At 34.3% G+C, this 72,089-nt stretch overlaps 1 protein-coding gene across 1 annotated transcript; it reads left to right on the plus strand.

Annotated features, from left to right (window-relative positions):
• Positions 1–9,079: 9,079 nt before the first annotated feature.
• LOC107949257 (dCTP pyrophosphatase 1) lies at positions 9,080–10,425 on the plus strand. The gene is made up of 2 exons (XM_016883989.2): positions 9,080–9,394; positions 10,110–10,425. The coding sequence occupies exons 1-2, from the start codon at positions 9,257–9,259 to the stop codon at positions 10,341–10,343; spliced, it is 372 nt and encodes a 123-aa protein (XP_016739478.1). The 5' UTR covers positions 9,080–9,256; the 3' UTR covers positions 10,344–10,425.
• The last annotated feature ends 61,664 nt before the right edge of the window (positions 10,426–72,089 follow it).

Here is a 72,089-nt window from a genome sequence, read left to right on the forward strand (position 1 = left end):
GTTTGGTTCAATTATGGGAAGCTAATTATTAACGATGGATTATAGGAGAAATCGTGTAGGAGATCTCATCGAGGAATATCGCCAAACAAGTGTGTAACGAACCCTTTTTCATAGCTTAAAGCGATAAATGCCGAAAAGCCAAAATGCCGAAATTCTGGCATTTCGAGGACTTGTGAGCAAGCGAACGATCATTAGTTAGTTAGATTCATTGAGATGATGATCAAGAACATTGGAAACGGTAAGAACGTGATTTTTGGCATTCACGGTAAGTTGGGCCTCGAGGGGCTGCAATAGGGCCCAATAAGCTTTCGGGCCCATTTGGGAAAAATTGTTAGAAAATAGAAATCTGTTAAAATTGCATGTTAGAACTGTTAATACTATTATGGATATAGGCTAAATGGGCCTAGATGACAAAATCGGCTAAGTAGGGCCCATTAGGTGTTTTAGGCCCAATAACTCGATTTTGCTAAAAATGGGCCAGAATCACTGTTTGCACCCATGAATTGTTAGTAACCATTAATGAACATGGAAATCCTAATTTTTGGTAAAATTACAAGATTACCCTTATAACATGAAAATGACCATTTTGCCCCTAGGTAAAAATGACCATTATACCCCTAGGGTTTATGTATGAATTTAATACATGGGATTTTGATAAACATGGTATGTATGATATGCACATGACATGTATGATATGCACATGATATGTATGATATGCACATGATGTACTCATAAATGCATTGGGTTGGGGTTTTATATGAATGGAGGAAGTGAAAAAGGGCTTATGCCCCAGTTATTAAAGGGCTTGTGCCCCAGTTATTAAAGGGCTTATGCCCCAGTTATTAAAGGACTTATGCCATAGTTATTAAAAGGGCTTTTTCCCCAGTTATTAAAAGAGGCTAGGCCTCCAGATATATGATAAAGCAGCTATGCTGCCAGTGGAGAGTTATGGCGGGGTGGGTCGAGTTAATCCCCACATGGTGTGCTGGTTGGTACGGGTGGAGAGTAGCGGATGGTGGGTTGAGTAGTCTCCCCAATTGGGCTTGCATTCGTTCATTGACATTATATGTGATATTGAAATGGGCCTATGGGCCATACCGTTTACAGTAAAGGCTTCGGCCCAATAATATGAAATTTGAAAAGGCTTCGGCCTAGTGTTATGAAATATGAAATAAGAAAAAGGCTATGTCCCAGTACATGTTTGAGATTGGATTTGGGCTTAGACCCAACAGGTTGTTATTGTTTTGGGCTTTGAAAGGGGCTTGTTGCACACTGAGTTTCCAAACTCACCCCCTTTCCTTAACCTTGCAGGTGAGCCTTGAGGTGGGGACTTGGGCCGGAGGGGATTCAGAGTGGCCACGGTGATCGCCTTTGGACCTTTAAATAAGCGTTGGTTTTCATTTAATTTCCTTTAATTATTATTTATTTTTGGGTTGTAATAAGGCCATTTTTAACTTTTCTTTTATTTCTTCTCGGGATTATTTTATTTTTAATAACTTCAAACTTGGTTGATAATTGTTCAAATGGGCTAGACTTAGGACGTGTTTTCAAAGCGATACTTGTTTTCAAAATATCTCAACACCACGATTAATCGATTTATCAAAGACATCCACTTAAACAAATTTAAACTCGATATAACAAAGTGTGGCTATGGTTGTAGGCATGTCTAGGATTGGATCCAACCAAAAAGCTTGGTACTTAAGTAGCCTTCATGGCTCACCTCCTCTGTCTCGGATACCTACCTGGTGCCCAGCTTTCATACACTTTGTTAACTCAACAAAATATATGGTTTTTAAAACACTAAAATGGAACGTGGGTTTTCAACTCCAACGTGGCACTTCAGATTCGGCCATAACGTCTGGGCCGGGTTTGGGGTGTTATAGGATATGACTTATGGTGAAGAACCAGTTAAGGTTTTAGCTCGGGAAGTCAAAAGTTGAAGAACAAAAATATAGCCTTGGTGAAATTTTATGGCATCGGCACAGACTGGAAGAGGCTACATGGGAACCCAAAGAAACCATGAGAAGTCAATATCCGAACTTATTTACTGGTAAGACTTTTGAGGACAAAAGTCCCTAAGGGGGGAGAAATGTAACATCTCGAAATAGGGCCTAGTCAGAATAGTGTTTTCGAGACCACAAATCTGACATTAAAATAATTATTTCATGATCATTATGAGGTTTAGGATATGAAAATATGCATGTGTTAAAGTTTCATGAAGAAATTCTATGTGTAAGGTGTCTAATTGGAAATTAAGGACCAAATTAAATAAATTGCAAAACTTGGGTTCTAGAAGAAATTTGTATGAAATTGCTTTGGAACATTAATTAGAGGTCCTTAAAGAGTAAATTTCCCAATTTCTAAGTTTTTGGACAAAAATGGCTATGCATGGAAAATTTGGAAAGGTTAGTAAGGAAGGGCATTTTGGTTATTTAGTTAATTAATGAAATAAAAAGGGAAAATCATGAAAAAATTCACTCATTTTCTTCTCCATGCTGCCGAATTTGAAAGAGTCTCCATAGCTAGGGTTTTCCAACATTTCAAGCTCAATAGTAAGTGTTCTCTAGCCCTGTTTTTAATATTCTTCGTATTTTTTAAACCCTCGTAACATGCTCTATCCATTTCTACCCATATTTCAAGCTAGGGTTCATGTTAGAAATTTGACCCATGCATGAGATGGTTGTTCTTTGATGATTTATGGAGGGTTATGAAAGTCAGATGTTATATAAACATCTTTTGGTAGGTGATTTTTCATGAAAACACCAAAACGGAACCTAATTGAAAAAGGTATAAAATGTGGGGTAGAATTTTGAGATGAAAGAAAATGTGGGCTGCTATAGGTAAGAAAAACATTCGGCTAGGCTTGGGTAACTTAGAAATTTCATGCATTTCATTATACGAGCCTTAGGACTAAATTGTAAAAGTGTGAAAAGTTAGGAGCAAATTGGTCAATTTGCCTGAGGGTGAGTCTTAAGCCGAAAATGAACAATGTGAGGTATTAATAATTTATTGCTACTGATATAGACCCCGAGGAACCAATTTCGGAGGTCGACCGTGGAAAATGAAAGGTTTCGAAATAACCGAAACACAAATCTAAAACGACTATCAGGTAAGTTCGTATAACCCAGAGTAAACTCTTAATATACTTAAATATGTACGTTCTTAAATGTATGAAAATTTAGATATTCATTGCATGAAAATCCATGAAATGTGGTAGTGTAATTGAAAAGGATGATAAATGTCCCGATTGAAATAGAAAGAGAAATCCGATGGATAAATTATGGCTTACATGACATGAGATCTTGCATGTGTTGCAAAAAAGGATTTAGCCGGGACGTGTGATCTGATGATCTCAAAATAGAAAGGATCTAGCCCAGACGGGTGTTCTTTGAGTGATCGAGCCTCCCGAAGAATATGGGTGCATTAAGGATTTAGCCCGGACGGGTAATCCGATTGAGGACTGAATTAAGCCTGGACTGGCAATTCAGATCCGAGCTTATGAGAGCAATTTTCGTAAAAAGGGATTTAGCTTGGACTGGTAATCCCAACATTTCTCTATGAGTTATTACTATGGGGGATTTAGCCTGGACTGGTAATCCCACCGTAAGATGTAAGGTTCGCGGGAGTGCGTTCTTGAGATGATCACTTGTATGAATTGACGGTTATTGGACTATCTATCGAGATTTTCGAGAAATTCAACGGGATTAACATGAGAACTAAAGAATGGAAATATTGAATTGATGAGCTCATTTAAGAATAATGACATGAGGTATTGTTATGAAACTAACTTGATGGTTGAGTGCATGTGATAGGGAAACTATTTCGTGTTTGTTGGAATTATTTCCTAAATATGGTTGTATGCTAATTAACCGGTAAGTTTACTTTGCAGTTATCCGGACTTACTAAGCATATAAATGCTTACCCCCTCCTCTTTTCCCTATCTTACAGAGCTCGTGGACTCATGAAGATTAGAAGACGTTGGAGAATCAACACACTATCGTCTTGTCCCGCTTTGGTATATAGATACTTTTATTTTGTTTAATGGCATGTATAGGGCTTTTGGTTATTTTGTTATATGTGTCATTTGGCTAGCCAATGTAACGGTTTAAATGGTATACTTATTCTTTTGTATATGGCCATGAGATGTGGCTCATATTGATATAGGTTTTAAACCTACTAATGATGCATGTTTATGTTTAAATGATTCATGAGATATGGTGACGAGGTTTATCATGAATGGATGCTTGAAATGGGACCAAATAATTTGCGAGTAGTCATAGCATACAATGGTATATGGTTATAATATGGCCTAAGTGTAAAATATAAAATGCGCTATGTTAATCCCTCATACGAAAAGGATAATTTAGCATGTACTAAGCTGAAGAGATGAGGCTAACATGTGATGAGTCATGCCAAGGTTGTTTAAGAGTATAATAAAGCCATGTTAAATTCCATTGAAGTCTTTAAGTGTGTATAGATGATAGAGAGTGACCAAAGGCTTGGAAAATAGCCCTAAAAAGGTCCACACGGGTAGACACACGAGCATGTGTCTAGGCCATGTGTGACATACGGTCAGCCCTATGGGCGTGTTGCTTGGCCGTGTTACTTGGTTGTGTGTCCCTTGCACCTAAAATTTTAGGTCCGTTTGCATGGTAATAAACACATGGGCAGAGACACGGCCGTGTGTCTCAACTGTGTGGTGGACACGGCCTAGAACACGGGCTTGTGCCTCGACCGTGTGCCTCAAAATGAGTGATGACATCATAAACAGAATATCTGGGTTTTTGGACACGGACGATGACACGAACGTGTCTAGGCCGTGTGAGGGACAAGGGCCAAGGACACAGACATGTGCTTGGCCATGTGAAAACCACTATAGGTTCAAAATGAAAAATAAATTCAAATAATTCAACACGGGTGAGGAACATGGGCGTGTCCCTAAACACACGGGCATGTGCTTTGCCTCCACATAGGTGTGTGACGCATAACCTTAGGAATTTTACTAAAATTTTTAATAGTTATTGGTTTAGTCCTAGATTGTTTTTAATGTATGTTTTGGACCTTGTAGGTCCATATTAGGGACACTATGATGTTGTTTGATTGGTTTTAAATTAAAATGAAATTTTATAACCCGCATTCTTTGAAATGTCCGAGTATGTGTCGGTAACGCCTTGTACTTCGTCACAGTCTCTAGTACGGGTAAGGGATGTTACAGATTACATCGTGCGTGCTCCACAAGAACTTCAAGCTACTATTCAATAACCATTCTCAGAAGAAGAAGTTTTGAATTTTTTTTTCTAACTGTTAAAATCTACGCCAAGACTATATCTCCTTTGCAAATATTAGGGTTCTACATTTTCCAACCATTTTCCTTTTCAAAAATCATATTTACAAGCTTGCCTTTTTAAGTTCACTCTTGCCATTTTTGGCCTTGTTGCTCCTAGCTCTCCTTTTCAAGCTCACCAAATAATAGCATATTACACCTCCTCCAAAAGGGACACTTTGTCGAAAAGTTTCTTCTTAGGAAAGACCACATTATAACATCCCTTACGATTAAGGTGAAGGGAGAGCAATTTGTATACCTAACCATCCCACTAAGGCAATTGCTTTCATCTAGGAGTAGGTTGCTCACAAATGAGCTCGTACAACTAAAGATTCCCATGTACTTATCACATAGGTTGCCACCAGATCACTTTAAGATCCACTTTGAGACTTCTCATGTCATATCCCATAAAATCTCCCATGATTCTACTGCTAACTCTACAAAGATTAGTTTGGCCACATATTATCACATCCAAGTAGGGCATTCCACGACCCTATTTGTAGCATTCCATGGCCCTCCTATCTACCTAACACACTAAGCTTTCCCTTTCTATAAGCTCACCTCATCTCCAAGAAGACCCCAAAGAACCTAAAACCTAACAAAACAAACTCCTCGACACTCTATGTGAGCTGCCTCCAACATCTTATATTAAACCACCTTGTACCAACTTAATATCTACAAATAGAATATGATCCCCTTTAAAATAATTTATTTTTTTTAATTAACCACGGCAAAGAATCTGATTTTAGTTGCATCTTCAAATGTTAATATAAATTTAGATGTGGATATAAGAATATGATAACAATTGTCATATGAAAAATTTTACTTATATTACATATTTGTTTGACGCTCGTCCTGGATGTCAAATACCGAAGATTTGAGGGTTTAATAATTGAAAATATAAAATTTAATAACAAAAGGATATACACTTGACCTCAGATAATGTTTTTTAATCTAACTATGGAGCTTTGTTCCTTTTAATTAGCCACTTAATGATAGAATCAGATTCCCGTTAACGTAATTCCGACTTTTTCTTGTAAAAAAATTTTAAAATATCTAAAAATTGTAGAATAAAAAAATTTAACATATTCGTATGGGATATAAATTTAAAGTCAATTTTAGAGGTCATCTTACCTCGAGTTGAATCAAGTTTCAATCACGTTTACGCATGATATTAATATATTTTATACTTATTTAAATTTGACTCAATTCAAAGTAAATACTCTAAATTTTATCCAAATTTATTCATATTTGTGAAGCACTAATCAAACTTATTTTAAATTCACTCCTCTATTTTTAATTCAATTTTTTAATAAAGGTAATAATTTAATATATTTAAAGATAGAGAAATTTACATTTTTTTATCTTAGCATTATAATACTACATATTATTGTAGATTTATTTTTTATGTGATATAAATGACATTATACATAAAAATAAAATAAAATATTACATAGTTAAAAAATTAGATGAGTCAGATTGAGCTCAAACTTTAAATATTGGAATTCAAACTTGACCAATTTTAAATGAATTTTTTTAAACTCTTTTAAAAAAAATTCATATTTAAACAGCTAATTCAACCTTTAAACATTTTTATCAACACTTGTAATAAAAGATTTAATAGTTTCAATAATTAAAAAATATATATTAAGAAGAAATATTTGGTAATAAAATGAACATACAATTGAGAGCTTTGAATCTTACCGAAAGCTCTTAAAAAATCTAATGAGAAAGTAGAAGTTTGAATAATGGAAGATGGTCGGGAAGGAATACTAAAATTCCAAGCTATCTTAATTGATCAGAATCTCTGCTTTGATTGAAAGTAGTAAATACTAACAAGTTGCCAAAAAATAAAAACAATAAATTCAGCTTCAGTTCAGATGCCATTATCATGAAAAGGGTTGTAAACTAAGAAGAAAGGTTAAACCATAAACAGAAAGGCATAAGATTCCCGAATTATGTTTGATGTAAATTCCTCACTCCATTTCACCACATAAATCATGGGGCCGTCCTTTCTTATCTCAAGGGAATTTATATAATTTTTTTTCCATTTATACTTAAATTTATTTTTGAAAGATTACATTATTAATTACTTAATTATTAATAAATTTATTTTTAATTATATAACTATAAAAATTTACAAAACAATTACTCAACTATTCAACTTTTTAATTTTTAATAAATTTCTATTAATTAAATAATAAAAAATTATAATTTTAAATATAACATAATAATAAATTTAACTCTCAAATTTATATATTATATTAATTTATTTTTCATGCAAAATTTACGCTCTACCTCTATTAGACACTTGTGCTACTCCTAGTTCTTGTCTGTTTGTAAAGCCATGTTGACATTTTTACCATTCAAAAAAAATTAAAATTTATAATAATTATAATAAACTCAAAAAATACATGAACGTTAATGTTTTTTCTCCTCTACTTCCTCATTGCCACTATCACTGTTACCTCCACACCACCTCTAATTTCCTTTGGAATACTTGGGATTGAGCAATGAAAACAAAAAAATAACGTGAATTGAAGCGATTGGATGATTTATGAAATATTAGTTAAAAAATTCATCACTTCAAATCGAATCAAATTATATATTTTTTTAATTTATACTTAATTTTTATGATATAAAAATAAATATTTTATATTTAATTTAATGAAAATAAGTTAAAATTCTATATAAAACATATTTTCTAAAAAGATACTATATAAAAGTTATTGATTACTTTTTGTTGATTGTTTAAAAATACTTATGATAAAAATTTTGGAGCTTTATCAAATCAATTTTATTTTATCAAAATAAATTAAAATTTTCAAAATCAGAAACTCAATATAAAAAAAATGAGAATGGAATTGAATTATTATATATAATTCAAAAAAAAAATTAAAAATCCTATCAAACCGAACTAATATCACTCAACACCTCTCGAATTTAAAGTCATTTATAGGAGGCAAATCCACCACTTCAATTGACAAATAGTCTTCCAAAACACCACCATTAAATGGCTTCACAACTTTATCGAAACCGAAGATTACAACTTCTTGGTTAAGAATACCCAAATTGATGCTTGAAGTGGAGGTTAAACTCTAAACTCATAAGTAAAGAGCTGGAGATTGGAGAACAGAAGGGATTGGTTTCAGTCTTGAAAGGATTCCACGTCATTAGGGTTGTAGGCAAACTTAATGGATGGCCCAGATTTGAAGAATGTAGAATGATTTAAAGTGATAACCTTGAATTCATCGGGATGATTACTGATTGTAATGACAAGCCTAAAATGGTTAATACGTATTTTTACTCGCATTTGATGGATAAAACCAGTTGAGATAAACATTACCGACAACCTGTCGGTGTGGTAAAAAGGGAATTTGCACGTTCGCATCTAAATTTAGAGTTCAAACCCTGTGAAATCAACATCATCTCCAAATTTGAATATATATATACTTTGGTTTATAGTAGAGTTTATTGGGACTTGATGTCATTTGCTCAAGGGTTTTGGCTATAAACGTTCATGGATGCATCAGAATATAGCATCTACTTTTCTTTTACATATCTTTAAACCCAATGATCAGAAGAGATTGTGAGAAAGGAAAGCCTTGCTTTCAATTTCCATTTATTCCAAGATTTTTTTTTTCATTCACAAAATAAAATAGAAATGTTTCTAAGAAATGATTAAAAGGGATTATTCTAACTATAAGTTCAGGTAGTGTGAAGTTGGCCATTTTGTGTATCGTGGGGCAGCAACGAATCTCATGTTTAAACCATGAATGAAGCATTTTTGCTTTTCAATTTAAAAATGCAAATTAGTTATGCACAAATTAGTACTTGAGAACACAATTGTACCGAAACTTCCACCTTCAAAGCTATAAATCACCCATCTTAAACCATAAGAAGCCAAAAAAAAGAAACCAGGGAAAGCAAAGCATGGGAGAAGAGAAAGAGAATGCACAAGAGGGAGTGGTTGACATTAGTCTCAAGGATCTCTCAAAGAAGCTTGAGGATTTTGCCAGGGTCAGAGATTGGGAGAAATACCACAGTCCTAGGAATCTACTTCTTGCTATGGTAATCGATTCAGTACTACTCCTATTTAATTACTACATTTCATCTATAAAACAATATCAAACCCACTTCAATATCCATGAACATAGATATGGCTATGCTTTAGGCCATTATCTGCTGTTAAAGTACTTTACTTAAAGACAACAAGGTGGATGCCATCTCATTATTGGAGCCATTGGGAAAAATGTTTGGTTTAGAGTTTTTTCTTTTCGTTTTCCTTTTTCATACTCAGCATGTTTGATTTAGAATGTCTCAAAGCAACATGCTCAAGTAAAAGTCTCTTTTTGCTCTTGAAACCCAAAACTCTTTATTTTTTTTTGACACACAAGGTATGTTAAGGGGAATGGACTTTTTTATTGTGAGAAATATTTAAAGTTCATCTTCAGAGTAGTTGCTTCGGATCTCGAATTGTTGGTATTATTTCTGGGATGTCTACACTCAGTTTAATCTCGAATTTTTGTCTCCTGATTTTAGGAAGAGCTTAAAGAGGTTCATGAAATTTTTCAGAAGTGCCTAAGGTCCACAAAAAAATATTTTATCATTTTAACTTTAGTGAGATTCTATGCCAACTCTTAAAAAATAAAAATAAAACCCGAATTTAAAAATCTAGTATAGACAAAAAAAAAACAAGGTATACGACAGAAAAAAAAAACAACTGAGCCCAACACTCACCTCAGTCCGAATAATGATTTTTTTTTTTTCAATTATGGATGTGTAGGTTGGAGAAGTAGGGGAGCTATCAGAGATATTCCAATGGAGAGGAGAAGTGGACAAAGGGTTGCCAAATTGGGAGGAATCAGAAAAAGAACATCTTGGGGAAGAACTTTCAGATGTACTTTTGTACCTCATTAGATTGTCGGATATTTGTGGCATTGATCTTGGTGATGCTGCTTCAAGAAAACTTGTTAAGAATGCCATCAAATATCCACCACCACCGCCCAATGTTTTATGAGTTGCTTTTACTTGGCCTGCAACTTTTTATGAAACCACAATTTGATGGGTAAATATATAAAGAGACTCTATATTAGGTATTAGATTTCTCAGTACCTTTTATCTAAAAAGTAAATAAATTAATCTATTAATTAGATCAAAAGTAAATTAATATTTTTCATTTAAAAATTTATTTATTTTTATTATTAAAAATTGATATGATTGACAGAATAATTAAATAATAATATTTAATGTGTTATGTGCACCTTACACAAACATATAAGGACCAATTTTAATTGTATATATAAAAAAATTTAACAAAAAAATTAATTTATTCTTTAATCTAATGTATAGAGATTAATTTATTTAATTTTTTAATATAAAAACAAAATATAATTCAATTATTAATATAAGGGATTCCATAATAATTTTATCGAAGATTATAATATATGCTTTTCGTTTTCGACTTTAGAATAGTGCAACTATTGTGCAACTTCCTTTCTGTTTAGATAATTCGTCACTAGAATTAAATACCCCCACTAACGCTGGGGTTTTCAAAATTTTTCTTCTAATTTATTTCATTAATAATAAAAAATAATTTCCAACTAAATTTTATTATATAATAATCATATATTAAATTTTATTTATATAAATTAAATTTATAATAATTGGTTAAAATTAGTGGAGAATCTTCAGTTGATTATATGGATTCTTAACTAGACTAATAATTTTAAATATATAACCTGAAAAATTTCTCAAGCAAGTTAATTAAAAATACTAAATAAATTTGTAAGCAAATACAAGATGATAAAATTTAAAGTTTAATTACATTATTATAAATAAATAAATCATTTGCATGCGAATTGCAGATATAAAATCAAGGTTTAAATCTGTTAATTTTTTTATTTTTTGAAATTTAAAATTTAATTTTTATATTTTAATTTTGAGAATTTTAATTTTGAGACATTGAATTTCTATATTCTTTTATTTAAAAATTTCCGTCCTTTCATCTAATTTTATTGTTAAAGTTAATGATATTAAAGGAAAATTAATTTTTTAACTCTTAACACTTATAATTTTTTGTCAATTTAGTCATTTCCATTTAAAGTACATAAAAGATTTTAAAAAATAATTCTTTTCATACTTAAAATAACAACATAAAATTTTAAAAATTTATCTTTAAAAAATAAAATTATGAAAAAAAAACTCTTTCAAATTCCAAATAAAAAATAAAATGATTTTAAAATATAAAAAAATTTAAAATTTAATGTTATATAAACCAAACTAGACCGGCCAGTTGGACTGAAACCAGATGGTATCAGTTCAAGGAGAGATAAAAAATCGATTGACTCGCAAGCCAACACTGACTAGTTGGACCGAACTAAAAACTGATTGAACCGATAGTTGAACCAATTTCGAATTGGTTCGATCACTTGGTTCTCAAAAGGAGTGGCTCGATTGGTTTAAAGCAAACAAATTAATAAAAAAAATTGGTTCAACTATTGGTTCAAGTAGTTTTTTAACCCAGTTCAACTAGTTCATACTGATTCGTGGGTCAACTGATTTTTATAATTTTTGAACTCTTTTGACCCTCAACATTTACATTTGACGTTTGTCAATTTGCTTCACTCTTTAAAAGTATGTCAATTTTCTTTTAAAAAATTTAAATTATTTTTTCATATTTTAAACAAAAAATTTAAAAATTTTAAAAAAAATTAAAAATTTATGAAAAAATAATAACTCTTTAAATTTAAAAAAAAAGAATTTTTTAAAATATTAAAAAATTTTAAAATTTAATATTATGTTAGAATTAAGTGACCCGAATCCTTATTTAAATAAAATATAGTGGTAAAATAAAATAAAAGAAGAATCCATACAGAATTACACTTCTTTTATTTTATTTTAGAATAAGGTTTTTTAAACCTTATTAAATTCTATCTATTTGATATTGATTAGAATAAAGTGTTTTAGTTTTACTAGAATATGGTTTTACAAGCCTATAAATAGACATAGTCTATTCCTCTTGTAAACAATTCGAATTCGACATAGTGAATTTTCTTCTCCTCTGCCCGTGATTTTTTCCCGAAAGAGTTTCCACGTAAAAATTTGTGTGTGTGTGTGTGTTTTTATTTTATTTTATTTTTCACATGTTATCTAAACCTAACTAGGCTGGTTGGATCAAGAATAGGCTAGGCTATTAGTCTAGTGAAAGGTAAATGCAATACCTCTTATCTGTCTCGACATACAGTACGAGTAGGAACTGCTAATGAAACACTCCATATTTAAATGAAAAAAATCTTTTAATAAAAACTATTTTACTACTTTATAAAATTCCTTGATGGTCTATTTGGAAATCGTGATTTGGGTTAAAAAAAAAACTTTGGATTTGTAATTGAAAATCTAAATTCTTTGTTTGGATAACAAATAAAAAAATTAGATTTGAATATGGGCAAATCCAAGTCTAATTTCATAAGAGTTAAATTTTTAGTTCTAAAATCTATTTTAGAACTTGAAATTTTCAAATTTTCAAATTGATTAAAAAACACGAGAACCTTTTTATTCTCTCTTCTTTCATATTTCCTTCAAAACCCAAATAATAAGTAATTAATTTTATTTAAAATATATCATCAATGAAATTCAAGGTTTTTAGATTAGATTTGTGGGTGAACCAATCAGACCACTGATTTTCGGTTCTATTGGTTTGACTGATCCAACCGATTTGATTGAATAAATTATTAAAAATTAAAAATTGAGAAAACCAGTTGAATCAATTCGATTGGTCCAACCGGTTCAAAGGTCAGCTAGTCTGGCCCTTTATTTCGGACTAGTACCTCAATCAGTTTCCAATCCAACAGGCCTAACCAGTCGATCTAGTTTGGTTCTGAAAACAATAATGAAGTTTCATGCATTAAATTTAATACAATATAAATATTCAAAATTCTATTTTATACCATAATTTCCACAGTTTTAATTTATAAACCCTAAATATTTAATTTATACACCCATCACTTTTAATTTACACCTAAGTAAGTCAACTTATTTAAATACAAATAAAATTATATGATTTTATTAAATTATAAAATAGGGGTGAGCGTTAGATCGAATCGAATGAAAAAATTTCGAGTTAATCAAGTTGATTAATCCTATTTTATCATCCTAACTCAATTTGAAATTTTCTCGAATCGAGTCGAGTGAGATGGAATTCGAATTGGATCGAAGTATTTGTTCGAGTTAAATTAAAAATTAATTTTGGGTCTTTGTAAACTATCACCCACTGCAATCAAATTTGTTATTAACTTTCATCTCCTCATAATTTATTTATTAATCTTTTTATATACGAGTTAACTTCTTTGCTTGCTTAGTTGCTTCAGTTATCTTTTGATTTTTGTTACTACGTATTTTGAAATTTAAAAATATATTAAATATAAAAAATGTGATTTTTTTAAAATATTTATGGCATCATCAATAATTCAATTTTAACAAAAATTTATAAAGATTTAATATGATTAAACAATTCAGTAATATAAATAGGACAAAATGTGAAATTTAATTTAATGATATAAATAGTAGATATAAATAACATTATTACTATTTAGGTTTAGAGATTTTTTGGATGATTTTTTATTGGGGGTAAATGGTGAAAAGTAAATATTTAGGGGGAAAATAAATTTTTTTTAGGGTTAGGGGAGTAAAATTTTGGGAGGAAAGTAAATGTGTTGGGGGAAAATATTCAAAAAAAAATTGGGGGAGAAATGGGTTTGGAGTAGTGGGGTAGGATGGGAGGGGAGTAAAAGTTTTGGGGGAAAAGTAAAAAGGTTTGAGGTTTGAGGTAAAAATGTAAAATTTTATAGTTTGGTATTCGGTTTATTCGAATTATTCGAGTTATTTGAATTCGAAAATTAAACTCGATTCGAACTCGAAAGTTGAAAAAAATTGAGTTGACTCGAATAACTCAATTCGTTTAACTTAAAGTTTGAAATAGAGAGTTCTTTTTAATATTTTAACCAAAAAATTTATGAAAAATATAAAATGGGAAAGTTACACTCTATTGGGCAATTTGTAATTTATAAAAAAAATTCCTTGGAAGAATATACAAAAGCAATTAGTTCCATACTAAATTGTTCATAATAAAATAGAAACAATAATTTTCATTCAAATTCAAAGTTTTCATAACTGAACGAGGATTGAATCGGTTAAGCTTTTAGTTTGTTGGTTCAACTATACAACTAGTTCGATTAATACAATTGGTTTGACCAATCTGCCCAGTTACATTAAATAAAAATAAAAAAGTAAAAAAATGAAGAAATTCTAGTTCAATTGGTCCAACCGTCCAATCAACTGATTTTCTGTTTGATTCAATTGGCTCGTGCTAGTTCCTAGACCAATCGATCTAATGCCTTTCTTCGAGCTGAGAATCCTGGACCAGTACCTTGATTAATTCTCGGTCCGACCGATTAGTTTGATCCGGTTCAAACGACCATGTTCAAAATCCTCCTAAATAATTTAATTAAAAAAGCTTTTAAGACATAGAATTAGTTAAATTCCAAATCCAAATTTGAATCATCTAAACAATCAATTTAAAATAATTCAATATCTAGAATTTCAAATATTTGTATTTAAAAAACAAAGAATTTGGAAATAATGAATTCATAAATCATAAATTTCAAAGCTAAAATTTTGAAATCTAAATTTTATTTTCCAAAACAATTTCCACAATTTAAGAAAGAATCAAATACGATTTGGAATAATTATTGGTCATTTCATACTTACGAGGGCACATCCAAATCATAAAATAGTTGTTGAAGCTCGTTGGCTTAAAACAAGGATATTCAGGTTAAGAAAAATAAAAGTTTTATCAAGAGTTAAATTTTCAAATAGTTTGAATAAATAGTAAAAAATAATATAAAATCATTTTTGAATATTTTAAAATAAACTTGAAATCATTTAGAAATATTTTTCGAGTGATCGGAGGTGCCCAAGGTCAATTACGAGCCTTAAAGGGCTCAAAACGGCTAAAACAATGTAGTGGCCTTATCCAAGAGCCTATGTCTTTGTAACACCCTAAACCCGACCTAGAAGTTTAGACTGAATTCCGGATGTTACATTGATCATTGAAGTGATCTAGGTAAAATTTTAGTTATAAATCTTAATTATCAAATCCCAATATTCAACGCAAAGTAATTTAATTCAAAACATTTTATACTACAGTGTTAAACAGAAGTTACAATCCAAAAACATTTACAAAAACTTAGATTTAAAGTAATGCTTTATTAACCAGTTAAAGAACAAGATGATGCTTTTGAGACTTTCGACTTGTCGAGTCCAGTCGCAGAAAATGGAAGAGTACTTGAAAAGGAAACACTGAGAGGGGATGAGCTACTTGAGCTCAGTGTGAGATCGAAACAAGACAAAAAGACATTTTTAGAATTCAAATAAGTATTGCATCAGATTTATAGATAAACACCGCGTCAGAAAGAAATTTGGAACTAAAGTCCCAACAGAACATAAATGGCACTCACGTCAATTCACAAATAGACAGACAGAGTACAGTCAACAGTCAAACACCCAGAACATACAAATAGACATGGATGAAATGCTGTCAAATAAACCCAACCATCTAGCCAACACACCTCTCCGTCCCCCGATCATACCCCATAAGAGCTATTTAAGCTCATCCAGCCGAAACACACCACATAGGACCTCGAGGGCCCATCCAACCCTATACACAAAAAATATGGACTAAGTCACTTAGATAAAAATATGCAGCAAAGCTGACGTACATGCAGTATAGTGCGATAAATCGATGTACGATAAATTACAGTAGAACTACCAGATCAGATCAGAATTAGACTCCCTTTTCTTTATAAACCTACCCAAAATCCTTAACTTTATGCAAGTGTATGCATGCACACGAATTCAGAGAACAAAGACATTTACATAGTCAGTCAGATGGAACAAATATACTACATACCCCACAGACTAGATTCAAAATCATATATCACATACAATCAACACAGATATCGAGCCTAGAACACCCTCACTAAACTTAGCTAAAGGTCAGAGCACCAACACAAACACACATTCAGATAAAAAATGCATATAGAACCAATTAAGTGACTTAAACCACACGCCAGTGTGCTTTGGCCGTGTGGAAATGGCTAAGCCGTGTGGGACAAAAGCCCGTACAAAAAGGGGCACACAGCCGTGTGGTAGAGGCACACGCCCGTGTGAAGAAAGGCACATGGCCGTGTGACTAATGCACACACCCGTGTAGACCAGGGACATGGCCGTGGGAATAGGCTGTGTAACTTTTTGTCCATTTGCACTAAATTTAAATACAGGGCTGACACGGCCATGTGAGGGTCTCATACACCCGTGTGCCCACCAGACACGACTGTGTGTCGAAAACACACGCCCGTGTGGATCCCTAATCCCCAATTAGCCGTACAACCGTGTGACCAGGCCGTGTGGCACTAAATTGCTCAAACCATAATTTCTAAACACACAAGCCCGTGTTCCCAAGGGACACGGTAGTGTGAAAAACGATAAAAATCCCCAAATCAACCACACGACCATGTGGCTAGGCCGTGTGGAACCAAATTTTTCCCAGAAACCCTAAATCCTAACTCCACACGGTCATGTGAACCAACACACGAAAACACCCCTAAACAGCCTGAAAATTGTAACAGCTCGGTTTAGACCTTAGTCGGAACAGTGGTTTTGGGACCACGAATCTGAGTCAGAAAAATATTTTAATTATATTTTATGTGTTTACAGCATGTTGGAATGCATGTGTGAAATTTTCGTGAATTAATTTTACCGATTGGTTGTTTAATTTTATAAATGGACTTAATCGCGTAAATTGTAAAAGTGGCTTGCTATTTGTTAAAGTGCTATATTGCTATGTTCTTTTAATGTGGAGGCCTTAAAATGGAATTAGACCATTAAATGATAGTATGGACGGTAGTGGATAGCCATTATTAAGTTTTTATATTATTTCATTAAGGATAGTTTGGTAATTATGTTAATAATGATAATAAAAATAAAACAAAACATCACTTGTTCATCTTTTTCATCACCATTACCGAAACTTAAAAGAAAAAGAAAATAACAAGAGTTCCTAGGGTTTGGCCTTGTCTAAGCATGATTAAGGTATGTGTTTAGCTTAGTTTTTGATCATTTTTATGTTTTTGAGATTGTTGCTTTGAGTTTTAGCTAGCCCATGCTTGAATTTTTAAATTGGTTGTGTATTTTGTGATTTTACATTGAAGAAAGGTTGTGGTTTTTGTTGTTTGATGATAGAAAATAAAAAATATGTTGTTAGATTAATTTGTTTAATTAAGTGATTTTTGGTAAAAATATCTACTTAGGATTAAATTGTAAATTTTATAAATTGAGGGGTCAAAATGTGAAATAAATGAAATAAATGGACTGCTATGAACCTTAGTAAAATTCGGCTATACTAGATTTTAATGAAATTATGTGTATTTTGTGTTCTATGAAATAAGGACTAAATTGTAAAAAAAGTGAAATGTTAGGGGTTAAAGTGAAAATTGCCCTTTTATGTGTTTTTTTGGGTGAATTTGAGTACATATGTGATTAAATAAGTCTACTTTATACTAATTTAGATCAAGAAAAGAGGAAAAATGATTTGGATCGGAGGAAATCAAAAGTTGTTGAATAGTCGCTCCGGTTCATTCGTCTCTGTCCGAGGTAAGTTCATAAGTAAATAAATATTGTTAATTTCGAATGTATATGAATTACAAGTGCTGAATTCAATTACTTAAAATATTTGTGTATATGTCAAATTTGATATAAGCATGGGAGAATTAATTACGAGCTTGAATCGATCGAATTACGACACTTGAAAGCCCTGTACAAACCTTAAGAAGAGTTAGGATACATATGTCATGACATAGAATTTCGACATGTGATTTCGTGTAAGACCACGTCTGGGAAATTGGCATCGACTTGAGATTTACGTGTAAGACCATGTCTGGGACATAGGCATCGTACATGATTTCGTGTAAGACCCTGTCTGGGACAGTGGCATCGATATTTGATTACAAGTAAGACCACGTCTGAGACATTGGCATTGTACGAGCTTTTCGAGTTATCTGAGTATCCTATTTGATTTCGAACGGTTCAATGGGCAATGATAAGGTAAAACCGGATGTGAGTTCGAAATAAACGATTCAGGTATGTTTGAGTTTATATGAAGTTTGGAAATAAAGGTAAGTGTTGTTGTATAATATGATAATGTAAATTAATTGTTTAAACATGATTATAAATACATGTGTTTGAGATTGGGAGTATTCGGCCTCCTTAAAATATTATACTAATTTTCATTTAGTAATTTATTTTCTTATTACTTACTAAGCTATTTAAGCTTACTGTGTGTGTTTGTTTGTTGTTTTATAGATTTTGGAAGCTAGTTACGAGCTCGGAGATCATCAAGGAAATCCGTCACACTATCGATTGCTATTTTTCGATATTTTTAAAGCTTAATCCTTGAACATATGGCATATAGGCTACTGATTATTGTTGTCGATTTTGAAGCTGTATATATGTAAAGCCATGCTAAAATGGCTGGTAGTGATGCTTATGTTTATGCATTTTCGGTCATGGTATACGTTCATGTTGGGAATTATGTTTCATGAAATATGTTTGTGGTGTGCTTGATATATGATTTGGTATAAAGTAATGATAAGTATGGTTTTTAATTAGCTCATCTTGGTAAGATTGTTAATTGGTATGATATGCATTTGTGGTTGTTATAATTCGGCTCAAGTGAATTAAGTATGGTTGTTGGATGTGTTTTTGGTATGATTTATTATTGATTTACATTTTGAATGTAATTTGTTTATTTATTAGTTTCAGAAATGGCAGTGATGAGTTGTTATATTTGGTTGATGATAGATAAATGAATACATATGTGCCTATGTCATGAATTTTGGTGATTTGGGATGTAAAGGTCAAATTGTTATATATATATATGTTATTGTAAGTTTGGTTTACGATGGCAAGAATGGATATGTTTTAACTATTATATGGAAGTCATATTAAATGACCGAATATATATATAAATTGATTTAGTTGTGTATATGAAATGTTGGCATGATTTATAGCATACGGAAGTGACATGTTGTGATTTGACTAAATTACATGAAAAATGATTAATGTTAGTCAAGTGAGCAATGTATGAATTGGTTATGTTGCAAGTGAAATTCAGTCATTTAGATATGCTTGTATGTATTTGTAAAATTTTTCTTAGTTAACCATGAGGTATAGTTCAACTTAGGTAATATACGCATGTTGTAAAGCTTATAAATGAATGTATTGTTGTAAGTTTAGTACATGAAAATGAATTATGATTAATGATTATTTTAATAGTTCAAATGCCATGTTATTTAGTTAATATGTTCGGCTAATAGAAATATAAAGTATATGTGATATGATATGTTTTATGTTAATGAGATCGGTAAAATGATTAAATAAATATTATTGATATGTTTAATTTCTAAAGCATGATTAGTATATGTTTTATAAGTGATAAAAATCATGTTGGTTTTTGTTTGGTTAAGTAATGCAAATGTGTGAATATTATAAGGTGAGAACTATATGGTTTAAATTAATATGGTCTTATGCGCATAGTCTTGTGATGAGTTAAAATGGCTAAGCATATTTGGTTTGGATTGGTTTTTAAGCATTCAGATTAGGTATGTTATGAAATGTCTTTAATGTTCAAAAACGATTAATGATATTATAGTGGATTGCAATTGAATTTGTACTGCACATGATTATATTTAATTAATTGGTAATGTTTAAAAATGTCTCTTGTATGAATATTTTATAAGACACTTGTGGTAAGGTTTGATACATATTAATTGAATTGAAATTTTAATTTGACAAAAGATAATGATATTGATATGGTTAAATTTTATAGCATGGATTACTTTTTTATTATGATTAATAATGTATGTTCGATTTATATTGGTCATGTGCTTTGTATATGCAAACTTGACTTATATGGATGAGTGATTGGTTTCTAATTGAGTAAAAAATTATTATAAAGAAGTCGGTATAATTTTCTGCATGATTTGTAATAAGTGATTGTGATGAACTGTGCTTATGTTTGGTAATACCTCATAACCCTAATTTGGCGACGGATACGGGTTAGGAGTTTTACATTTGATTGGTATCAGAGCTACGTTTAGTCAATTCTAAGACTAACGTAGCGCGTGTGAGTCTAGCTATACATGCCATATTGATATACTGCGATAGTGTGATGATTCCTGACAATTAAAATGTGTTTTCTTATAGTAAATGGATCCCGAATGAGCCGTAGCAGATGATGTGGAAAGTAATGCATCCGCTCCAGCTCAAAGGGTAGTGCAATCTGATTCTAGACCTATTACGAGTAGCCACGAGGGAAAGGCTAAACAAGCTTTCTTCTAGATGATGAACTAATGGTTCACACAATATATCCGCACAAATTCAGTTGCTAAACAACATCCACCCCCGCCTAATCCTCCTCAGATACCTATAATACCTCAAGTTATTGATCCGATGAGATTAAATAAGCCCCCGGTTGATAAAATCAGAAAACACGGGCTTGAAAATTTAGAGCCACTGTTGATGACGATGCTGAGCGAGTTGAATTCTGGCTTGATAATACTATCTGTGTGTTTGATGAGCTATCATGTGCCTTTAACGAGTGTATTAAATATGTTGTATCTTTGCTTTGAGATTCTGCGCATCACTAGTGGAATACACTAGTATTGGTGGTTCCAAAAGAACAAGTTACCTGGGAGTTCTTTTAGACTGAATTCCGTAAGAAATACATCAGTTAGAGATTCATTGATCAAAAACGCAAAGAATTCCTCAAGTTGAAACAGGGTCGTATAACCTTAACAGAATATGAATGGGAATTTGTGAGACTTAACAGATATGCCCGGGAATGTGTTTTGATTGAAGCTATAATGTGTAAAAGATTTGAAGACGGGCTGAATGAAGACATTAAACTGCTTGTTGGGATTCTCGAAATAAAAGAGTTTGTGGTACTAGTCGAGTAAGCATGGAAAGCTGAAGAGCTCGGGAAAGAGAAAAGAAAGGCTGACTTTGAAGCTAAAGATTCACGAAAAAGATCATTAAGTAAGTCATTTTAGTTTGCATCAAAGAAATTTTGAGATGAATTTAGCCATTCAAAGGCTACTGCGGGCTATTCTAGACGTGATCGAGACAGACCACCTATGAGCTCGAGAGTTACATCAGTAGCTAGTGTTGGTAACATCTGACTGAACCAACCTAAGTGTAAACATTGTGGTAAACAACATCCCAACAATTGTATATTGAATGATCGGGCTTGTTTTAAATGTGAATCAATGGATCACTTCATTTGTGAATGCCCTAAGTTAGCTGAGCAAAACATAGTACAGAATACGAGACCAAGTAACATGTCAGCTTGAGGTAGACCACCTAAAAACATGGGTAATGTGAGTGTAGCCAGAGGGGAACTAAAGACGCAGCTATTAGATCTGAGGCTCGCGCACCTGCAGAGCTTATGCTATCCGCGCTCATGAAGAAGCTTCGTCTCCAAATGTGATTACTAGTACTTTCACTCTCTATGATATTAATGTTGTTGCATTGATTGATCCTAGATCGACTCATTCTTATGTATGTGAAACTTTAGTATCCAGTAAGACTCTGCTTTTAGAGTCTACTGAGTTTGTGATTAGAGTATCGAACCCCTTAGGCCGGTGTGTCTTGGTTTATAAAATATGTAAGAATTGTCCATTAATGATTCAAGATTCATGTTTTCCGGCCGATTTGATGTTGTTTCCATTCGATGAATTTGATATAATTCTAGGTATGGATTGGCTAATGTTGCATGATGCTATTGTGAACTAGAAACAGAAGACTATTGATTTGCGATGCCAGAATGATAAAATAATTCGGATTGAATCTAATGATCTGAATGGTTTACCGGCAGTGATTTCTTCGATGTTAGCTCAGAAATATGTGAGAATGGGTTGTAAAGCTTATTTTGCCTATGTATTCGATTCTAAAGTGATTGAAAAAAAGATTGAATCAGTACCAGTAGTGTACAGATACCTGGATGTGTTTCTTGAAGAATTACCGGGTTTGCCACAGATCTGAGAAGTAGAGTTTGGCATTGAGTTAGTGCTAGGGACAACTCCAATTTTGATAGTTCCGTACAGAATGACACCAACTGAATTAAAAGAGTTGAAAGCTCAGTTGCAAGAATTGAATAATAGCGGCTTCGTACGATCGAGTTTTTCTCCTTGGAGTGCACAAGTTTTATTTGTGAAAAAGAAAGACGAAACTATAAGAATGTGCATCGACTACCGACAGCTCAATAAGGTGACTATAAAGAATAAATATCCTTTGTCACAAATTGACGACTTATTAAATCAATTGAAAGGGGCTACAGTGTTTTCAAAGATAGATTTAAGATCAGGTTACTATCATCTGCGAGTTTAAGACTGATGTGCCAAAAACTACTTTCTGAACAAGGTACGAACACTATGAGTTTCTGGTTATGCCTCTTGGACTTACTAATGCACTTGCTATTTTTATGGATTTAATTAATCAGATCTTCAGATAGCATTTAGATTGATTTGTGGTTGTGTTTATAGATGACATTTTGATCTATTCTCATGATAAACCCAAGCACGCCGAACATCTAAGAATTGTGCTACAGAGTTTGCGAGATAAACAGTTGTATGCGAAGTTTAATAAATGTGAGTTCTGGTTATGTGAAGTTGGTTTCATGGGACATGTTGTATCAACATCGGGCATTTGGGTTGATCCGAGCAAGATTTCAGTAATACTAGATTGGAAACCTCTGAGAAATGTTTCCGAAGTTCGAAGCTTTTTGGGACTTGCTGGTTATTACAGATGGTTTGTAAAAGGTTTCTCTATGATTGCAACTCTGATGACGAGACTGCTTCAGAAAGATGTTAAATTTGAGTGGTCAGAAAAGTGTCAGAACAATTTTGATCATTTGAAAGCTTTGTTGACTGAAGCTCCGATGTTAGTTCAGGCAGAATCGGGTAAAGAATTCGTGACCTATAGTGATGCATCTTTGAATGGTTTAGGCCGTGTTTTGATACAGGAAGGCAAAGTCATAGCTTATGCCTCAAGACAGTTAAAACCGTATGAAAAAAATTATTCGACACCCGACCTAGAATTGGCAGCTATTGTGTTTGCATTGAAGATTTGCCGCCACTATCTGTTCGGTGAGAAATGTCACATCTATTCTAATCACAAAAGCTTGAAATAGTTGATGAATCAAAAAGATCTGAATGTACGATAACGAAGATAGTTAGAGTTGTTAAAAGATTATGAGCTTGTAATTGACTACCATCTGGGAAAGGCTAATGTTGTTGCTGATGCTCTCAGTCAAAAATCTCTGTTTCCTCTGCGTGCGATGAATGCACATATGGCTCTATCTTATGATGGCTCAGTTGTAGCTGAGTTAAAAGAGAGACCGTTATTTGTGCAGTAGATTTGAGAAGCTTAGAAAGTGTATAATGAATTGTTAGCAAAACGAGCTCAATGTGATTTGAATACTGATTGAGAATTCTGGGTTGTTGCTGAGGGTTGTTTGAAATTTAGAGGACAAATATGTGTTCTGAGAAATTCAGAATTGATTGAGATGATTTTAAATGAAGCTCATAACAGTTGGTTATCTGTTCATCTGGGTAGTACTAAAATGTATAATGATCTGAAATAGCTTTATTAGTGGCATGCTATGAAATGAGATATCTCAGAATTTATTTCGAAATGCTTAATTTGTTAGCAAGTTAAAGCTGAGCATCAGGTTCCTTCTAGGTTACTTCAGCCAATTATGATTCCCGAGTGGAAATAGGATAGAATCACGATGGATTTTGTATCGGGTTTGCCTCTGTCACCGAGTAAGAAAGATGCAATCTGGGTTGTTGTTCATAGATTGACTAAATTGGCTCATTTCATTCTGGTTCGCACAAATTATTCACTTGATAAGCTTACTGAGTTGTACATTTCTCAGATTGTGAGATTGCATGAAGTACCTATTTCTATCATTTCGGATAGAGATCCAAGGTTCACATTACGGTTTTGGAAGAAACTGCAAGATGCATTAGGTCCGAAACTACACTTTAGCACTACTTTTCACCCACAGACGGATGGTCAATCCGAACAGATTATTTAGATACTTGAGGATATGTTGAGATGTTGTATTCTTGAGTTTGAAGGTACATGGGAACGATACTTGCCACTAATTGAATTTGCATATAATAATAGCTTTCAATTGAGTATAAAAATGGCACCTTACGAGGCTTTGTGTGGTCACAAATGTTGAACACTTTTATATTGGCCTGAGCTCAGTGAGAGTAAGATACATGGAGTCAATTTGATCAAAGAGACTAAACAGAAAGTAAAAGTGATTCATGAAAGTCTAAAAACAACGTCAGATCATTAGAAATCATACGCAGACTTGAAACAGAAAGATATTGAGTTTTAGATCGTGGATAAAGTGGTTTCGAAAGTATCTCCATGGAAGAAAATACTCCGATTCGGTTGTAAAGGCAAATTAAGTCCGAGATTTATTAGGCCGTATGAGATTATTGAGTGTATTGGGCCAGTTGCTTATAGATTGTTGTTGCCACTTGAATTAGAAAAGATTCACAATGTATTTCACATATCGATGCTTAGACGATATAGATCCGACCCATTGCATGTGATTTCCCCGTCTGAGATTGAGATTCGATCTGATACGACATATGAGGAAGAACCGATCCGGATCTTAGATCGCGAGGTTAAAGAATTAAGAAATAAGAAATCTCTTTAGTGAAAGTCTTATGCCACCGACACAGGGTTGAAGTAGCTACGTGGGAGCCTAAGGATATTATGAGAGAACATTACCCAAACCTATTCGCTGTTAAGATTTTCGGGGATGAAAATCCCTAAGGGGGAGAGAGTTGTAATAGCCCGATTTAGACTCTAGTTGGAACAGTGGTTTTGGGACCACAAATCCGAGTCAAAAAAATATTTTAATTATATTTTATGTGTTTATAGCATGTTAGAATGCATGAGTGAAATTTTTGTGAATTAATTTTACCGATTGGTTGTTTAATTTTATAAATGGACTTAATTGTGTAAATTGTAAAAGTGGCTTGCTATTTGTTAAAGTGCTATATTGCTATGTTCTTTTAATGTGGAGGCCTTAAAATGAAATTAGGCCATTAAATGATAGTATGGATGGTAGTGGACAACCATTATTAAGTTTTTATATTATTTCATTAAGGATAGTTTGGTAATTATGTTAATAATGATAATAAAAATAAAACAAAGCATCACTTGTTCATCTTTTCCATCACATTGCCGAAACTTAAAAGAAAAAGAAAAGAAAAAGAGTTCCTAGGGTTCGGCCTTGTCTAAGCTTGATTAAGGTATGTGTTTAGCTCAGCTTTTGATAATTTTTACGTTTTTGAGATTTTTGCTTTGTGTTTTAGCTAGCCCATGTGTATTTTGTGATTTTCCATTAAATAAAGCTTGTGGTTTTTGTTTTTTGACGATGGAAAATAAAAATATGTTGTTAGATTAATATGTTTAATTAAGTGATTTTTGGTAAAAATGTCTATTTAGGATTAAATTGTAAATTTTGTAAATGGAGGGGTCAAAATGTGAAATAAATGAAAGAAATGGGCTGTTATGAACCTTAGTAAAATTCAGCTATACTAGGGTTTAATGAAATTATGTGTATTTTGTGTTTTGCGAAATAGGGACTAAATTGTGAAAAATGTGAAATATTAGGGGTTAAAGTGTAAATTGCCTTTTATGTGTTTTTTTGGGTGAATTTGAGTACATATGTGATTAAATAAGTCTAATTTATACTAATTTAGATCAAGAAAAGAGGAAAATGGATTTGGATCGGGGGAAATCAACAGTTGTTGAATAGTCGCTCTGGTTCGTTTGTATCTGTCCGAGGTATGTTCATAAGTCAATAAATGTCGTTAATTTTGAATGTATATGAATTATAAGTTCCGAATTGAATTATTAAATATATTTGTTTATATGCTGAATTTGATATAAGGAGAATTAATTACGAGCTTGAATTGATCGGATTACAACGTCCGAAAGCCCTGTACAAACCTTAGGAATAGTTAGGATACATATGTCATGACATAGAATTCCAACATGTGATTTCATGTAAGATCACGTCTGGGACGTTGGCATCGACTTGAGATTTACGTGTAAGACCATTTTTGGGACTGTAACACCCCAAGCCCGGCCTAGACGCTATGGCCGAATCTAGCGATGTCACATGATAGCGTTTGAAACTAAAATGTTACGATAAAATAATTTTTCATTCGTTTACCCTTGTTAACCCCAAAATCGTTCTCATCTAGTCATTCGTTTATACACAATTCATTGTGGAAGCTTTTTAACATTGTTTTAAGTAACTTGCGTGTTTAGAGAAAACTTTTCCTTTTTAAAAATCGAGTTCTCAAACGTCTTAGCAGTTGCAAATCTATGAAAATAAATAAAAACCCGAATTAAGTGAAAGTCTCAAAATTCTGCAATTTACATCAAAATTACCCCAAAGTATAATTTAAAATTAAATACCTATAATTGAAGTAAAAGTTTAGGTTCGTGTGGCCACCGCCAAGTCCTCCGCTGCACCGGTTTGTCAAGTCTGGGGATTACCTGCACAGATTAAGCAGAAGAAGTGAGTTTACGTAAACTCAGTGTACATTTCCTTGTGCAAACAAATAGACAATATATAAAATAAACTCAGTCTGGGCCTAAGCCCTTTTCAGAATTAGTGACAGTATCAGTTCGGGCCTAAGCCCATCTTAGTACATAAGCAGTCATGCATTTGGGCCTTGGCCCATTACAATATCAGTAATTAGTACAGTAACAGATTATGCAGTAAATAAGTCCTACCCAGCCAGCCTCTACACACCATCTCCATCCAACCCTACACTCCATGTGGGGATATAATCAACCTACCCATCCCTACACTCCAAAATAGTACCGAAAGCGGCAGTAGACAGTAAATTATAGCTTAGCTGCTAGTATATTAGGCTTAAAGCCTTTCAATACACTTCCTCCACATATATCATCCCAACCCCATTCAATGCAACATACAATCATAGCCTGCTATCACATAGTGTCATGCATATATTCGGTGCAATATTTTAATCCTGCTCAGTAAATAGTCATACATACATCATTCAGTCAATTAGGGATCAAAGCATTGCTTACCGACCCCACAGTAGGTTCACAATCGACTCGGGCGACCTGTGGAACCTTAGTAGACAAATCAGTAAATTAGGCTCACACGCCCATGTGCTCTGCCCATGTGGCCCACATAGCCCAAATTGGCCTTGGCTGTGTAGATCACAGGGCCTGGCCTAACATTCCACATGCTCGTATAGTATACCCGTATGGGCTTACACGCCCTATGGCCCACACGACCAAAATTGGTAGAGCCTGTGTGTCACACACGGCCCACCTGGCCATCACATGACCGTGTCTTACGTGCACAGCCGACCACACGCCCGTGTGGCGTCGATAGAATACTTTTTCAGCTTTTCACTGATCCCCGTTTTTAGTGTTTTGGGTACACACCTGGTATCGTTTGATGCTAAAACGTTCCCCAAGCACTCCAGAACTTATAGTTGGACAAATAACACTAATTTAATCGATTATATAGTGATCTAAAATCGAACTCAAATCGAGGTTTTTATCCAAAAAACGACCAATCTTTACCTTCAGTCGAAGAATAATAGTTCCCACAAAAACTAACACTCCACTAAGTGATTACGAGGCTTTGAACCCTATCGTAAATGGCATAAACAATGACACTTGTCAACGAACAGTTAATAATAGTTAACCATAGAACACATTTAATTAACTAACACTTACCAAACGATCGCAGCCAAAGGAGGAATGACACAAAATTGAGTGGGAAAGAATTTGGAAAAAAAAAGATAGGCAAGAAAAACAAGAATTTTGACAGTAAAAGAAAGGTGAAAACGGCAGCAAGGAAGAACAAGAAGAGAAAATTGGTAGAGACCTTTTTGAAGAAAAAGAAACAAAATTTCGGTAATTGGAAAAAAAATTCAAATTCCGATAACTACCCCATTCCCCCAATTTACTCCTAAAAATGCTCCACCTGACTCCCCACTCATTCCACAACTCAGAATCCCACTCTACTCAAACACTCACACGACACAAGCAGCAAAATAAATCCCTTATTAACACGGGGATTCGAACTCCGGACCTCTAAGCACTTAACACTCCACTTAACCACCAGACCAGTAGGCCCGTTTTGCTATATTTTATTAACATTTATTTAAAAGCCTACTGACTAGAGATAGAGGTTTATTCATTTAAAAGAAAATATTTGCCCAAGCCAAGGCTTGAACCCAAGACTTCTCAGACACTCCTAGAACACTTTAACCACTAAAGCAGATACACTGTTGTGTCAAATTTTAAAAGAACCAAAAATATAAATTTTTGGGGTGTTATAGGGACATAGGCATCATATATGATTTCGTGTAATCTCTGTCTGGGACAGTGGTATCGATATTTGATTACACGTAAGACCACATCTGGGATGCTGGCATTGTATGAGCTTTTCGAGTTATCTGAGTATCCTATTTTATTCTGAATGGTTCAACGGGCAATGATACGGTAAAACCAGATGTGAGTTCAAATTAAACAATTCAGGTATGTTTGAGTTTATATGAAGCTTGGAAATAAAGGTAAGTGTTGTTGTATAATATTATAATGTAAATTAATTATTTAACTGTGATTATAAATACATGTGTTTGAGATTGGGAGTATTCGGCCTTCTTAAAATAATTATACTAATGTTCATTTAATAATGTATTTGCTTATGACTTACTAAGCTATTTAAGCTTACTGTGCGTGTTCGTTCATTTTTTTTATAGATTTTGGAAGCTAGTTACGAGTTCAAGGATTGTCAAGGAAATCTGTCACACTATCGATTGCTATTTCGGTATTCTTAAAGCTTGAGCTTTGAACATATGGCATGTATAGGATACCGATTGTTGTTGTCGATTTTGAAGCTGTATATATGTAAAGTCATGTGGAAATGGCTAGTAATGATGCTTATGTTTATGCATTTTCTGTCATGGTATAAGTTCATGTTTGGAATTATGTTTCATGAAATATGTTTATGGTGTCCTTGATATATGATTTGGTATGAAGTAATGATAAGTATGGTTTATAATTAGCTCATCTTGGTAAGATTGTTAATTGGTATGATATGCATTTGTAGTTGTTATAATTCGGCTCAAGTTAATTAAGTTTGGCTATTGGATGTGTTTTGGGTATGGTTTATTAGTGATTTACATTTTGACTGTAATTTGTTTATTTATTAGTTTGGGAAATGGTAGTGATGAGCTGTTATATTTGGTTGATGATAGATAAATGAATACATATGTGCCTATGTCATGAATTTTGGTGATTTGGGATGTAAAAGTCAAATTGTTATAAATATATATATGTTATTGTATGTTCGGTTTATTATGGCAAGAATGGATATGTTTTAACTGTTATATGGAAGTCATATTAAATGACCGAATATATATAAATTGATTTAGTTGTGTATATGAAATTTTGGCATGATTTATAGCATATGGAAGTGACATGTTGTGATTTGACTAAATTACATGAAAATTGATTAATGTTAGTCAAGTGAGCAATGTATGAATTGGTTATGTTGCAAGTGAAATTCGGTCATTTAGATATGCTTGTATGTATTTGTAAATTTTGCTTAGTTAACCATGAGGTATAGTTCAACTTAGGTAATACGCGCATTTGGAAAAGCTTATAAATGAATGTATTGTTGTAAGTTGAGTACATGAAAATTGATTATGATTAATGATTATTTTAAGAGTTCAAATGCCATGTTAGTTAGTTAATATGTTCGGCTAATAGAAAAAAGTATATGCGATATGATATGTTTTATGTTAATGAGATCAGTAAAATGATTAAATAAATATTATTGATATGTTTAATTTCTAAAGCATGATTAGTATATGTTTTATAAGTGATAAAAATCATGTTGGTTTTTGTTTGGTTAAGTAATGCAAATGTGTGAATATTATAAGTTGAGAACTATATGGTTTAAATTAATATGGTCTTATGCGCTATATGGTTTAAGTTAATATGGTCTTATGCACATAGTCTTGTGATGAGTTAAAATGGCTAAGCATATTTGGTTTGGATTGGTTTTTGAGCATTCGGATTAGATATGCTATGAAATGTCTTTGATGTTCGAAAACAATTAATGATATTATAGTGGATTGCACTTGAATTAGTAATGCACATGATTATATTTAATTAATTGGTAATGTTTGAAAATGTCTCATGTATGAATATTTTATAAGACACTTGTGGTAAGGTTTGATACATATTAATTGAATTGAAATTTTAATTTGACAAAAGATAATGATATTGATATTGTTAAATTTTATAGCATGAATTATTTTTGTAATATGATTAACAATGTATGTTCGATTTATATTGGTCATGTTTTTTGTATATGCAGACTTGACTTATATGGATGAGTGATTGGTTGCTAATTGGGTACAAAATTATTATAAAGAAGTCGATATAAGTTTCTGCATGATTTGTAATAAGTGATTGTGATGAACTGTGCTTATGTTTGGTAAGGCCTCGTAACCCTAATCTGGCGACGGATACAGGTTAGGAGTGTTACAAAAGCAAGCTTTTTCAGTAACTAAATTGACCCTCAGTCGATGAAACTCATAAGCACACCAACCCAGGTGGATTTCCTCGTCATTTAACAGTACTATCGAACTTTAACAATCAATTTCTGAAAGACACCAAGATTTGTCATATTCTACTAAAAACAAATTTACAAATCACAATTAAAATAACAAGTTTTGAAACTCACACCTATTTCGTGATCGAATGTGCCCAGAACCTGACTCGAGGACAAGGAAAATTGAGGCTCTGCTGAAACCACCACACAACCCTTTTCCAAAAAGAAAAGGAAAAGAAAAACCCAGAGAAGGAGAGGGAAAAAAGTGTAGAGAAAGAAGGAATAAAATAAAAATAAAAAAATAAAAAAATGATTAAATAATTTAACTTCAAATAAAACTACCATTTAACCAACAAAACATAAAAATGAATACTTTTCCAAAACCCTCACACAAGGTCTCGAACCAAGAACCCCGTGACAAATTATCACCGACACAACCACCAGACCAGCAAGCCCATTCTATCACTTGAACGCGCTACTAAACATAATAGTGCTCCCTTCCCACGGACCTTGACCACAAAACCTAAAAACTTCTAACCCGAAAATTCAGGGTGTTACAGCATTAGCACCTAGAGTCTAGGTATCAGTTCCTAGGGCTCTTTACTATAGACTTTGGCAGTCTGCCAAATTGGGGTACAATACCTTTGGCAAGTGCGCTGAACCCTAGGCTGTTGAAGCTTAAAATCAGCCCAAAAACACTTAAAATCATCCATAAACATGTCCATAATTTCTCAATATGTTCCAAAACATTAAAATCATTTTCCAAACTCATTTAAAATCTAAATAAAAAGCATAAATACATTCGATTCAAATAATGAAAAAAAGCTTAAATAATTACATTAAAACGACTTGAATTTCAAATCAAAATTTTCAAACTTAGGTTAAACCCTGTCTGTACATGCCAATCCTTGTACATAATAGTAATATAAACATATTACAACCTCAATCGTAATATGATGCGAAGATCCCAAGCTTGAACCTTAATATTCTTACCAAGCCCATTACCTACACGCTTTAAACCATTAACGCGTGAGCTTAAAAAGCTCAATAAATATTCAATGATAAGCTTACTTATCCCATCCTAATATACATGTTGAGCCCCTTAGCATGCATTATTCAAAGTTCATTTTCATCATACTTTGCTATTTTTAGAAAATTCAAGTTCAATTACCAAATTATTGAGCTCAACTCATTAGTTATTAGTTCTTTAAAAATCTGCATGGAGAATTCATGTTCAAGATTACCTATATTGTCCAATCTAAGTCTATAGCCTTTTTTATCTTAACTTTTTAGCTTATCCACATGTGAGTTACACTTATGGCTATGATTTCATTATGCAAGTCAATTTTTCCTTATTTGTTTCCCTACTATAAACATAATTCCATGTCTTATGGCTCCTAAGTAACCTTATTATAAACACATAGTTTGTTAACTTGTTAATCCATTAACATATTCTACTTTAGAGTACATTTGAAATTTATAGTCTTAGGCGTATCTTATTATCAATATTTTGATTCAAATATCCCATCATAAATACTAGGGAAATGACTCAGATACACGAGACTCCCTCCAAAACACACCAAGAAGCACATGGTACTAGGTACAAAATCACGTCCTTTCCAAACATACTAAAGGGCACCAAGTGCCAAATCGCTGGACACACAAATGAGCAACGAGTGCTAGACTTGAAGGCAATGGAACACATCCCTCCAAACACACAAGAGAGCACTACAGTGCTAAGCCCAGAGGCAAAAGAACTCTAGGTACACAAAAATCCCCATTGACATGCCAATAGTATCCTAACTATTTCTTTAAGTTTACTAAGGCACTTGAGGCAAAAAGTAGTCTAATTTATTTAATGTCACTAACTTATTCAATTTATTAAAAAAAATTATAAAATTTGACGATTTTTTAGATCTTCTTGTCACATCCCAGAAGGGGGGTTAGTAGAATCAAGGTTTGTGAAACCAAGAGTGGCCACACCTTGATTTATAAAGGTTATCTTTGGGCATTTGAAAATAAATGAGTTATTGGCCTAATGGTTAAGTGTTAATGAATGTGTCTTGGAAATCTAAGATTGAATCCTTTCCCTCGCATCAATTTTATTTTTTACATTTTTGCTGCAAACCCTAGCAAGTGTCACGCCTCATTTTAAGAATAAATGTTTTAAAAGTTTAAACAAAAGTGAGTATTTAGCCTAGTGGTTAAGTAATGTAGTTATTCCTAGAGATCCTAGATTTAAGCTCCCTTCATCACATTTTATTATTTTTGGAAAACTAGGGTAAATTCATACCTCAAAATATATGTATATGGGTAAGAATTTAGATTAAACAAGAAAATAATTTTGAACTTGGTGGTTAAGAGTTGGTGGATCTACCCTAGAGATCCAAGTTCGAGCCTTCTCTCATTCCAATATTTTTATTATTTTCAGCAATCCAATTGCCTACCTCAAAATAAATATATTCGATTAGAAAATAAAATTAAGTAAGAAATGAGCGTAAGGCTTAATAGTAAAAGAGTTAGAGCATTAATTTCAAGGCTCCAAGTTCAAACCCCACATTCCTTTCTTTTATTTTGGGAATTTGAAAAGTCCCCAAAAATTAAAATATACAATTAAATGTCTAAATTAAGCAATAATAAGTTATAGGCTCAATGCTTAAAGTGTTAGAACCTCTCTAAACCCAAGTTTGAGTCCCCCTCCCTCTTTTGTTGGGATTTTGACAAGCCTTGGGGAAAATTGCATGTGTTGCCTAGCGTTTGTAAACCATAAGAATTTAACCAATTCTTTCCTAGTTAGAGTTCATATCTTTCCCTACCACAAAATCCCAATAGAATTAGAACTCCACCATCTTTTCTCTCATTTTCCTAATTAGATTTTCATATTGTCCCGTTTCAAATCCTAATAGATTTTGCTCTCTATCTTTTTATTTCTTCTCTTTTTATTTTCTTTCTCTTTTCTTTACACCATATTTTCATCCTAATTGTTATTGATTATTTTGTTTTCCCGAATCAAATAATTCCCTGTTTAATCATTTTTCTCTCGATTTTGTAATTGTCATCAATAGCATCCCAATCTTTGCTAAGAGACAGTAAGTACACCTTGTTTCCAATTAATAGATCTTGTATTTTTGTAATATTACTATCCAACGCTAATCTTTCATTTGATTAATCAATCATTTACAGTTCTTTCCAAATCATTTGATTATCTTGTCAAATCTTGAAACCAACCATTGATTGGCATGTAAATGTAGTTTGAAGGACTGAATTTAGGTGAATTAGAACAAAATCAAGTTTGAGGAATGTCGATCAGACCCTCGGTGAAAGGTGTGTGTTCTTTACCAAGTGAACCAGGGCAAACTGTATGTAGGTTTAGGGCAACACGATCTTCTACACGAGTGTGTGGACTACACGGGCACCACACGGCCATGTGCTACTATTACATTAGGGTACTTCTATTTTTACACGATGAAAAACCATCTACAAAGCTTGCCACACGATCATGCCCATCCTATAGGGTAATTTTAATGTTTACCACACGGCTTGCTACATGACCATGTGTAACACCCCTAACCCACATTCGTCGTCGGAATAGGGTTACGAAGCATTACTAGAGTTTACATATCAGAACTATAAAAATTTTTAAAACATTTAATTCATATCATCAATCATAGCAAAACCAACCAATAGCATACATATTGTCCCTTATACGGGCCCTCGAGGCCCTAAAAACACATTAGAAACAAATCGGGACTAAATCAGAAACATATAGAAATTTTAGGAAAAATATGAAAATTTACCAACTGCAGGGGTCACATGACCGTGTGGCCAGGCCGTGTGACTAACACGGCCAAGAGACACACCCATGTCTTAAGCCATGTAGGCATTCGAAATAGGGACACACGGTCATATCTTAGCCTGTGTCCATACCCTTGTAACTCACTGACTTGGGTCATACGGCTAAACCACACGTCTGTATGCCAGGCCGTGTACCCTACGAAATAACCTCACACGCCCGTGTAAAATTTGCCTTGCAACCCTTTGAAAACTATAGGGCCACACACAGTCGTGCTACCTGGCCGTGTGTTACACACGGCTAAGACACACACCCGTGTCTCCGTCCGTGCGGATGAAAATAGGCTATTTTGCAAGCCATTTTTCTCACCCTTTTCAACATGTACCTATAATCGTTTTTTCACATATACATAAGCCCTTAAAAGTCACCAAAATCATGCATAACCAAGCCAAACACATATGGTATAATAACATCCAACCAATATGCTCAAAGGCACCTCATACGATAACATTAAAACATGTATAACCATGTACCCAATTTGACCAAAATAACTAAGTTTGCATCATTACACAACATGTAAATCACTTACCAAAATATGCCATTTGGTACCAACTGAACCACATAATCATTAGCATCAAATACATATATGCTTATTTTGGCAAAACACCAATTTACAACAAGTTATATGTCATATCTAATATGCACATTCGACTACTTTTCTATCTACCATCATTCAACCATAACAAGTCATATATCAACCATTACAAGGCTACCTATGTATACCTTATAATATATATATCATTTTACCATTACAAGACCAAAATGCAAACTAACCAAATGGTCATTTCCACAACCAAAACACATACGCTAACATTAGCCGAAATACCTATACATGCCATTATAACCTTAACCAAGATATCAAAATCTACCAATATAATCGCCGGATAGTGTGGTAAATCTCCAACGAGCTTCCAACCTGATCGAGCTTCCGAAAGTTTGTAAGTAAAGAAAAATAACTACGTTAGCAATGAATGCTTAGTAAGCTCATATAAACTTTAATCATATCTATCCATTTCACATATGAAATTTATATATATCAAGAATAATCATATATAGATACCACACGATTCATGAAACCAAATTCAACAACTCACAAATTGAATAATTCCACAGCATCACTTATACCTTCATACCTAACAAAGTAGGATTTTATAAAAAGTTTAAATCTCTTTCAATTTTCTTCCTTTCATTTGCATGTCATTACTTTCCATTACATTTACTTTGTTTAGCTTAAATAATATCATCAATTTAACTCATCATTCTCTTTTCCATCACTCATTTCATACGCATAATACACAAGACATAAGCATATCATCAACCATAGGCACAAGCTAGTGTATTTAAACAAAGCTCTTTTAGAACTAATCACATGATAAACCATTTCATAAGAATTTGCATAATTTAAAACTTACCACTTTTTCATGAGTACAGTAACATTTTCATTTCAGCACTTACCATTTCAATACAACTTATAACTAAACATAATACCATTCAACCAACAGCTTGGTACTTGCCAAAGCATCAAACAGCAACACGTATTAACGTACTTGAACATATTTCACATAAATTCAACATTGATAACCTTATTTTCTCAACATGTCACACTTGAGATCATTACTCATCTCAACTTACATAATTACCATGTATCAACATATCAAGGATATTCATATATATATACATGTCATGATACATACCATTATCTTACCGTTTCATAATATACATATATCATCCATTTCAATATATCAATATATCATGTACCATCATTTCCATGTATTTCATATATATACCTGCATTAGCTCGTATCGAACTCATATCGTCTTGTAACAGTACATTCCTGTTGAACCATTTAGAATAATATCGAATGCACGGGAGTCTCGCACACTATGTGCCAACACATGGTCGAAACCATCTCTATCTCATATCTCATATAGATTTTCACTCACAAGCTATCTCTGGGTTTGCTCACACAAGCTGACGGTTAAGACATAACTACACAGTACTACTCACACAAGCTAATGAGTAAATGCAACACATGCCAAAAAACTCAGCCACCGGTAGAACGTACGGGACCAAGAAATGGTGGTTTCGGGACCACCCTAATTGTAACAGCCCGTTTTAGACCCTAATCGAAATGGTGGTTTCGGGACCACAAATTCTAGTAAAAAAATCTTAAAATCATTTGCTGTGTTTATTTTGTGTGAATTTATATCTGTAAATTTTTTGTGATTTAATTTTGTCGTTTAGGTGTCTGATTAAATAAAAGAATTTAATCGCGTAAAATGTAAATTAGGTGTTTATTTCTAAAAGGGGCTGAATTGCACTTGGCTTTTTAAATGGAAGCCTCTATGAGATAAATAAGCCATTAGTAAAATAAGTGGACGGCAAAAGACATTAAAATATGATAATATTAAGTTTTAAACTAAGGTTAATATGGTAAACTAATAAAATAAGTTAATATAACATAAGCATATAATAAAATAAGCCATATTCATGTTATTTTTTATGTTCTTGCACCGAAACTAAAACAAAAGAAAATAAAAAGAGAAACCTAGGGTTCGGCTTTATTCAAGCTCTATCAAGGTAAGAGCTCAGCTCGGTTTTTGATAATTTCTACATTTTTTAAATCGTTGCTTAGTAATCTTTAAGACCCATGCTTTAATTTTTGATTTTGATGAATATTTTGAGTTGTGCCATTGTTGATAGCTTGTGATTTTTGTTGCTTGATGATGAAAAATGAAAGATATGTTTTAGATTAACATGTTTTGTATTGGAGTTTTTGATGATTTTGAGTAATTAGGACTAAATTGCAAAAAAATAATAATTTGAGGGACTAAAATGTGAAATAAATGAACTATATGGACTTGTATGGTAATGTGTAAGATTCGGCCAAACATAAGCATCTCGAAATTTTGTATATTTTGTGTTTTGTACAATAGGGACTAAATTGTAAAAATTGTAAATGTCAGAGGTAAAATGGTAATTTTCCCATTTATGTGTTTTTGGACTAAATTGAATGAAAATATGTTTGAATGAACTTAATTTGAATATGTTTAGACCAAGAACCAAAGAAATCAGATTTGGATCGGGGGAAAACGAAAGTTGTCGACTAGTCGATCCGTACCGATTTTTCGTTGTTTGAGGTAAGTTTATATGCAAATAGACATATTTAATTTTAATTAAATGCAAAGTATATATGCTAAATTGAAATATATGACTTTATAAATGTAATAGCCAAATGTTGTTAAGCTTGGCAACTAAGTTATGGCTTCGTTTCAATCGAGTTACGACGTCTGAAAGCCTCATATGAATCTTAGGAATAGTTAGGATACATATGTCATGATATAGGATTCCGATGTCTGTGTGCGAGTAAGACCATCGCATCGATGTGTGATTTCGATATATGTTTACGAGTAAGACCCTGTATGGGACAGTGGCACCGATATGTGATCACGTGTAAGACCACGTCTGGGATGTTGGAATTGTAAGATTTGTCTGATTATCCAAGTGTCCTATCCAATTCCAAATGGTTCATCGGGCAAAGGTAAATCGAGTACGAATGTGCTGATTGAGCTATATGCTAGGTATGAACTAATTTGTTACTTACTTGAGGTAAGTTAAGTAAAGACCTTGACTATTTATTGTAAATCTTGTATAGTGCAAATAAAAAAGATAATGTGTATGCTATATATATTTGGCTTATTGAATGAATAGTTAGTATGTCATGAATAACCTTTATATATATATGTTAAGGTATTTTCGGTTATATAATTAATATATGTATATGAAATATTATTTCAATATTTGAGATTATGCATTTGAGTGAATATGTACTAAGTTAAAATATGACTAATTGCCTTTAGAAGTTTATTACTAACGTAATAAGTGACTATATGAGTATTCGGCCAAATAAAGATTATGTGTGCATAATGTCATGTTGTGATTCTTGAACTTATTTTAATGGTATAAGCATGCTTGATTATTTGGAGACATTATGGACCCGAAAGTTGAATGATAATGATTAATTAGTTTATGAAAGTATTCGATCAAGGTGAAAGAAATGGTGTATGAAGTGTATCATTGTATATTATATGTGGGTTTAATGTTAAGCATTGGTCATGATAATATAACTCGATTTAATAAAAAAGGTTGATATATTATTGAACTGTTTATTTGCTTATGGCTTACTAACCTGAGATAGCTTACCTTGTGTATCTTGTTACTCTGTTTTATATATTTTGGATTCAAGTTACAAGCTCGGGGATCATCAGCAAAGTTCATCACACTATCTGCTGTTTCTGTATTTAAACAGTCGAACTCGGACTATGGCATGTATAGGCTGGATTTCATTTTGGAATATTAGATTTTTTGGTTGTGTATAATCTAGCCATGCAAAAATGGCTTAAGTGATATGTTTGAGTTTATTTTGACTAGACTATGGTCGAGCTCGTTTTCTATTATTATTCTATGTGTCATGGGTTGGTATAAATTATGGCATGCGCTTGAGGATTGAATTTGATTATAAGTCTTGGATGTGGTATGAATGTGGCTAGCTTAGATGTGTATTATACTAAGATAAATTATGCATGTGAATTTTGTTTATTATACTTATTTTGATCTAATGTGTTTTAGTAATAATGATCATGAGATTGTTTTGGTAATTCGGTGATGAAAGTTTTGGATAGGTGTGTGGATTAAATAATGTAATTCGGCTTTGCATGGTATTAAATAAGGAAAATGTACTGTGATTGTTTTGTCATTTTCTTAGTATGAATTCAATTATTAAAGTGTGGTTTTGGAACCTAGGGAAATGTACACTAGTATTTAAACATTAAGGCATATTTAGTTATGTTATACTGAATTAAATTATATGTGTAATTGTTTGCTAAATTATGAAATAAGTTTTCAATTAGTTATAATATGAGCTTATACTAAAGTTGTTAATTGTGTTCGAAAGTAGTATAGATAAAAATATTGTAATGTACTTGACCTTCATGTAACATGTTACATCTCTTATATATTAGTTATTTATTAAACCACAAGTATGAATTACTATTAAGCTCTATTCGAAAATACTAGATGTCTTTATTCATGCATGCACATATATGTGTTCGAATAAATTCATTAAATTTTACTAATGTACAAAATATGAATTTCATATAGATTAATAGTATAGTGCTACATGTAGGAATAAAGAGGTTAATAATGAAATTTATTTTCCATTAATGTATGACCTATGCAAGCATATGACTTATTTAAGAATAGGTCTAATATTCAACAATAAAGAAATTGATGAATTATATGTTCGGCATATGTATAAGTGATGCTGACGTACTTGGATGTATATTTTACTTATATTATGTGATGAATGATAAAATTTTTAGGTTCTGATATATGAAATGATTATACCCATTGATGTGATATTAATGTCAAACTGTAATTTGTAATGCATAATTGTATGAATTGTTACATGATCGGTAATACCTCATAACCCTAATCTGGCGATAGATACGGGCTAAGGGTGTTACATTTTTTGGTATCAGAGCTATGGTTTAGTCAGTTCTAGGACTAACGTAGCGTATATGAGTCTAGCTATGCATGCCATGATTATATACTACGATAGTGTGATGACTTCTGACATTTGAAATATGATTTCATATCGTAAATGGATCCCGACAGAGGTATAGCAGATGATGTCGAGAGTGTAGTGCTGCTCCCACACAAGGGACATCGTCGGTTGATTCTTGACCGATTTCGAGTAACCAGGAAGAAGAGGCTAGACAAGCGTTTTACCAAATGATGAATGACTGGTTTACACAGTATATCCGAACTAACCCAGCTGCACAACAACCTCTACCCCCGACTAATCCATCTTCGATGCCTATTGTACCTCAAGTAAGTGATCCGTTGAGATTGTATAAGCCACTTGTTGATAAAATTAGAAAACATGGGGCTGAAGAGTTTAAAGCTACTAATGATGATGATGCTGAGCGGGCTGAGTTCTGGCTTGATAATACTATCCATGTGTTTGATGAGCTGTCCTGTACCCCAGATGAATGTTTGAAGTGTGCCATATCTTTACTTCGAGACACAGCATATCACTGGTGGAATACCCTAGTATGAATGGTTCCAAGAGAGTGAGTGACCTGGGAATTTTTTCAGACTGAGTTCCGTAAGAAGTATATCAGTCAGAGGTTTATTGATCAGAAGCAAAAGGAATTTCTGGAGCTAAAACAGGGTCGGATGATCGTGACAGAGTATGAGTGAAAATTTGAGAGACTCAGTCGGTATGCCTGAGAGTGTGTTTCCACTGAAGCCATAATGTTTAAAAGATTCGAAGATGGGCTGGATGAAGACATTAAACTATTAGTTAGCATACTTGAGATAAGAGAGTTCGTAGTACTGGTTGAGCGAGCCTGCAAAGCTGAAGAGCTTGGGAAAGAGAAGAGAAAAACCGACTTTGAAGCTAGAGACTCGTGTAAGAGATCATTCAGTAAGCCAGTCCAGTCTATAACATAGAAGTTCTGAGATGGTTTCAGTCGCTCTAGAGCTCCTTCGGGCTATTTCAGACAGGATCAGAATAGACCACCTGCGAGCTCGAGAGCTACCTCGGTAGCTAGTGTAGGGAATGTTAGATCAAATCAACCCGAGTGTAAACACTGTGGTAAACGAAATCCTGACAGTTGCAGATTACATGATCGAGCATGTTTTAAATATGGATCTACAGATCATTACATTTGAGATTTCTCAGGGTCAGTTGAAGAAAATCTAGTACATAACACAAGATCAGGTAATACTATGGCTTGAGGTAGACCACCTAGAAATGCGGGTAATACGAGTGGTAGTCAGAGAGGAAATAAAGATACGACAGTCAGATCTGAGGCTCGTGCACCTACCAGAGCCTATGCTATTTGAGCGCGAGAGGAGGCCTCATCCCCAGATGTTATTACTGGTACATTCACTTTTTATGATACTAATGTAATTGCATTGATTGATCCTATTTCTACTCATTCTTATGTGTGTGAGACATTAGTATTCAGCAAGACTCTGCCTGTTGAGTCTAATGAGTTTGTGATTAGAGTGTCAAACCCCTTGGGTTTGTGTGTTATGGTTGACAAAGTGTGTAAGAATTGTCCCTTGATGGTTCAAGATTTGTGCTTTTTGGTTGATTTGATGTTGCTTCCATTTGATGAGTTCGACATAATTCTGGGTATGGACTGGTTAACATTACATGATGCTGTTGTGAACTGCAAGAGAACGACCATTGATCTACGGAGTTAGAATGATGAGGTTATTTGGATTAAATCTAGTGATTTGTATAGTTTACCAGCAGTAATTTCTTCAATGCTAGCTCAAAAATATGTTAGTAAAGGGTGTGAAGCTTATTTTGCCTACATACTTGATACTAAAGTGGCTAAAAGTAACATTGAATCAGTACCGGCTGTATGCGAGTATCTAGATGTGTTTCCTGAGGAATTACCGGGTTTGCCACCTATTCGGGAGGTAGATTTTGGCATTGAGTTAATGCTTGGGATGACTCCGATATCTATAGCTCCGTACAGAATGGCACCTACAGAATTAAAAGAATTGAAATCTCAGTTGCAAGAATTCACAAATAGAGGTTTCGCACGACCGAGTTTCTCTCTTTGGGGTGCACTTGTGTTGTTTGTGAAAAAGAAAGACGAAACTATGAGAATGTGCATCGATTATAGACAACTTAATAAGGTGACTATAAAGAATAAGTATCTGTTGCCACAAATTGATGGCCTGTTTGATCAACTGAAAGGGGCTACAGTGTTTTTGAAGATAGATTTGAGATCAAGCTATTATCAATTGCGAGTTAAAGATTCGGACGTACCAAAGACTGCCTTCCGAACTAGGTATGGACACTACAAGTTTTTGGTTATGCCTTTTGGACTTACTAATGCACCTGTTGTTTTCATGGATTTGATGAATCGGATCTTCAGACCGTATCTGGACTGGTTTGCAGTTGTGTTTATAGATGAAATTTTAATCTATTCTCGGGATGAAATCGAACATGCCGAACATCTGAGGCTTGTGTTATAGACTTTGTGAGATAAGTAGTTGTATGCGAAGTTCAGTAAATGTGAGTTCTGGTTAAGTGAATTCAATTTTCTGGGTCATGTGGTATCAGCGTCAGGTATTTGGATTGATCTGAGTAAAATTTTAGCTATACTTGATTAGAAACTTCTGAAGAATGTTTATGAAGTCCGAAGTTTTTTTGGACTTGCTAGTTATTATACACAGTTCATGAAAGGTTTCTCTATGATTGCAGCCCCGATGACGAAGCTATTGTAGAAAGATGTAAAGTTCGAGTGGTCAGAGAAGTGCCAGAAGAACTTTGATCAGTTGAAAGACCTTTTGACTGAAGCTCCAATATTAGTTCAGCCGTAATCGGGCAAAGAATTTTTTATTTATAGTGATGCATCTTTAAATGGTTTGGGTTGTGTTTTGATGCAAGAAGGCAAAGTTATAGCTTATACCTCGAGACAGTTAAAGCCACATGAAAAGAACTATCCGACACATGACCTAGAGTTGGCAGCTATTGTATTTGCATTAACTATCTGTTCGGAGAGAAATGTCATGTCTATTCTGATCATAAAAGTCTAAAATACTTGATGACTCAGAAAGATCTGAATTTGAGACAACGCCGATGGTTAGAATTGCTAAAAGCCTACGAGCTTGTTATTGACTATCACCCAGGAAAGGCTAATATTGTTGCTGATGCTTTAAGCCGAAAATCATTGTTTGCTTTGCGCGCAATGAATGCGCATATGGCTATGTCTGACGAAGGTTCGATAATAGCTGAATTGAAAGCAAGACCGTTATTTGTTCAACAAATTTGTGAAGCCCAGAAGATTAATAATGAACTACTAGCAAAACGAGCTTAGTGTGATACAGATACTGATTCAGAATTCAAAGTTATTGCTGATGACTGTTTGAGATTCAAAAACCAAATATGTGTCCTGAGGAATTCAGAGTTGATTCAGATGATTTTGAATGAAGCTCACAACAGTTGGTTATCTGTTCACCCAGGTAGTACAAAGATGTATAATGATCTGAAACAGCTTTACTGGTGGCATGGTATGAAGCGAGACATTTCTAACTTTGTTGCAAGATGTTTAGTCTAATAACAAGTAAAAGTCGAGCAACAGGTACCTCCAGGATTACTTCATCTGATTATGATACCTTAGTGGAAGTGGGACAGAGTCAAGATGGATTTTGTATCTGGTTTACTGTTGACACTGAGCAAGAAAGATACAATATAGGTTATTGTGGATAGATTGACTAAGACGGCTCATTTCGTCCCGATACGTACAGACTACTCGCTTGATAAGCTGGCAGAATTATACATTTCTCAGATTGTGAGATTACATGGTGTGCCTATATCTATTGTTTCGGATAGAGATCCGAGGTTTACATCGCGGTTTTGGAAGAAACTGCGAGATGCACTGGGTATAAAATTACATTTCAGTACTGCTTTCCACCTGTAAATAGATGGCCAGTCTGAGCGAATCATTCAGATACTTGAGGATATGTTGAAAGTACTATGGCATAAAGACGGAGTTGAGGAAGCAACGTGGGAGCTAGAGAATGCAATGAGAGAACGTTATCTGAACCTATTCACCCGTAAGATTTTCCGGGATGAAAATACCTAAGGAGGGAGAGTTGTAACAGCACGTTTTAGACCCTAATCGGAACGGTGATTTTAGAACCACGAATTTGAGTCAAAAAATATTTTAAAATTATTTTCTGTGTTTATTTTATGTGAATTTATATATGTGAAATTTTCGTGATTTAATTTTTTCGTTTAGGTGTCTAATTAAATAAAAGGATTTAATCGTGTAAAATGTAAATTAGGTGGTTATTTCTAAAAGGGGCTAAATTGCACTTGGCTTTTTAAATTGAAGTTTCTATGAGATAAATAATCCATTAGTAAAATAAGAGGACGGCAAAGGACATTAAAATATGATAATATTAAGTTTTAAACTAAGGTTAATATAGTAAACTAATAAAATAAGTTAATATAACGTAAACATATCAGAAAATAAGCCATATTTATATTATTTTTTATGTTCTTGCACAGAAACTAAAAAAAAGGAAAATAAAAAGAGAAACCTAGGGTTCGGCTTCATTCAAGCTCAATCAAGGTAAGAGTTCAGCTCGGTTTTTGATAATTTTTACGTTTTTGAGATCGTTGCTTAGTAATCTTCAAGACCCATGCTTTAATTTTTGATTTTGATGAATATTTTGAGTTGTGCCATTGTTGATAGATTGTGATTTTGTTGTTTGATGATGAAAAATGAAAGATATGTTTTAGATTTACATGTTTTGTATTGGAGTTTTTGCTGATTTTGAGTAATTAGGACTAAATTGAAAAAATAATAATTTAAGGGACTAAAATGTGAAATAAATGAAATATATGGACTTGTATGGTAATGGGTAAGAATTGGCCAAACATGAGTATCTTGAAATTTTGTATATTTTGTGTTTTGTGTAATAGGGACTAAATTGTAAAAATTATAAATGTCAAGAGTAAAATCGTAATTTTCCCATTCATGTGTTTTTGGACTAAATTGAATGAAAATATGTTTGAATGAGCTTAATTTGAATATGTTTAGATCAAGAACCAAAGAAATCAAATTTGGATCGAGGGAAAACGAAAGTTATCGACTAGTCGATCCGTACCAGTTTTTCGTTGTCCCAGGTAAGTTTATAAGCAAATAGACATTTAATTTTAATTAAATGCAAAGTATATATGCTGAATTTAAATATATGAATTTATAAATGTAATATCTGGATGTTGCTAAGCTTGGCAACTAAGTTATGACTTCGTTTCGATCGAGTTATGACGTCCGAAAGCCCCGTATGAACCTTAGGAATAGTTAGGATACATATGTCATGATATAGGATTCCTATGTTTGTGTGCGAGTAAGACCATGCCATCAATATGTGATTTCAATATGTGTTTACGAGTAAGACCCTGTCTGGGACAATGACAATGATATGTGATTACATGTGAGACCACGTCTGGGACGTTGGCATTGTACGATTTGTGTGATTATCCGAGTGTCCTATCCAATTCCAAATGGTTCATCGGGCAAAGGTAAATTGAGTTCGAATGTGCTAATTGAGCTATATGCTAGGTATGAACTAATATGTTACTTACTTGAGGTAAGTTAAGTAAATACCTTGACTATTTATTATAAATCTTGTATGGTGCAAATAAAGAAGATAATGTGTATGCTATATATATTTGGCTTATTGAATGAATAGTTAGTATGTCATGAATAACCTTTATATATATGTATATATGTTGAGGTATTTTCGGTTATATAATTAATATATGTATATGAAATATTATTTCAATATTTGAGATTATGCATTTGAGTGAATATGTACTAAGTTAAAATATGACTAATTGCATTTAGAAGTTGATTACTAACGTAATAAGTGACTATATGAGTATTCAGCCAAATAAGGATTATGTGTGCATAATGTCATATTGTGATTATTGAACTTATTTTAATGGTATAAGCATGCTTGATTATTTGGAGACATTATGGACTCGAAAGTTGAATGATAATGATTAATTAGTTTATGAAAGTATTCGATCAAGGTGAAAGAAATGGTATATGAAGTGTATCATTGTATATTATATGTGGGTTTAATGTTAAGCATTGGTCATGATAATATAACTCGGTTTAATAGAAAAGGTTGAATATATTATTGAACTGTTTATTTGCTTATGGCTTACTAAGCTGAGATAGCTTACCTTGTGTATCCTGTTACTCTATTTTATAGATTTTGGATTCAAGTTACAAGCTCGGGGATCGTCAGCAAAGTCCATCACACTATCTGCTATTTCAGTATTTAAACAGTAGAACTCAGACTATGGCATGTATAGGATGGATTTTATTTTGGAATATTAGATTTTTTGGTTGTGTATAATCTAGCCATGCTAAAATGGCTTAAGTGATATGTTTGATTTTATTTTGACTAGACTATGGTCGAGCTCGTTTTCAATTATTATGCTATGTGTCATGGGTTGGTATAAATTATGGCATGCGCTTGAGTATTGAATTTGATTATAAATCTTGGATGTGGTATGAATGTGGCTAGCTTAGATGTGTATTATACTAAGATAAAGTACGCATGTGAATTTTGTTTATTATACTTATTTTGATCTAATGTTTTCAATTATTAAAGTGTGGTTTTCGAACCTAGGGTAAATGCATACTAGTATTTAAACATTAAGGCATATTTGTTTATGTTATATTGAATTAAATTGTATGTGTAATTGTTTGCTAAATTATGAAATAATTTTTCAATTAGTTATAATATGAGCTTATACTGAAGTTGTTAATTGTTTCCGAAAGTAGTATAGATAAAAATGTTGTAATGTATTTGACCTTCATGTAACATGTTACATCTCTTATATATTAGTTATTTATTAAACCACAAGTATGAATTACTATTAAGCTCTATTTGAAACTACTAGATGTCTTTATTTATGCATGCACATATATGTGTTCGAATGAATTCACTAAATTTTACTAATGTACAAAACATGAATTTCATATAGATTAACAGTACGGTGCTGCATGTAGGAATAAAGAGGTTAATAATGAAATTTATTTTCCATTAATTTATGACCTATGCAAGCTTATGACTTATTTAAGAATAGGTCTAATATTCAACAATACATAAATTGATGAATTATATGTTCGGCCTATGTATATGTGATGATGACGTACTTGGATGTATATTTTGCTTATATTATGTGATGAATGATAAAATTTTTAGGTTCTGATATAAGAAATGAATATACCCATTGATGTGGTATTAATGTCGAACTATAATTTGTAATGCATAATTGTATGAATTGTAACATGATTGGAAATACCTTATAACCCTAATCCGGTGACGGATACGGGCTAGGGATGTTATACTGGTAATACCTTATAACCCTAATCCAGTGACAGATACGGGGTAGGGATGTAATACTAATGACATGTCATTTGTATCCTAAATATTCCTAAGATTCAAATGAGACTTGATAGTCGTTGTGCGTCGTTGAAATTCCCTCATTTCATTATAATCCAAATTGTATAATAACATATAAATATCAATTCATTTTCAATAAAATTTCACATAATAACATTCAATTTAATCAAATATATACATAGTATAGTTCGCACGAATTTATCTGGCTAAATTGTAGAAATACCAAAGTTTAGGGGCTTTTATGTAATTTTATATTTTGTCAATTTTCCACTTGATCTTGATATGCAAGGAATGAAACATGGCCGAACCAAGCTTTATTTTTCTCCAAGTAAATTCAGCTATGGTGTTTTGGAGAAGATGAATGAAATAAAAAAATTATTTTTGTTATGATTATCTTATTAAGTGGATGTCCATCATTATCAGGATAAAGTTTTAATATACTTTAAATTCTAATATTTATTAGAATTAGATCTCTACTTATTTTATACTTCTTATGCCTATAAATAGAGACTCTGGTGAAGCATTGTAATCATCCCTTTTGATCAATAAAGTTCATTCTCTGTTGCTCTCATATTTTCTTTGTTCTTTATTCCCCCCATCTCTCTTTATTTTATAACACGCTATCAGCACGATCTTGCTCAAAGTGATAGTTCCTTTTATCGACGATCAAATTTATCCTCCATGATTTTCAATTTCTTTAACGACAAGATGAAAAGTTTTTACAGGAAGTTTCTTTTATTTAATGTTTTATATCTTATTATTATTTTTCATTCTTCTTTCATTATATTTTATCATTGTTTTGATTAACTTATTTTACTTCTTGTTCTTAAGGATGGTGAAAGATTTGTGTAACGTCCCAAACTCGGCCTAAAAGTTTAGACCAAATTTAGAATGCTACATTGATCACTGAAGTGACTGTAGGAAAATTCTACAAAACAACTCTTTTCAGTAAACCAAAAGTACTTAAAACCATTTAATAACCAGTCAATAGAATTTACTGTAAAACTCAATGTAGAACCTGAAGTAAACGTACGAATGAAATTCTAAAATAGAAGCTGTTCCACAGTATTATAAAGCCTTACAGTTCAAATAACCCATATAACAAAATCATAACAGAAAAAAAACTGATAATTTATTAGTTTACGAGACTGTCCGAGACCTCCGCGTACCTAGTCTAGCATCAGAAATTAGAAAGGTACCTAAAAGGGAAACAGAAGAGGGGGTGAGCTATATAAGCTCAGTGTGAGATCAAACTATACAGTAAACCTGAAAATAGTTCAGCAACAGAACATACTTACAAAGCGACTATAACAAATACAGACCATATGTAACATTATAGTCATATGGCTCTGTCAGACACAATAACAGTAATTCCTAGTGGTCATAATCTGGACCTGAGTCCTATTCCAGAATAAGTATCAGTTTACAGTTGGGCCCTTAGCCCCTTTTAGTAACTATCCAGTCAGACAGATTCAATCAAATGCATATGAGTGCAGATGAGTTACAAAATGCACCCAACTATCCAGCCAATACACCTCTCCGTCCCCCATCACACCTCAATAGAGCTATTTAGCTCATCCAACCAATCACTCCATGTAGGCATATAATCAACCCATCCATCCAACCTTGCACTCCATATGATGTCATCTCGGGTTGCCTGGCAACGATGGACATCAGCATTGTCCTCAACCCACAGGGAATTGGTGTAACACCCTGTGACAGCCCTAAAGTGACCCTAGTCGGGAAGTGGTTTCGGGGCCACAAAACCGAGTCATAAAAATAATTAGCTGTCATATTTGATGCTTATTATATGTATATATGCATGTGTGAAAATTTCATGTTTGAATTTTGTCAATTGTAAGTGAATTTTATCAAATAGGACTTATGTGAGAAAATTTAGAAATGTGCTAGGCAAATGTGAAATGGCCTATTAATGCATGTTGTGAAAGTGATGGGTTTGCATGTCAATTTACCCAAATTTAAGCTTAGTGGCCGGCCATGCTATGAATGGAAACATGTCACAAACATGTTATGTTGTGATGTATGTTAGGAAAAATAAAATAAGGAGTATGGGTAATAAAGAAATGGAAAAAAAAAGGAAAGAATGTGTGTGATTGTCTCCCCCCTATTGCCGTGAGTGGAAGAAGAGAAAACAAAAAAAAAGTGTTCATCCTTTGGTTCATCCTTGGCCGAAAATTCTAAGGAAGAAGGAAGGAGTTCTTGCTTCATGTTTGGTTTGGAAGAGGATTAGGAGGAGGTTCGGCCATACTTGTATCTAGATTAAGGTATGTTGATGTTGTGCCATGAGATTCATGCATGTTTTTAGTTGCTAGCTTGAGTTCTAATTAGCCATGGTTCAAATCATTGCTATGTCATGGGGATGATATTCGGCCAAGGTGGATTTTGTGTTAATGTCATTGCATGCTAAATGTGAAGCTTGTTAATGATACATGTGATGGTGGAATGATTAACTCTTTGATTTTCTTTTTAGCATTTTTGAGCGAGACATTAAGTTCTTTGTTTAACCATGATCAAAATTGAAATGGTAAGGTGTTGTGATGTATTCGGCCATGGTATATCCATAAGTATGATTTATGCTTATTGCACGGTAGGTAAGATTTGTGTTTTGGATTTATGTTTATGTTTGGTTATAATCAACCTTGTGATTCGGCTCTTACACATATATATATGTTTGCACATGATGTATTGGCATGGCATATATAATATCTCAAGGTATATATTTTCATATGATGGTGTTTCGGTTATGGAGTAAATGATGGATGCGTATTGAGTTATAAGATGTAATGCATTAGTTAGTAAAATATATGCCATTTGTTTGTGGTATTAAGTATATAATTGGCCTCAACATAAACATGCATATTCGGCCACATGAATGAGTACATAGGTTGATGTGTTTGTTCGGCCATAGGTAAGCATATTGAAGGATTTATCTTGACTTAGAAAATTCGGCTAAGGAGAATACTAACTAATGTGTTGAGTTTGATTCATGATTCCGTACATATGTGACTTTGATGTCTAATGAATTATATATGGGCTAAGTACCTTGAGTTCCTCTTTTCGATGCTCAAATGATTAAATCAATTTATTTGTTAAATTAAGCTCAAGAGCAAAGGGGAACTAAATCCGATAAAGGGAAGGAAAAAATGGTCGAATAGCCATCGAAATCGTTCGACAACATCCGAGGTAAGTTTTCAAGTAATGGAACTTAGATTATGATTTGATTAGATCATGTTTTAAGCAAATCAAAATCATGCTCTTTGTATGTGGCTATTGAGCCGAAATTGCAAGTGTGATAAGTGTCTTGTGTTTGAGCTTTGGTAATGAAAATGAAATACGGATGTGTCATGATTTATTGATAAATGTGCATGGTTATTCGAATGATGTCCGGGCTAAGTTCTGAAGGCTTTGTGCTAAGTGACTATATCCGGACTAAGATCCGAAGGCATTTGTGCGAGTTACTAATTCCGGGCTAAGCCCGAAGGCATTGGTGCGAGTTACTAAATCCGGGTTAAGTCCCGAAGGCATTTGTCCGAGTTACTATAACCGGGCTATGTCCCGAAGGCATTTGAACGAGTTGCTATATCCGGTTAAATTCCGAAGGTACGTGATTCGGGAATGAACGATCTTGCTGTAAAAATTTCAGTTAATACGCTTGTAACATCCCAACATTGAGGTATGTTTCGTATGTGCTTTGAATTAGTTGAGCCCTTACAAATAAGTATTCGCTCAGTTGATAAATGAGCTACCGGCCTTTGGCTAAGTTGATCTTTGTGTATGAATAAAAGGGTTGGTAATGTGAAGTAAGTATGATATTGAAAATTTGTGCATATGAAATTATCCGTTTAGCTACATGAATGCTATACTTTGGTTGTGTCTAAATTCTTTGCTCAAAACTTACTAAGCATTTAATGCTTACTCCGTTTCTTTGATTCTCTGTTTTATAGATTTTGGTTCTTCAGCTATCGGACTCAGGATTTTGAAGTCGAAGTCGCCCACACTATCAAAGCTCCTTTTGGTATACTTTTGGTTGAACTTTGAAATGGCATGTATAGGACTACCCTTTTTGTTGTGGGTCATGGACCCTTTGGATTTGTATAATTTTGGATAGCCATGCGAAAATGGCTTATATATGTTTGAGCATAATGTTATAATCATTTGGTATGGATATGGTTATTCAGAGCTGTGGATATGCTTAACAAGGATTGGCCATGGGAATGGTTAATCACTATCATAATTTGTGCTATTTATGCTAAAAGGGCTAGTTGAATCATGGAAACTATGAAATAGGTAAAGTCTACCTTAAAGGCAGATGCTGACAGCAGCAGTGATGTAGATTTGGAAAATCACTAAAAATATTAGGAATGGAATTAAATAGTTAATAGATTATGTAAACGAACCTTGATGAATCTATTTTCGTAGGACAGTAATGAAACGATCATATGAACAGTATGTTAAGAGATATTCAGGTTCTCGTGAGACAAGGCCAGAACGGTTTCTGGATTCCCTATTCCGACTTTTGAAATTCATTATAAATTAACCAGAGATAATTAGAAGTCATTCCATATATGCATAGATTCCTTTTTGAGTCTAGTTTCTATAGAAACAAACGGCATCAGTATTGAAGCCCTGTACAGGGAGATATCGAAGTCGTAATGCGCAAAGGTCAGTGTAGTCGATCCCTGTAACATGGGAGACTTTGACTAATAAACTGTACTAATTGGCCTGACCAAAAATTCTAGAAAAATATTTGTAGATGCATATATGAGTCTAGTTTCAGGGAAAAATCACGAAACTGATTTTCGAGTTGTGAAACTCAAGATATGATTTTTAAGGTGACAGTGACGTAGTTAGCCAGCTTGCCTGGAAAATTTAAAATGGATTGTGCAAAGAAGTGATTTAAGTCTGCAAACCCCTCGTGTCCGACTCCAGCGACGGACTTGGGTACGGGGTGTTACAATTTTATTGGTATCAGAGCTACGGTTTAGTCGATTCTAGGATTACCGTAATGCGTTGGGTCTAGCTATACATGCCATTTTATGTGATTATTTGATAGTGTGGTGATTTCTGACATTTGCAAATGTGTTTATTTATAGTAATGGATCCCGATCCCGACCGAGCGGTAGCTGATGATCTTGAGAGTGTAGCTTCTGCTCCCGCACAAGGGACAGCTCCGGCGGACTCTCATCCTATTGCTAGTAATCCGAATGATGAGGCTAGATGTGACAGCCCAAAATTGACCCTAGTCGGGAAGTGGTTTCGGGACCGCTAAACCGAGTCATAAAAATAATTAACCGTCATAATTGATGCTCATTATATGTACATGTGCATGTGTGAAAATTTCGTGTTTGAATTTTGTTTAATTGTAGGTGAATTTTAGTAAATAGGACTTATGTGAGAAAATTTTGAAATGTGATAGGTCAAAGCATAAGGACCTATTAGTGCATGAAATAAAAAGGGGGGACTTGCATGTCAAATTCCCCCCTAATTAGTAGTGGCCGGCCATGACAAGCATGGTAGACCAAGTGTGATGGGCAAGAACATGTCATAAACATGTTGAGTTAGTGTGTCATGGGAAGTATGATAAAATAAGGAGCATGGGCATAAAATAATGAAAGAGAATATGATGAAAACAAAAAAAAAAGTGTGTGGTTGTTTCCCCCCCCCCCCCCATTGCCGTGAGTTAAAGAAAAGAAAAGAAAAAATTTGTTCATCCTTTTTTTATCTTCTTTTGGCCGAAAATTCTAAGGAAGGAGGAAGGAGTTCTTGCTTCATGTTTGGTTTGGAAGAGGATTAGGAGGAGGTTTGGCCATACTTGTATCTAGATCAAGGTATGTTTGAGGTTGTGCCATGAGATTCATGCATGTTTTTAGTTGCTAGCTTGAGTTCTAATTAGCCCATGGTTCAAATCTTTGCTATGTCATGGGGATGATATTCGGCCTAGGTGGATTTTGTATTAATGCCATTGCATGCTAAATATGAAGCTTGTTAATGATGCATGTGATGGTGGATTGATGATTCTTGAATCTTCTTTTAGCATTTTTGAGTGAGCACATATGTGCATTTGTTGCTAGATGGAGAAGAATCGGCTAGCAAGTTGTGTGCTAAGGCCGAATATAATTTTTGTGTATTAATGAGTAATGCATGTGTTAAATTGATGGAAAGGGAGAGGATGCTTTACTAGTGTATATATATGTGTATTAGCCAAGTTTTGAACTTGAAACAAAATGGTGTTTAGTCAATACAAGTGACCATACTTGTAGAATGTAGTAAGTGTTGCAATCGGCCCCAACATAGACATGCATATTCGGCCATAGGAAGGAGATTGGTGTTGCATGTATTCGGTTAGAGGCAAGCATATTGATGCTTTTGTCTTGGCTTAGAAAATTCGGCCAAGGGGGAAAATTAGCTAAAATGTTGAGTTTGATTCATGATTCCGTACATATGTGACTTTAATGTCTAACGTATAAATATGGGCTAAGTGCCTTGTGTTCCTCTTTTCGATGCTCAAATGATTAAATCAATTTATTTGTTTAATTAAGCTCAAGAGCAAAGGGGAACTAAATCCGATAAAGGGAAGGAAAAAGTGGTCGAATAGCTATCGGAATCGTTCGACAACACCCGAGGTAAGTTCTTGAGTAAAATAGCTTAAATTATGATTTGATTAGATCATGTTTTAAGCAAATTAAAATCATGCTCTTTGTGTGTGGCTATTGAGCCGAAATTGCAAGAATGATAAGTGTCTTGTGTTCGAGTTTTGCTAACGAAAATGAAATACGAATGTGCCATGATTTATTGTTAAATGTGCATGGTTATTTGAATGATGTCCGGGCTAAGTCCCGAAGGCTTTGTGCTAAGTGACCATATCCGGACTAAGATCCGAAGGCATTTGTGCGAGATACTAATTCCGGGCTAAGCCCGAAGGCATTTATGCGAGATACTAATTCCGGGCTAAGCCCGAAGGCATTTGTGCGAGTTACTAAATCCGGGTTAAGTCCCGAAGGCATTTGTGCGAGTTACTATAACCGGGCTATGTCCCGAAGGCATTTGAATGAGTAGCTATATCCGGTTAAATTCCGAAGGTACGTGATTTGGGAATGAATGATCTTGCTGTAAAAATTTCAGTTAATACGCTTGAAACATCCCAACATTGAGGTATGTTTCGTATGTGCTTTGAATTAGTTGAGCCCTTACAAATAAGTATTCGCTCAGTTGATAAATGAGCTACCGGCCTTTGGCTATGTTGATCTTTGTGTATGAATAAAAGGGTTGGAAATGTGAAGTAAGTATGATATTGAAAAATTGTGCATATGAAATTATCCGTTTAGCTACATGAATGCTATACTTTTGTTGTGCTGGAATCCCTTGCTCAAAACTTACTAAGCATAAATTGCTTACTCCGTCTCCTTGATTCTCTGTTTTATAGATTTTGGTTCTCCAGCTATCGGACTCGGGATTTTGAAGTCGAAGTCGCCCACACTATCAAAGCCCCCCTTTTGGTACAATTTTGGTTGAACTTCGAAATGGCATGTATAGGACTACCCTTTTTGTTGTGGGTCATGGACCCTTTGGACTTGTATAATTTTGGATAGCCATGCGAAAATGGCTTATATATGTTTGAGCATAATGTTATCATCATTTGGTATGGATATGGTTATTGAGAGGTGTGGATATGCTTAACAAGGATTGGCCATGGGAATGGTTAATCACTATCATAATTTGTGCTATTTATGCAAAAAGGGCTAGTTGAATCATGGAAACTATGAAATAGGTAAAGTCTACCTTAAAGGCAGATGCTGACAGCAGCAGTGATGTAGATTTGGAAAATCACTAAAAATAGTAGGAATGGAATTAAATAGTGAATAAATTATGTAAACGAACCTTGATGAATCTATTTTCATAGGAAAGTAACGAAACAATCATATGGACAGTATGTTAAGAGATATTCAGGTTCTCGTGAGACAGGGCCAGACCGATTTCTGGATTTCCTGTTCCGACTTTGGAAATTCATTATAAATCAACCAGAGACAATTAGGAGTCATGCCATATATTTATAGATTCCTCTATGAGTCCAGTTTCTATAGAAACAAACGGAATCAGTATTGAAGCCCTATACAGGGAGATATCCAAGTCGTAATGCGCAAAGGTCAGTGTAGTTGATCCCTGTAACATGGGAGATTTGACTAATAAACTGTACTAATTGGCCCAACCAAAAATTATAGAAAAAAATATGTAGATGGACATATGAGTCTAGTTTCAGGGAAACTTTATGGAACTAGATTCTGAGTTTCTGAACTCAAGATATGATTTTTAAAGTGAATAGTACGCAGTTAGCCAACTGCCTGGAAATTTTTAAAATGGATTGTGCAAAGAAGTGATATAAGTCTGCAAACCCCTCGTGTCCGACTCCGGCGACGGACTCGGGTACGGGGTGTTACACTAGACAAGCTTTCTATAGCGTGATGAATGATTGGTTCAACCAATACATTCGAACTAATACGGCTGTTCCACAACCTCCATTCCCGACAAATACCACCCCCGCACCTACAATACCTCCGGTAAGGGACCAAATAAGGTCAAATAAGCCCCCAGTTGACAGAATCCGAAAACACGGGGCTACTGAATTTAAAGCTACGGACAGCGATGATGCCGAGCAAGCTGAATTTTGGTTGGACAACACTATCCGGGTACTCAACGAGCTATCTTGCACACCCGATGAGTGCCTAAAGTGTACTATCTCCTTGCTACGTGATTCTGCCTACTATTGGTGGAATACATTGACTTCTGTTGTGCCTAGAGAGCAAGTAACTTGGGAATTCTTCCAAACCGAGTTTCGAAAGAAATATATCAGTCAGAGATTCATTGACCAAAAACGGAAGGAATTTCTTGAACTCAAACAAGGTTTCATGTCGGTTACCGACTATGAACGAAAATTTGTGAGGCTTAGCCGGTATGCGCGAGAATGCATTTCTTCAGAAGCTGTGATGTGTAAACGTTTCGAAGATGGACTGAATGATGACATAAAGCTGTATGTTGGCATGTTAGAAATCCGAGAATTTGTGGTACTTGTCGAGCGAGCTTGTAAAGCCGAGGAGCTCAGTATGGAGAAAAGAAAAGCTGAGGTGGGAGCAAGGGAGTTTCGTAAGAGGTCTTCGGGGAAGCCCTTCCCACAGTCATCGAAGAAATTTAGAGATTGTAACACCCCGTACCCGAGACCGTTGCCGGAGTCGAACACAAGGTGCTAACCGACTTAATTAATTTACTTTTACAGTCCATTTTAAAAATTTTCAGGCAGTTGGCTAACTGTGTTACTGTCACCTTAAAAATCATATCTTGAGTTCTAAAACTCGAAAATCAGTTTCGTAATTTTTCCCTGAAACTATACTCATATTTCCATCTACATATTGTTTTCTAAAATTTTTGGTCAGGCCATTTAGTACAGTTTATTAGTTAAAATCTCCCCTGTTATAGGGTGCGACTACACTGACCTTCATGCATTACGATTTGGATATCTCCCTGTACAGGGCTTCAATACTGATGTCGTTTGTTTCTATAGAAACTAGACTCAAAAGGGAATCTATGCATATATGGCATGACTTCTAATTATCTCTGGTTAATTTATAATGAATTTCCAAAGTCGGAATAGGGAATCCAGAAACCGTTCTGGCCCTGTCTCACGAGAACCTGAATATCTCATAATATACTATTCATATGAACGTTTCGTTACTTTCCTATGAAAATAGATTCATCAAGGTTCGATTAAATAATTTATTCACTATTTAATTATATTCCTACTATTTTTAGTGATTTTTCACATCCACATCACTACTGCTGCCAGCATCTATTTTTAAGGTAAACTTTACCTATTTCATGATCCTTCATGGATCAACTAGAGTTTGTCATACATATATCAAAAGTGATCATGAATAACCATTCCCGTGGCTAACCGTTGCCAACATTTCCATACCTCTCGACGGACAACATACAAAACGACTATAATGCTATGATTAAAGTATATTTAAGCCATTTTCGCATGGCTATCCAAATTTACACAATACCGAAGGGTTCATGACCAACAACAAAAGGGTAGTCCTATACATGCCATTTCAAAGTTCAACCAAAATTGAACCAAAAGGGGGCTTTGATAGTGTGGGAGACTTCGACTTCCAAAAATCCCGAGTCCGATAGCTGACGAGCCAAAATCTATAAAACAGAGAAACAAAGAAACGGAGTAAGCAATTTATGCTTAGTAAGTTTTGAGCAAGGGATTCCAGCACAACAAAAGTATAGCATTCATGTAGCTAAACAGATAATTTCATATGCACAAATTTTCAATATCATACTTACTTCATATTACCAACCCTTATATTCATACACAAAGATCAACTTAGCCAAAGACCGGTAGCTCATTTATCAACTGAGCGAATACTTATTTGTAAGGGCTCAACTAATTCAAAGCACATACGAAACATACCTCAATGTTGGGATGTTACAAGCGTATTAACTGAATTTTTTACAGCAAGATCGTTCATTCCCGAATCACGTACCTTCAGAATTTAACCGGATATAGCTACTCGTTCAAATGCTTTTGGGACATAGCCCGGTTATAGTAACTCGCACAAATGCCTTCGGGACTTAACCCGGATTTAGTAACTCGCACCAATGCCTTCGGGCTTAGCCCGGAATTAGTAACTCGCACAAATGCCTTCGGGCTTAGCCCGGATATAGTCACTTAGCACAAAGCCTTCGGGACTTAGCCCGGACATTATTCGAATAACCATGCACATTTATCAATAAATCATGACACATCCGTATTTCATTTTCATTACCAAAGCTCAAACACAAGACACTTATCACACTTGCAATTTCGGCTCAATAGCCACATACAAAGAGCATGATTTTGATTTGCTTAAAACATGATCTAATCAAATCATAATCTAAGTTCCATTACTCGAAAACTTACCTCGGATGTTGTCGAACGATTTCAGCGGCTATTCGATAACTTTTTCCTTTGCCTTATCCAACTATGGTCCTCTAAGCTCTTGAGCTAATTCAAACAAATTTAACTTATTAAAGTCTCATTATGCTAGCTTATGGCCGAATATAACAAGGAGTTTAATAGGTCATATGGCCACCCTTTAGCTCAAATACACAATGGTCATGTGCATTTTTAATCACATTAAGCAATTTAACACAATTAATTTGAACATCAAAAGGGGACCTCAAGGTACTTAGCCCATATATACATTAGACATTAGAGTCACATATGTACGAAATCACGAATCGAATTCAACATATTAGCTAATATTCCCCTTAGCCGAATTTTCTAAGTCAAGATAAAGCCATCAATATGCTTACCTATGGCCGAACATACACATCAACTTATGTACTCATTCATGTGGCCGAACATACATGTCTATGTTGAGGCCGATTGCAACACTTAATACATTCTACAAGTATGGTCACTTGTATGGACTAAACACCATTTTGTTTCAAGTTCAAAACTTGGCCAATACACATATATACACTAGTAAAGCATCCTCTCCCTTTCCATCAATTCAACACATGCATTACTCATTAATATACAAAATTATATTCGGCCTTGGCACACAACTTGCTAGCTGATTCTTCTCCATCTAGCAACTAATGCACATATGTGCTCATTTATTAGACTCTACTTCTTCTAACAACAACCATATTTCCCTTCTACTTCCTACCATGGCCGAATGCATCACAACACCATACCATTTCAATTTTGGACATGGTTAAACAAAGAACTTAATGTCTCACTCAAAAATGCTAAAAAGAAGATTCAAGAGTCATTAATCCACCATCACATGCATCATTACAAAGCTTCACTTTTAGCATGCAAATGACATCAACACAAATCCACCTTAGCCGAATATCATCTCCATAACATAGTAAAGATTTGAACCATGGGCTAGTTAGAACTCAAACTAACAACTAAAAACAGGCATGAATCTCATGGACAACATCAAACATACCTTAGTCTAGCAAACCACCATAGCTGATTTTCTCAAGCTCTTCCCCCTTCTTCTCTTTCTTCTATTCGGCCAAGAACAACCAAAGAATGAAGCTTTTTTTTTTCTTTCTTCCATTCACGGCAAAGGGGGGGCATGGATGAGACCATTTTTTTTTCATCACTCCTCCCTTTCATTATTTAATTACCATGCTCATTATTTTATTTTTCCTAACATACATCACTAGCATAACATGTTTGTGACATGTTTCCACCCATAGCATGGTCGGCCACTATGCTTTAATTTGGCTAATTTGACATGCAAGGACAAGCACTTTCCCACATATATTAATAGGCCACTTGAACACTTGCCTAGCATATTTCTAAATTGTCTCACATAAGTCCCTACTAATAAATTTCACATACACTGACCAAATTAAAGTATGGAACTATCACACAAGCATTTACGCACATCATAAACATAGAATATAACCTTTAATTATTTATAAGACTCGGTTTCGTGGTCCCGAAACCACTTTTTGACTAGGGTCAATTTAGGGCTGTCACAGAGATGGCTTAGGCCGGTCTAGAGACACTTCAGGCTTTTCTAGACGAGATCGCGATCGACCCCCTGTGAGTGCACGAGTCACTTCGGTCGCTAGTGTTGGAAATGATCGTCGGGACAGTGCGGAGTGCCAGTATTGTGGTAAATGGCATTCGGGGAGTTGTAGATTCCATGATCGCTCCTGTTACAAGTACGGATCAGTTGACCACTTCATGAAAGATTGCCCGAGGTTGTCTGAACAGAATATAAATCAGAGCGGGAAACCGAGTGCTACCACTGCTCGAGGTAGACCATCCAGAAATACGGGCAATGCTAGTGGTGGTCAGAGAGGATCTAGAGATGCTACGACCAGATCTGAGGCCCGTGCTCCTGCTAGGACTTATGCTATACGCGCACGCGAAGATGCTTCCTCGCCAGATGTTATTACGGGTACTTTTACTCTCTTTGATACTAAAGTGATTGTTTTGATTGACCCTGGTTCTACTCATTCTTATATATGCGAAACCTTAGCATCCAGTAAGACTTTACCTATTGAGTCTACTGAGTTCGTAATTCGGGTGTCAAATCCCTTGGGTCGTTACGTGCTTGTCGACAAAGTGTGTAAGAAATGCCCCCTAATAATTCGAGATTCCTGTTTTCCGGCGGACTTGATGCTTTTGCCATTTGATGAATTTGATGTTATTCTTGGTTTGGATTGGTTGACCGTGCATGATGCGGTTGTGAATTGCAAAAGCAAGACTATTGATTTGAGGTGCGCAAATAACGAGATAATCCGAGTTGAGTCTACGGACTTAAAGGGGTTGCCAGCTGTAATATCAGCAATGCTGGCCCAGAAATATGTAAGAAAAGGGTGCGAAGCATACCTTGCGTATGTACTTGATGACAAAGAATTAGAAAAGAAACCCGAATCTGTGCCGGTGGTTTGTGAATACCCGGATGTTTTTCCTGAAGAATTACCGGGTTTACCACCTGTTCGGGAGGTAGAGTTTGGTATTGAGCTTGTACCTGGAACTACGCCAATTTCGATAGCTCCGTATCGTATGGCACCAACCGAGTTAAAAGAATTGAAAGCTCAGTTGCAAAAGTTGACGGATAGAGGTTTATCTCGACCAAGTTTCTCACCTTGGGGTGCACCAGTATTGTTTGTGAAAAAGAAGGACGGAACCATGAGGTTGTGCATTGACTATCGTCAGCTGAATAAAATGACGATAAAGAATAAATATTCGTTACCGCGTATTGATGATTTTTTTGATCAACTAAAGGGAGCCTCAGTGTTTTCAAAGATAAATTTGAGATCGGGTTATTATTAGTTGCGAATTCGAGATTCGGATATACCCAAAACTGCTTTCAGAACGAGATACGGCCACTACGAGTTCTTAGTGATGCCGTTTGGGCTCAGTGTTGCAAATTTTACGGGATAAGCAGTTATATGCTAAGTTCAGTAAGTGTGAGTTCTGGTTAAGAGAGGTTAGCTTCTTGGGCCACGTGGTATCCGCATCGGGTATTCGAGTTGACCCGAACAAAATTTCAGCCATACTTAACTGGAAGCCTCCGAGAAATATTACTGAGGTTCGGAGCTTTTTGGGACCTGTCGGTTACTACCGACGATTTGTAAAAGGTTTCTCGATGATAGCCACACCGATGACGAAGCTACTTCAAAAAGATGTTAAGTTCGAATGGACGGAAAAATGTCAGAAAAGTTTTTATCAACTGAAAATTTATTTGACCGAAGCTCCAATTCTAGTGCAGCCCGAATCAGGCAAAGAGTTTGTCATTTATAGTGATGCGTCCCTACTTGGGTTAGGTTGCGTATTGATGTAAGAAGGTCGAGTTGTGGCCTATGCGTCGAGACAATTAAAGCCACATGAGAAAAATTATCCGACCCATGATCTCGAACTAGCTGCCTTCATATTCGCTTTAAAAATATGGCGACATTACTTATTTGGTGAAAAGTGCCATGTATTTTCGGATCACAAAAGTCTCAAATATTTGATGACTCAAAGAGACTTAAATCTGCGACAAAGACGTTGGCTCGAGTTGTTAAAGGATTATGAGCTTGTCATTGACTATCACCCGGGAAAAGCTAATGTGGTTGCGGATGCCTTAAGTCGTAAATCACTGTTCGCTTTACGAGCGACGAATGTACACTTGTCTGTTCTACCAGACAATGTGTTAGTAGCTAAATTAAAAGCCAAACCACTATTGATTCCTCAAATTTGTGCGGCTCAGAAAGTCGATGATGAATTGGTTGCAAAACGGGCTGAATGTGTTCCGAATGTGGAATCAGAGTTTCAAGTTGATGATGACGATTGCTTGAGGTTCAGAAATCGTTTGTGTGTTCGAAGAAATTCAAAACTTATTTCGATGATTCTGAACGAAGCTCATTGTAGCCGAATGTCGATTCACCCGAGGAGTACAAAAATGTACAACGATCTGAGACGTCAGTTTTGGTGGCATGGTATGAAATGAGACATTTCCGATTTTGTTTCGAAGTGTTTAATATGTCAGCAAGTAAAGGCGGAAAATCAAGTGCCTACGGGTTTACTTCAGCCGATCATGATACCTGAATGGAAATGGGATCGAGTCACGATGGATTTTGTGTCTGGGTTGCCACCGTTGACAAGTAAGAAAGATGCGATTTGGGTTGTTGTTGATAGACTGACTAAGTCGGCTCATTTTATCCCCGTACGTACGGATTTTTCATTGGATAAACTAGCTGAATTGTATGTTTCTCAGATTGTGAGATTACACGGGGTACCGATTTCTATTGTGTCGGATAGAGATCCGAGATTCACCTCGCGATTTTGGAAGAAATTGCAAGAAGCTTTGGGTACCAAGCTGTACTTTAGCACCGCTTTTCACCCCCAAACCGATGGTCAATCCGAGCGGATAATTCAGATACTTGAGGATATGTTGAGATGTTGCATCCTCGAGTTCAGTGGTTCATGGGAATGGTATTTACCTTTGATTGAATTCGCTTACAACAACAGTTTTCAATCAAGTATTAAGATGTCACCTTACGAGGCTTTGTACGGTTGTAAATGCCGTACACCATTGTTTTGGACCGAGCTCGGTGAAAGTAAAATTTTTGGAGTTGATTTGATTAAAGATGCTGAACAGAAAGTAAAAATAATTCGTGAGAGTCTGAATGCAGCCACAGATCGCCAGAAGTCGTACGCGGACTTGAAACGAAAAGACATTGAGTATCAGGTGGGAGATAAAGTGTTTCTTAAAGTTTCGCCTTGGAAAAAGATACTCAGATTTGGCCGTAAGGGCAAGTTGAGCCCAAGATTTATTGGGCCGTACGAAATCTCCGAACGAGTTGGTCCAGTTGCGTATAGATTGATTTTGCCCCTTGAACTTGAAAAGATTCACGACGTCTTTCATGTTTCGATGCTTCGACGTTATAGATCCGATCCGTCACACGTGATTAATCCATCAGAAGTTTAAATTCAATCTGACTTGAGTTATGAAGAAGAACCGATTCGTATCCTAGCTCGTGAAGTGAAAGAGTTGTGAAACAAAAGGGTTTCGTTAGTAAAAGTGTTATAGCTCAAACACGGTATCGAAGAAGCTACTTGGGAAACCGAGAATTCAATGAAAGAACGATACCCAAACCTATTTACCGGTAAGATTTTCGAGACGAAAATTTCTTAAGTGGGGGAGAGTTGTGACAGCCCTAAAGTGACCCTAGTCGGGAAGTGGTTTCGGGGCCACAAAACCGAGTCATAAAAATAATTAGCTGTCATATTTGATGCTTATTATATGTATATATGCATGTGTGAAAATTTCATGTTTGAATTTTGTCAATTGTAAGTGAATTTTATCAAATAGGACTTATGTGAAAAAATTTAGAAATGTGCTAGGCAAATGTGAAATGGCCTATTAATGCATGTTGTGAAAATGATGGGTTTGCATGTCAATTTACCCAAATTTAAGCTTAGTGGCCGGCCATGCTATGAATGGAAACATGTCACAAACATGTTAAAAATAAAGAGTATGGGTAATAAAGAAATGGAAAAAAAAGAGAGGAAAGAATGTGTGTGATTGTCTCCCCCCCTTATTGCCGTGAGTGGAAGAAGAGAAAACAAAAAAAAAGTGTTCATCCTTTGGTTCATCCTTGGCCGAAAATTCTAAGGAAGAAGGAAGGAGTTCTTGCTTCATGTTTGGTTTGGAAGAGGATTAGGAGGAGGTTCGGCCATACTTGTATCTAGATTAAGGTATGTTGATGTTGTGCCAAGAGATTCATGCATGTTTTTAGTTGCTAGCTTGAGTTCTAATTAGCCATGGTTCAAATATTTGCTATGTCATGGGGATGATATTCGGCCAAGGTGGATTTTGTGTTAATGTCATTGCATGCTAAATGTGAAGCTTGTTAATGATACATGTGATGGTGGATTGATTAACTCTTGGATTTTCTTTTTAGCATTTTTGAGTGAGACATTAAGTTCTTTGTTTAACCATGATCAAAATTGAAATGGGAAGGTGTTGTGATGTATTCAGCCATGGTATATCCATAAGTATGATTTATGCTTATTGCATGGTAGGTAAGATTTGTGTTTTGGATTTATGTTTATGTTTGGTTATAATCAACCTTGTGATTCGGCTCTTACACATATATATATATGTTTGCACATGATGTATTGGCATGACATATATAATATCTCAAGGTATATATTTTCATATGATGGTGTTTCGGTTATGGAGTAAATGATGGATGCGTATTGAGTTATAATATGTAATGCATTAGTTAGTAAAATGTATGCCATTTGTGTGTGGTATTAAGTATATAATTGGCCTCAACATAAACATGCATATTCGACCACATGAATGAGTACATAGGTTGATGTGTTTGTTCGGCCATAGGTAAGCATATTGAAGGATTTATCTTGACTTAGAAAATTCGGCTAAGGAGAATACTAACTAATGTGTTGAGTTTGATTCATGATTCCGTACATATGTGACTTTGATGTCTAATGAATTATATATGGGCTAAGTACATTGAGTTCCTCTTTTCGATGCTCAAATGATTAAATCAATTTATTTGTTAAATTAAGCTCAAGAGCAAAGGGGAACTAAATCCGATAAAGAGAAGGAAAAAGTGGTCGAATAGCTATCGAAATCGTTCGAAAACATCCGAGGTCAGTTTTCGAGTAATGGAACTTAGATTATGATTTGATTAGATCATGTTTTAAGCAAATCAAAATCATGCTCTTTGTATGTGGCTATTGAGCCGAAATTGCAAGTGTGATAAGTGTCTTGTGTTTGAGCTTTGGTAATAAAAATGAAATACGGATGTGTCATGATTTTTGATAAATGTGCATGGTTATTCGAATGATGTCCGGGCTAAGTTCCGAAGGCTTTGTGCTAAGTGACTATATCCGGACTAAGATCCGAAGGCATTTGTGCGAGTTACTAATTCCGGGCTAAGCTCGAAGGCATTGGTGCGAGTTACTAAATCCGGGTTAAGTCCCGAAGGCATTTGTGCGAGTTACTATAACCGGGCTATGTCCCGAAGGCATTTGAACAAGTTGCTATATCCGATTAAATTCTGAAGGTACGTGATTCGAGAATGAACGATCTTGCTGTAAAAATTTCAGTTAATACGCTTGTAACATCCTAACATTGAGGTATGTTTCGTATGTGCTTTGAATTAGTTGAGCCCTTACAAATAAGTATTCGCTCAGTTGATAAATGAGCTACCGGCCTTTGGCTAAGTTGATCTTTGTGTATGAATAAAAGGGTTGGTAATATGAAGTAAGTATGATATTGAAAATTTGTGCATATGAAATTATCCGTTTAGCTACATGAATGCTATACTTTGGTTGTGTCTAAATTCTTTGCTCAAAACTTACTAAGCATTTAATGCTTACTCCGTTTCTTTGATTCTCAGTTTTATAGATTTTGGTTTTTCAGCTATCGGACTCGGGATTTTGAAGTCAAATTCGCCCACACTATCAAAGCTCCTTTTGGTATACTTTTGGTTGAACTTTGAAATGGCATGTATAGGACTACCCTTTTGTTGTGGGTCATGGACCCTTTGGATTTGTATAATTTTGGATAGCCATGCGAAAATGGCTTATATATGTTTGAGCATAATGTTAAAATCATTTGGTATGGATATAGTTATTTAGAGGTGTGGATATGCTTAACAAGGATTGGCCATGGGAATGGTTAATCACTATCATAATTTGTGCTATTTATGCTAAAAGGGCTAGTTGAATCATGGAAACTATGAAATAGGTAAAGTCTACCTTAAAGGCAGATGCTGACAGCAGCAGTGATGTAGATTTGGAAAATCACTAAAAATAGTAGGAATGGAATAAAATAGTTAATAGATTATGTAAACGAACCTTGATGAATCTATTTTCATAGGAAAGTAATGAAACGATCATATGAACAGTATGTTAAGAGATATTCAGGTTCTCGTGAGACAGGGCCAGAACGGTTTCTGGATTCCCTATTCCGACTTTTGAAATTCATTATAAATTAACCAGAGATAATTAGAAGTCATGCCATATATGCATAGATTTGAGTCTAGTTTCTATAGAAACAAACGGCATCAGTATTGAAGCCCTGTACAGGGAGATATCCAAGTCGTAATGCGCAAAGGTCAGTGTAGTCGATCCCTGTAACATGGGAGACTTTGACTAATAAACTGTACTAATTGGCCCGACCAAAAATTCTAGAAAAAAATTTGTAGATGTATATATGAGTCTAGTTTCAGGGAAAAATCACGAAACTGATTTTCGAGTTGTGAAACTCAAGATATGATTTTTAAGGTGACAGTGACGCAGTTAGCCAGCTTGCCTGGAAAATTTAAAATGGATTGTGCAAAGAAGTGATTTAAGTCTGCAAACCCCTCGTATCTGACTCCGGCGACGGACTCGGGTACGGGGTGTTACACACCCCTTACCCGTATCCAAGGCCAGAACAGGGTACGAGGCATTACCAGACTTAACCATACACATAGACGAAAACAGGGCCATAAAATTTCTTTTAATTCAAAAATTTTCAAACACATGCATAGAGTCATATTTAAAGACATATAACGTGGCATAAATGAAAACTTACACATCCATAATCATGCAATAACATGTTATTCACTTTAAACATATTTGCTTACCATCCTGTATATAATATACATTCTTACATTAACTAGAACTAGACATGCTAAATCTTATTCTCATTTTCTACCATCATAATGTAGTTACCAATCTGTCCATTAAACATCCATATTCAAGGAAACATTACTCATTTCCATTTAATTCATGATCCACTGGTCTGCATTTAACTTACCTGATGGATTACCAATCATGCATAACAAACAAAGCTAACTATATCATCACATCAAAACATAGGACATGGCATGATTAATTAAACTTATAAACCATAATGGATAAGGACCACATCTCATGATCATATACGATAACTCAATGCAGACTGATACATATGGTCAAATTCATGATAATAATACATATCACAAACTAACTTCCCATACATGCCACTCACTTGATATTTCTAATATTTGAATTAATTCTCCCAAAATTGATAGTTTGATAGTGTGATTTTGCCTTTAACGATCTCCAACCCCAAGCCGACCTGCCAATACTAAAGAAATGGAGAGGATGGGTAAGCTTTACACTTAGTAAGTCCATATGAAATTAATAAGCAATTACTAACATGCTTTTCAAGATAAAACACTATTATTGTACAATTACACATGTTCAGGTTAAGCTATTTTATCGAGTTACAGTTACTAAATCATTCATATCTGGAGCTACAAAACTCCAAATTTAGTTTCATTAATTTTTTTTTTGAAACTAGACTCATATACCTTTCTCCCATAAAAGTTCCAGAATTTTTGGTTTATCCAATTAATAAATTTTATTCATTAAATTTTCCCCTATTTCACTGTCAAACAGTTCTGACCTCTCTCCACTAAAAATTATTTATCTCATATTTCAGGACTCGGATGATGTTTCCATCCATTACTCATAAAATTTTCGAACGATATTTTCACGAAATTATTTTGTGAAATCGTAGACCATAAAAATATAATAAAAAAATAAAATTTTCATCGTCGGATTTGTGGTCCCGAAATCACTGTTCCGACTAGGCCCAAAATCAGGGTGTTACAACTCTCCCCCCTTTAGGAATTTTCGTCCCCGAAAATCTTACCAGAAAAGTGGTCTTCACTTAGATTCCTCAATCTCATACTCAATACCAGAGTACCTTCGCTCAGGCGGTGCCTCCAATACATCTCTTTAATTTCTCATATGATTTGAAACCTTACGGACTCAACTCCCAATTGTTCTTGAAGTTTCAAAGGCTTCTCAGTTTCCCATGATATCATGACATAAAACCCAGATCTCAATTTCGTTTATGGAGACTAGAATTCCAAGAAATCCAACAATCAAAGGGACCTGCACTCTTCTGAAATAATCATATAGATTTTCATCATCGATAAATCACAATCCAATAACATTTGAATCAAATTACAGTACACATCATTACTCTATAAATAAATATGCAAATTTTCACTGTGAGCTTCATAAAGTTCTTTCAGTATAAGCCTTGGAATAATAATACCATGAATTAGATCCAATCTGAAATTCAACATCAGAAGTCGATCCTCACTGTACTCTTTTAGGTTACTACTCACTATCACATTTTCCTTATTTTCTTGAAACACATCACCCTTTATACCACAGTGCATTACTGAAAATTAGGAAATCTTTACTCAATGCAGACTAGTCCAGTTCAGACGCTTTGGTTAGCAATATTCTCATCTGTCCAAAGCTTGCTAACATGTAATAAACTTTTCAACTTTCGAAAGATGAAAACTTTATCATTCCTAGTAGCTTTAACTCATATCAAAATTTTCTAAGAGATATACACTTCTCGTTCAGACTATTTGCCTTTTACCCGTAAAGAAATGAAATTCTATTATCAGATTTGGGAAAAATGATCCTGACATAATTGTCATATGAAATCTTTCAAATAAATAATTCATACAGATTAAACACTCAAGCTGATTTAAACACCGTTGAATGACATTTCAAGTAATCCTTTCTTCTAGTTACTAAACAATTCATCATGCGGTCCTTTACTATTCATTCCTTACGCTAATCAAAACCATCTCAATTGCATTAGCTCAAGTAACCAAAATATCTCAATTGAAGACATTAACTATAATTGACTTACTTGAGAAAATTTTTCTGAGAACGGATAAATACATAGAACATCTCAGAAGAAACTGTTAAATATGTTCAGCCGTAACTGTCACACTCAGATATTACACATTTCAAATATCATTTCCCACAACTAGTTCTGCCATCACAAATTTCATGTTAGACCTTTCACTAAAGAAGACTAGTTCTGAATAAATTTTGATTTACTCTTTTCTCGACCTTGTACTTGAGTAATTCAATTTACCAAAGTAAATTCATTCTCTAACTGGGACATGGCATAGCTCCAAAATCTTTATGTCAACCTGATACTTTTCTAGCTCTGACTTTACTTATCAACTCATTCCCAATCTCTAATCATACTTATAATTATTCTATCATTGATCTCTTTGGTTTTTCAATCGGGAACTTATTCAGTACAAATATTATGAAATTCCATTATAAGCACCACTTCGATAAGGGGGAGGGGTTGTAGGGCCTCTGACTCGACTTTCTTATACATCTACATATGACACAACTTTCATCATCATAGTAACATCGTCAAAATCATGTCATTCATTTTAGGCAACACAACATTCATGTTGGTTTACACCAATTTTCCAATTATCACATTCAAATTGTCAAGTAAGCCAAGTGCACTACATCATATGAGCATTAAGCAAATATAGATATTTATCACAACATAAACTTTCATATCACGTGTTATCACATATATATCATAAAATTTTATTCATAATTTTTTGAACTGAGCCTTATCATAATCATAATTTTACTCAAATACCTTCAATCACCTTCAACATGGTCGGTGCAGCTTGGTTGGAGAGTACCTTTCCCTAAATAAGACGGTGCTCTTACATGTCGGGAGACATCACACTATCACGGATCCATGACATTTATAACTAGACTTTTACACATGCTAGGTTAGTCTGAGAACTGACTAAACCATAACTCTGATACCACCAAATGTAACACCCCTTACCCGTATCCAAGGCCTGAACAGGGTACGAGGCATTACCAGACTTAACCATACACATAGATGAAAACCGGGCCATAAAATTTCATTTAATTCAAAACTTTTCGAACACATGCATAGACTCATATTTAAAGACATATAACGTGGCATAAATGAGCACTTACACATCCATAATCATGCAATAACATGTCATTCACTTTAAACATATTTGCTTACCATCCTGTATATAATATACATTCTTACATTAACTTGAACTAGACATGCTAAATCTTATTCTCATTTTATACCACCATAATGTAGTTACCAATTTGTCTATTAAACATCTATATTCAAGGCAACATTACTCATTTCCATTTAATTCATGATCCACTGGCCTGCATTTAACTTACCTGATGTATTACCAATCGTGCATAACAAACAAAGCTAACTATATCATCACATCAAAGCATAGGACATGTCATGATTAATTAAACTTATAAACCATAATGGATAAGGACCACATCTCATGATCATATACGATAACTCAATGCAGACTGATACGTATGGTCAAATTCATAATAATAATACATATCATAATAATAATACATATCATAAACCAACTTCCTATACATGCCACTCACTTAATATTTCTAATATTTGAATTAATTCTCCCAAAAATGATAGTTTGATAGTATGATTTTGCCTCCGACGATCTCCAACCCCGAGCCGACCTGCCAATACTAAAGAAATGGAGAGTATGGGTAAGCATTACACTTAGTAAGTCCATATGAAATTAATAAGCAATTACTAGCATGCTTTTCAAGATAAAACACTATAATTGTACAATTACATATGTTCAGGTTAAGCTGTTTTATCGAATTATAGTTACTAAATCATTCATATCTGGAGCTACAAAACTCCAAATTTAGTTTCATTAATTTTCCTTGAAACCAGACTCATATATCTTTCTTCCATAAAATTTTCAGAATTTTTGGTTTATCCAATTAGTACAGTTTATTCATTAAAGTTTCCTCTGTTTTGCTGTCCAACAGTTCTGACCTCTCTTCACTAGAAATTATTTATCTCATATTTCGGGACTCAGATGATGTTCCTATCCATTCCTCATGAAAGTAGACTCATTTATGACTCTATTCATATAAATTATAACTCATAATTATTTTTTTACATTTTTTAACGATTTTTTCCAAGTCAGAACAGGGGATCATTTTTCCCTTCTATAGCAACATCAAATTATGAGATCCCCTATTCTGACTTGGAAAAAATCGTTACAAATTGTACAAAAATAATTATGAGTTATAATTTATATGAATAGAATCCTAAATAAGTCTACTT

The sequence above is a fragment of the Gossypium hirsutum genome, chromosome A10 (assembly GCF_007990345.1).
Source record: "Gossypium hirsutum isolate 1008001.06 chromosome A10, Gossypium_hirsutum_v2.1, whole genome shotgun sequence".
NCBI lineage: Eukaryota > Viridiplantae > Streptophyta > Magnoliopsida > Malvales > Malvaceae > Gossypium > Gossypium hirsutum.

Bases quoted from the DNA above. Each gene is read 5' to 3' on its own strand.
- LOC107949257 (XM_016883989.2), top strand. From the start codon at position 9,257: ATGGGAGAAGAGAAAGAGAATGCACAAGAGGGAGTGGTTGACATTAGT. The intron at 9,395-10,109 runs GTAATCGATTCA...ATGGATGTGTAG, and splicing joins GGAATCTACTTCTTGCTATG to GTTGGAGAAGTAGGGGAGCT.